Below are 60,948 nucleotides of genomic sequence, written 5' to 3'. Positions count from 1 at the left end.
TTTGGGGAATTCAAATTCCAGCAATACTTTTTTTATGGGGCAAAAAACCCCCCATAAAAAAAGTATTGCTGGAAATTAATTAATTTAATTATAATGTTACTAAATACCACTAAAAGTCAATAATTAACTTTTTTGTGAACAATTTTCAAGATTTCACCAATTTATACGCCTTTTTCCGAGACTTATTTATTTTATTTTATTTATCGGAAAACTCGTTCAAAAAAATCTAGCTTTTGTGTCACTCTTTTAAGATTGACATGGGTAAAAACAGTTCAAAATTTAATCCGAAGTCATATGTTTAAGATGTTTGGTAACTACTAACAACATTTTTGACAATAAATTTTGTTTTTAGTTTTTCATTACTGAGATCTCAAAATGTGTCATAAATTGATTTTTTTAAATTAGTTTAATTATGAGTTTAGTTTAAAAACTAAACGATTCCACTAGATTCCATGGTAGTTTTAATATTTTCCCATTAATAGGTATATATGAAAGCAGAAAAAATAAAAATCATTTGCCCAAACTTGCCCCAATTAAAATAAGACCTTTCAAATACTTCGGTTTTTTTGTGTTTTTTTTCGTTTTTAATTAAAACTTGCCGTATAAAGTAGCGAATATTAGTTCATTGCTTTCATTCATTACACAAATTATACATTTAGTTCCTATTAGTAAAAAAACTCATGCTCATGTAGATGGTGCTAATTATCAAACCTCAAAAACCAATATATGCTTGTGTATAAAAAACTAACAATAGTTCATTGAACTTGTGTATAAAGTAACTAACAATAGTTCATTGCTTACATTCAACATGAAAAGAATACATTTAGTTCCTATAATTCAAGAGTTAGGAATTAATCATGATAACTTACTCGAGGCTCTTCTACGTGAGTTTTGTATACTGGAGGGTCTATACTATGAAAGTATTGAAAAACCAGAAATGATAAATCTAAAGAAAACTCTAATAATATTTAAATGTAAATTCCGATCAAAGTTGCGGAAGTATGCAAGAACCTTCTCTAGACTTTTAGAACACGAGCGAACTTGGTTGAACAAAGATATTACTGTTAACAAAAAAATGTTGCATCAGGTTCAGGTAGAAAGTGCAAGAACTGGGAAGATTTAGGTGATTACGGTATTCACTTTACTAATACAGGTTGGAAACTATCACCCGTGAAATTTTGTAAGTGCTACCAAATATTCGGTGGCCGAATATTTGACTATTTGGCGGAGTCATTTCGAATATTCGGTATTCGGCGAAATTGCTATTTGTGGCATCTCTAATTTTTATCTAACTGTTAACTAACTAATGCAATATGCTAATAGAAACCAGTATTTTTTTATGCAATCAAACGCCAATTATTGTCAGATAAGTTACCTAAGGTTCTCGCTTTAAATTTTTTTAAATGTAGGGTAGATTCAGGTAATATGAGTACCTAGGTTATATGAGCATACCAAAAAATTTCTAAGACGTGAAGTTCAAGTTGCTTAGTATTTTTTGAATTAACTTTATGTGCTGATAATACAAAGTAATCTAACTAAAGTAAATTTATAAGCAGCAATAATTACTTAAAAGCTAAATAGTTAAAAAGAAACTAAATAATTACAAAAAATTGAATAGCGTTTGAATTAGATGAGAGCCGCTAATAAATAGCGTTTTAACTTTTTGTGTTGTTAAAATATTGGTGTCTGGCAAGCGTTTGCCAAAATTAAATGTCTGGGTTTAGTAAGTGTCACCAAGACCTAAAGTACATAGTTGACCATCGTTTCTACTTGGATTGGCAGCATGCGCTGGAAACTTTTTGGCTTTTATAAAATAACGTAGGTCTGGCAGCCACGGGTTCTAGGATTAAAACCAAAAAAGTCAAAACATCACCATTTTCAGCGTTTCAACGCGATTTCAATTTAATAAGAAATAAGAAACAAAACAAGTTTAACATATTCGAGCCTTTCATTTTATTTAATTAAAAATATAAACATTAAATATATTTATAAATATCTTTTTTAGAGTAAACATTTAAAAAAATATAGTTCCTAATTGTTTAAAAATATTAAAAATTAGTATTAAATATTATTAAAGCCATTCTAAAATAAATAACTTTTTACAAATTTAGACACCCAAGCGTCAATTAAAGTCATCAAAACTAGTAAAAGGATTTTTAAGGGCGTGTACGGCCATCATTACATGATAAGTATAAATAGAATATTTAACTTTAAACTCCCTAAGAAGGTACGCGGAACGTCGATTTTTCAGAAGAGCGCGTAATGCTTTCACGAGACCGGCAGTGTGATAAATATGTCTAAAGGAAAGTTAATTTAGCTTCAAAATAAGTTTAATATAAAAAAAATTATAAAAAAAATTAGGCATTTACACAAATTAAAAAAAAAAGAAAAGTTCAATGGTTTTGAATTATATAATTTGAAAAAAAAAAAAAGAGGCATTCCGTGATCAAAAAAAAAAAAAAGAAAAAAAAGAAAAAGGGAAATGGTTTTTATTTTAAATAATACAAAAGAATTTTATAATAAAAAAATTGATAAATTTTTACCTAGTTGACTTTTCTCCTGGAATATCTTCAGAGGTCACAAAAGTTCTTTCAAACATCATCATTTGATCGTTAGCGCAACGAACAGCAAGCGCACTGTAAAAATTCAAAATATCTTTATTTAGTCATTCAAACATGGCGCACTAAAAATCGTTTTATTATTTTGGTATTTATATTAAAACAATAATTACGAATTTAAGTAACATTAATATATATTTATTAGCATACATACAAAACAAATAAAAAATTGTAGACAAAAATTTCCACAACTTAACACTAATAAAAATTAAAAAAAAATTTGAAATTGAAACTTAAAAAAAGTCAGAAATATTTGATAATGAAAAAATCGGAATCTTATTTTTTAAACAAACACATTTTAAAACTTAAAACTGTAATAACAAAAAAAACACTAAAACAACTTAGCATCGTTGTCTCGCTTACTCTGACTTATCAAGATCTTTAAGGTTGTCATGAAAGATTTGCGTGACGTTGCTTAGTTCTTCCACAACACTCTTCAATAAAGCTAAAAAAACAATTTCAATTTCAAATTAACAAAACAGACATCTCCGAGGCCGACGGGCACCCATAGTGTCTCTCAACCATAACTAAGTAGTAACCTAATCATAAGTAAAACAATTTATTCATCTATTGGATCATATTAGCTTAGTAAGACTAATAAATACTTTTTATTTAAGAATTTTCTTTCACACAAACAACTAGAAAATAAATTTTTATTGCATTTTTCAAAACTTAAATTTCGAAAAATTTAAAGATAAAAAACAGACTTTTTCACAAAAATTGACAAATTATTTATCTTTATTGAAAATAAAAAAAAGTAAAAAACAAAACAATGTAATCTATTACGCGGCAGAGGTACAGTGATAGAGATCTCATAACTAAAATGTACAAACCTCTGTTTTTTAATGAATCTCAAAAAAAAACATCACTTTTAAACTTGACACCTCACATCTGACACCAATTCACTTCTTGTAAATGTTACACATCTAAATATATAGTAAATAATAAAAACTTACTAAAATCTACAATATCATCAAGCCCTTCTTCTTTTACAACATCAGCCATTTGATGCACTCTATATTTCAAACTGTTGCTGTAACGAATAAAATTGAATGGAAGCAGGGTTGTATCAGCAAGTGAAAGTATAACTTGCGTCCACACTTTGGCTAAAGTAGTGTGATAACGAAAGTCTGGGTCAACGAATTTTTTCATCCATGCTATATTGTCATGTAATGTGTGATAGACTGGATAATGAAACACACCTGCTTCTTTCTTTGAAAAAAAAATTAAACTTTTAAACTTACAAAACCTTGAAACAATTTATATAAAACTAATCTTTACATCAAAACGTTCGAAATAAAATTGAAAGTAACATGAATAAAATAAAATTGAAAGTAACATTTTTTTTTTAAACTTACTCAAGAAAAAAAAGAAATGAGTAAAAGGAGGCCACTTAGCTAAATGACAACTCAAACAAGAATTTTGGATGAACAAGATTAAATTTTGAATGAACAAGAGCTCATTTGAGCAGCAACTAGCATTTGAAGAAAGAAAAAAAAGATAATTGTTCAACAAAGTGACACAAGCTGACACAATGTTCAACAAAGTGACACTAGCTGTACTTTGAAGCACCTTGACCAAAAGGAAAAATGACAACAGTATGCCCAAATATACAACAGTGCGGATCAGAGATTAGATATCAGAAGATCATAGATCGTAGATATAAGAAGATTAATCAGAGGTTAGATAGATACCAGAAGATTAGTGAAGAAAAAGAAGAAATTGTGATTAAGAAAATAAAAAGTACAAAAGAGCATTATAAAAATCTTAGCAGATGTAAATAATGAAATGATTTTAAGAGTATATAATTTTCATGAGAGTTCACTAGTGAAAGATAGTTTAATAATACATAAAGCAAAAGACTCAGATTTTTTTTTTTCTTTTATTCTGATTCACTCCCAACAAGGCTGCAAGCATCCACTATTGAGTTGGAAGTTACTAGAAAAAAAGAATAGAGTTATAGAGCAAGGAAGAGGTTGACAGAAGGCTTAAAAAGTTCAAGGTTGTATGAATCAGGAAAACATTAAGATGGGAGGGAAGTTCCAAAGGATTGAAGTGCGGGGAAAAAAACTAGGCGAATAAAAGTTTTTAGAGCAAGTAGGGACAGATACAGTAAAAGAATGAGACTTTGCTGAATGAAAAGTCAAGCAAGAATGAGATTTAGTTGATGGAACTAGAGATGATAGCTCCTTTAAGCAGCAACCATGAGAGTATTTGTAGAAAAGAGAAAGAGATGAAATTTTACGACAATGGGAAAGAGACTTAGCTTAGCATACAGAGCCTGTCCAACTACATTTACAAAATTCATTTTTTGGACCTTGTATAGAAGAGAAAGAGCATCATTAGAAAAACCAGCCCAAATATGACAACAGTATTCCAGGGACGAGTTAGAGATTTGTAGAGGTAATGAGGTAAATTGATAAATAATTGCAGTAAATGAGTTAGTGGTATAGTGGTAAAATGCTTGCCTCATAAGCGAGAAGTTCCGTGTTCGATACCTACCACATCCCTGGTAGTACCGCACTCAACTTGTTTCTCCGCGCAGTGGCCTTGTTCATAGAGGCTCTTGTTTCGGAGTTATAGAGTTGAGAGAGGGTTGTAACCACAAAAATAGCCTCCTCGACTGTAGTGGCCTTCTTGGCCTTGAGGAGGTGAAAAAAAAAAAAAAGAAGAGATTTTTTCTTCCATGAAGGGTCAATAATAAACAACCCAAGAAGACGTAAAGAGGAGGACTCAGTGAGTAGTAATATAAGAATTTTTACATTTTTGTGATAATGTTAGAAAATAACAACTCCTTTTGGATTAAAATTCACTAACTGCTGCAAACCTTAACACAAATTTAAGATTTACTGGATTATGGTTTTATCATCAGAAATAGAACCACCTTTTAACAAATATTTTCTGAAATGTTATTAATGTATATGATATCCACAATATCGAAGCAAGGATGGATGTGATACTCTATCCCCCCTTTCCTCCCCCTACCTTACAAGGTATTGAAAATGAGGATGGTTATTTTTCTGGTATGACTTTAATACTATAATTAGAAACAAATTTAATAATTTTGAAAAATATTAGATTTTCTGTATGAAGAGACTTGATGAATAAGACTAATTTGCCTGACTTTTAAAAGTTTTTGATGTCAAGAGCAATGACTCTTGCATCACTGGATCCATCTAACATCTTTTAAAATTAGAAACAACAATCGCCATTTTGCAACAGACAATAAAGCAAGATTCAGTTAAGCACTTGTTAAATAGTATTATTAAATTTTTAATAGAGTATTGAAAAAGGTTTTATAAAATAGTTTTGCAGGACTGTGACAGGAATGTTGTTATGACTACAGGCTGTAAAAGAATTAGTAAGAATTAAAAGTAATAAATAAGTCTAGCAAGAGAAGCCAGAGTGATTAGAAATAATGGATTTACTTATTTGTCTAAATCATCAGAAAGAGGTTAAAGTCATCAGAAAGAGGTTATTAGACTCAAAAGATGAATTGAAATACTTTTTTTTTTTATATCTTGTTTTTTTATACTTTAAACTAAAGATTGTTATGGTCTCAAAACTTTTTATTCCAACAATCAAAAACATTTAGTTGCTAACTTAATAATTTTATATTTCTGTTTTTGAAAGTAATTGAATTTTTCATTATTGAGTTTGCCTAGCAATTCCCGCTGATCAAATTTAATTGACTGGAATTAATATTGGGAGATTTTAACATAATTTTTTCAAAAAGTAGATATTCATTGATTGTTGATTGGCCATTATTTCCAGCACTGTCAGACCCATATATGAGATGTGGATAATTAGCTTATGTTAATGAAACTATTAATGTTTTCTGAATGAATCTTGAGCTTAACTTCTTAGATAAAATACATGAAACTCAAACAAGTGCAAACAACAGTATATATGAAACCTCTTACTTACAGTGTTAAACATGTACCTAAAATCCATAGAAGGTATACCCAGATCACCATAGAATGGCATATAATCACTACCTTCTCGAAACATTTTCACCCTTTTAAAAAAAATATTATCTAGATTATAATACAACTTAAAAATAAATTGTTGTTATTTAAACAATATAAAAGTAATAAAAACCTTGGTTCTCTTCGCTTGTCTTCTTTATCTTCTTTGTGTTTTCTAACCCAAGTAGTGTACAGATTTTCAGCACTATCAGGATCTTTAAACTAATTTAAAAAAAAACCTTCAAATTTTTTTGAGAACAATTCAAAGTGATACAGCCCTCGGAATTAGAAAAAAAAAGAAGCCGGCAAACTCTCTTTTATAGGTTGGCATCATGGCAGCAAAAAAAATCTGATACAAAGATTTTACTATAAACCATATAAACGAGGTCTGCAATTTTTTGCTGACCTCAAACACTTTTTAGACCAGCAGTTAAGCCGGCATTCCCAAATGCTGACTCTAATTCTGAGGGCTGACAATAGTTTTAAAAAATGATTAAAAAGATTATTTACCTTTTTAGCTGCATCAAAGAAAACATCAACTAGCTCAGGAGTGGATTTTAACTCAATTGTGTGATTTCCTTAAATTATAACAAAAAATATATTTTAAATTTTCTTGTTGCTTTTGTTCATGGTTGCTATGAGAGTTTAACATAAAAGCAAAAAAACTGATAGGTTTTAATAAAGCCATTTTTTATTCAACAGTAACATGGAAATGGCAAAGCAACTTTTTATAAATGGTGTTAACCTGTTTTGCTGATCAGGACTTTTTGGAGTCTTTTCTTATTGTCATAACAAAGAAAATTACCACACAAGATTACTAAGCCTCCTATTTTTAAACCTAACCCACATTAAATGGAGGATGGTTATATTAGAGTTTTCCTTCTTTTACAGAAGTTGTACACACAGGTAAAGAGCGCCACCTGCGTTAGTAAAGTATAAGTGTATCAGGTAACATCTTTAAGATTATTGAATCCTTCATTAGCAATCGTAGTATAAAAGTTATCCTTGATGGACACCACTCATCTTCATATCCTATAACTTCAGGGCTTCCTCAAGGTTTTATCCCTGGCCTTATACTTTTTTTAATTTACATTAACGATCTCTCAGAAACTCTCACATCTACAGTGGCATTGTTCGCTGATGATACTACCATTTATTCTTGTCTTAAAAAGAAGCCATTACTCTCTGATTGCTTGGATGGGGCATTTGAGCTTGAAAAGGATCTCACTTCTGCTACAGCATGGGGCTCTCAGTGGCTAATGAACTTTAACTCAGATAAAACTCAATTTTTTTCAGCTAATCATTATTGCAATAATCTAGATCTTCCTATATTTATGAACAGTAATGTACTTGATGAGTCATCTACCCTTCATCTTCTAGGATTAACTCTTACATCCGATCTTTCTTGGAAGCCATATATCAAATCAATTGCAAAATTAGCATCTACTAAGATTGCATCTCTTTATCATGCTCGCCACTTTTTTACTCAGGATTCTTTTCTTTATCTCGATAAATCTCGAATCCATCCTTGTATGGAATACTGTTGCCATATCTGGGGCAGATATTCAAATGATGCCCTTTCTCGTTTAGACAAGGTGCGAAAATGTATTGTAAACATAGTTGGATCTGCTCTTGCGCCCAACCTCCAACTATTATCACACCGTCATAATGTTGCTTCTCTTTCTCTTTTCTATAAACACTATAATGGACGCTGCTCTAAAGAGCTAGTGCCTATTGTGCTAAAATCTATTCTCATGTTACTCGTCACTTAATTAAGTCTCATCCTTTTACTGTGACTATTCCTAAGTCCTAAGATTGCTCCAAAAATTCTTATTTGCCTAGTTTTTTCCCTCAAACATCAGTTCTTTGGAATTTGCATCCTTCATCTTGTTTTCATAATTCATATAATTTGCAATCTTTTAAGTTGTCTGTTAATCATTATCTTGCTCTATAAACTTCATCTTTTCTCTTCCAGTAACTTCCAACTCTAATAGTGGTTGCTTGCAGCCTTGTTGAATGTGGAGATGTTTAAAAAAAATATATTAAAAAAAAAGATTCAGTTTAACGTCATGACTAGAATGTATTTATGCCTCATCAATTTAATTTTAAGTAACTATGTTATGTATCATTTTTAAAACATTACCTTGCACAGCTGTGTCAACATTAATATATGCAACTGCTTGGTGTGTCAAGATTTTTGCATACTCCTGAAAATCAAAATATTAAAAACTTTTTACTTTTTTAACCAATGATGATGGTTACATAATTGCATAATAGATCATTGCACAATTTCATCAACCATTGCATCATTAAAATTTTTTTATACATGTATTTTTTTATACAAGTGTGCTTAAGCAGCATACAATAGTGATAATAGCATACAATAGTGACAGAGGAATAGAACATAAGTGTGTATATCTGAATCTAGACCTTTTCCTATGCTGTATGCTGTTATTTTTAGCACACTTACATTGTATATTAAAGTGTTTTTATATTGTAGTGTACTCATTGTTAAACAAAGTGTATACAACTTTATATGCTTTTTAAAGTTTTCTTTTAAATAATCCTAAGGAATAAAATCTTTATAGATCAAAATATAGATTTATTAATAAACACACTTTCGTAAGTAACAAACTGTCTGTTCGTCCTGCGGGGCTACTAACAGGCATACATATACATTTACATTTGGAAACTATCATTTTATAATGAAGATAAATGTAAAATAACTTTATTTGAGTTAATTTTTTACATCTGTATGAATATTTTAAACAATAAAAACAATAAGCCAAATATGAGCTAAATAAACATATGCTAACATGTCAAAAATTATTTTTATAAAAATGGACAGAACTTTCAGGTAGACCTAATATATATACAAGATTAGCATAAGATTTCTGGGCTAGAACTTGCAAGATTTCTAGAACATTGGCTGGTGGTTTTTTAACAAAGATTTCATCTACTTTACTCTTTTTAATTAATGTTTTAATTAAATGCTTTAAAAAATGAAAAGGTAGGTAGGAAAGGTAATAAATTATTAAGTAAGCGTGATAACTAAGTGAGCAAGTTTGCTTTTTGTACATGTAAGAGTTAGGGTCACTTTATTAGGGTGAAGGGTTTTTTCTTTTAACTTCTTTCATCCCCACCCTAATTTTAAAGCTCTTTTGATTTTATAATTAAATAGTTTAAAATAAAATAATCTAAAACTTTTTATTTACTTATATTTGATTTACTTATTTTGTTCTAAAAGCTCTGATTTCTTGTTAACTCTTACTAAATTGAAAAGATTTAACTAACCTGTGCCCATTCCGTTGAACCTAACAAACCATACTCCTCTGCGTCCCAACTACATATCAAGATTGTTCTGCGAGGTTGCCAGCCTTAAAAAAGTTGTAAGTTTTTTAATTTTTCAATAAAAAAAAAACTTTTTTTCCCATTTTTAATATAATCCCTTAATCAAACTTGTACTTTAAACTTTAGTAATGAACTTTTTTTTATTTATTCATCAATTATACTTTTATATTTTATATTTATATAATTATAAAAAATTTAAGAAAAACTTTCGGAGAAATATGCAGCACAAATGGTTCAATATGTGATTGAGAACTGAGTATCCTTTGTAAAAGTTAAAAATAAATCTAAAAGTATTTTTAATTGAAGATTGATTTTCAAGAAAGTATTTCAAAAATTTAATTTTACTTTTTGATATTTGTGTGGACCTATTAAAAAGGTGTATGTAAATTGAAGCATTATTGTGAAGCTATGCAAAAGCCGCATTAGTGTGATTTGAAATCTGTGACTGTTGACTCTTTCATAGGAATGTAAAATAATTGGTGTAATCAAATACAGTTTTTGTGATTTTGTATAACTTTTTAACTTTTTTATAGTTATATGAATCCTATAAATAATTTTTTCATGTTAACTTGCAAAAATAATCTACCATAATCTCATTATATTACACTTCAGATAAGAAAGAGGGTTTTTATGAAAAATGATAATAATGTAAAGAATAAGAAGAATTTCTAATAATTATAGCTTTTAAGATTTTTAATAGTTAACTAGATCCTTATTTCGCTTAATGGGTTTTTATTTGAAAAACTTTTTAATAGTTGAGATTCATATTTGAGAGTTATATAACAAAAGCAGAGAAAAAAAAATAAAGAAAAAAAACTAAAAAAATTTTCCAGATTGAAGTGATGCCTTTTAAATGATAAACACCTAATTAAAACACTAAATTATGGAAACAATAGAAAAAGCTAAAAATTAAAAAAAAGAGTAAATAAATATTTTATTTACTAATACAAATTTTATTTGTCTTCAATAACTATAATAATTACCATAATATAATAAAATTATATTACCATGTTTTTTTTTAAGCCATCCTAATGCTCTCGATACTTCCATCATTACTGCTGTCCCAGATGATGGATCCGCAGCACCATATGTCCATGCATCGCGATGGTTTCCAACAATAATTATTCTATCTAAAAAATAATATATTAAAAAAATTAAATTGAAATTGGTTTGCTTATAACTTTTAGTAATTTTTGCTTTTACATAGATCTTTATATAAATTTATTTATAAATTATTTAAATTTATTTAAACTTATTTATAAAAGTATAGTAATTATGATAACCATAAAAAGGTCTGCACAACAAAAAAATTGTTAATCAAAAGCACACTATGACACATTTACATGACTTACAAAATTACTTTGAGATAATATATTAGTTGCTCATACTTCATATATAAAACTTACAAAATTACTATACATAAGCTAATATTTATTAGTAAAAAATCTTCAAACCTGGTTCAATTGCACCACGGATTACTCCAATGACATTTTTTATTGAACGAACCTCTCGTGTTACATTTACATGAAGTCGAACTTTTCTGAAGATAAGAATCTCATTGTAATAAGTTTTTAAAACATTGTTTTTTTAAATTCAGCTCTAATAGAATGATTATCATGTTACTAAACTTAGTATTAAGTACAAAAACAATTTGAAATCTGTTTATTTATAACTTTTACATCAGGCGGTCTAATAGTTAATTTAGTTTTGGGAGATTTTAGTAAGAACGCAGCTAAAAACTTTTGATAAGTAATAATTAAAAAAAATTAAATTATCATCTCCTATAACATCTTTATATAAGGTTAATTAAGTTCCTTAATTACAGTTAGTCGCTAGATAAATCAGATAACAAATTTTTAGTAGACAGATAACAAATTTTTAGTAGACAAAATATTGATACTCATATCTAGCATTACTTGTTCTTTACATGATATTTTTTCCTTTTCCACTATATAAGCACTATGCCTTGAAGTGCTGCATAAATAAATATAAAGTATAAATATGCTAGGTAGTCATAATTCCCTTTATTCTGAATGCTGAACAAATACAGTTCAAAGTATATTTTACAAAGTTAAAAAACCAATCAGGAATATTTTTTTAACTTACTACTGTAATTCTCTTGACCCAAAAAATGATGGCAAAAAAAAATTAATACAACTTTTCTTCGAAATCTTTTTTACTGAAGACGTATTAGCCTAATGATATTAACTTTTTTAATTAATCAAAATTAATTATTTTCTGTTTTTTATACTATTAAACTACCATATCTTATGTAAATGTGAAAAAACTCCTGAAAAGCAAACTTAACAAAAAATAAGTTAACCAGTCAACCATTCATTATCAAAATTTAAAGCTCTTTATCCATGGTCAATAGGGACTGTTGCCCATAGAGCACAATGTTTAAGAGGCTATAGCTTTTTAAATAAAAAATAAATCTGAAAGTAAATAGAAAAGTGTATAAAAATGATGAAAAATGAATTATAGAGTGTATGAAAAATGTCTGAACTTGATTCATTTAGTTTGTTTTATTGTTTAATAAATTTTCTCTTATTACTACTAAAAACAAAACAAAAAAACTTGTGGAAACGTTGCCACTATTTATATTGAAAATTAGTTGAATGTGACACTTTACATTTATTGACAGTCACATGATAATAGTAGGGCAAGTAAATAGAGAACAAGACAGCAGGGTTCCACAAAAACCATGTCAATGAACAAACTATAAATAGTTAATCACAAATAGCCAATGAAGCTTATGTCATTAGTCAAGTTGATGTGACCCTTCCAATGATCCATTGATCCAAAATGGAACTGTAACTTGTAATAATGAGATTGAACTTGTAATAATGAGTACTCTGTAATGATAATAATGAGAGTGTACTCTATAAAAAATAGTTTTATTTTCTGTCCTGCTTTTACTTTAGCAAAACAAAAAGCAATTTGGCAGATATAAATAAATGCAGGAGATAGAAAAATGCTTAATCAATATCCAGCAATAATGAGCAACCATCAGAGCACAACATAACAATTTGTGATTTGATTTTTTGTAGTCAAGTTAAGGTATTAACTTAGACTGTGAGTTTGTTAAGCAATATAAAATAGAAGGACAGTATTGGTAAAAGGTGCTTTGCAGAATAGTTTTAGCAAAAAAAATTGTGTACTGAGTATTATAAATCATAACTTTACTATTCATTTAAATTATTAGTGCAAATTATGAGTTTATTAAGATTATGGCACTCTGCAAACAGATATAGACAGTATTAAGGAATGGTCAATGCCAATAAATAAAAAGATATGCATTGGTTGGTTGCTTCGGAACCAAATCTACTCAAGACTGCTAAATGATTAATATTTGGATCTCATCAACTCTTGAAGTCACTAAAATCATAAAAGACTGGAAAGTCATGATATCAGACCTCATGTTAGACGCACTTAAAATAAAATTTCATAGTGAAATTTCTCATTCTTTTGTGAATACTCTATCTTGTTTATATTCAGACTCCTCTAGTATGTGATACCAATCTGGTACCCTCATCATAAGAAAGACAATGCAACTCTAGAGAAAGTTTAGCACCAAGTTACTAGAAGAGTTACATCTACAAAGAGCCTGAATTATGAAGAACAGCTAAGCTATTTTTCATAATTCAAAAGTTTGCATAATGCCATTTTTTATTTTATATGTTACATTATAAAACAAAATTTTAGCAATTTATTATAACCAGATTTTCTTCTAACCCTCAACCTGTTTTGCAGATAGGGACTGAATATTTTAATTACTGAGTATTTATTTTCCGAGTATTTTTAGTGATACCAACACAATAAAGATTAACAACTAAGAGTTTAAGAGTTTCTTGTACCCTTACTCACAACTTAATTGGGGATTTTATATTTGAGTTTTCTTTCTCTTAGGTAAGTTGTTTTTACTATGGCCTCATCTACCCAAATCATTATAATATATTCTAAGTATATAATATTGATTTTTGAATATAAAAATGTTTTTACCTTTTATCTTTAGATGTTAGATGATAAGTTAAATTCAAAGCACCATCCCATCTATCGCTTGGTGGAGATGCCCCATCTAGTATTCTAAAATATGAATAGTTAATGAATTGTTAGGATGTATCCTTTGCTTGGTGTGTGTGGGTATTGGAACATCTAATTTTAATATATGGTCAACCTTTTAATAGTTTAAAATTTTAGTAAACTTTTTAATCAAATTTTTTCATTTTCTATTTACTAGAAAAATTAATAATCTAACAGATGTTTATCTGACGAAATTAGAAACAGAAATATCTTTATGCTTATTGAAATAGAAACAAACTTTTAATTTATATTTTATTATACATTTATCTCAAAACTTAACATTCATATTAAGATAAAAAATTATTGCAAAATTGTGAAAGATAATCAGACTTAACAATACAACTTTTTACGGGCATCTGGAAGTGTCAATTTGAGGTACTTAAAAATAGTCCAATAACTTAGATTTTAGATAAAAATACAGAACTTAAAAGTAAATCTATTAATAAATAAAAATGGAAATAAGGTCAGCAAATTTTTTTTTTAACTTTAAATTTAACAATTTTGAATATAATATATTTAAATAGTGAAAAATTATGAGTTAGGGCATAATTATTAATTATTCAAAGGTCATAATCTCAATACTTTAACAGAATATTTTAAAATGCACAAAGCAAATTGTTTCTTTGCGCAGTGGCCTTGTTTGTTAAGGTTCGTGTTTCTAAGTTAAAGAACTGAGAGAGGGTTGAAACTACGATAAAATAACCTCCTTCACAGTAGTGACCCTCTCTCCCTTAGGGAGGTGAATAACATTAGAAAGACAATATTAATCACTTAAGTTTCAATACATTGTTTGATCAAAATTATATACCTTACAATATTTGGTTAAAAAGTTATAAATCAGTGATTAAAAATATTGAAAAAAAATCTGTTGTGTTGGTTTTGATTATATTTGAAAATTCTTAGTAAATAAATTATCAGATTATTATCAAGTTGATGATATTTTAGTTAATTTTGTTTTACTAGTTGACTTATTATTTTAAAATTATGGTTTTTATTTATGTAATAATTTTAAGTTATCTAAGCTTTTATAAATACTAGGGTGTCCCAAAAATATATCATAAATCAAATTTTAATGTGCGGAATACTACATTTAGCATAATTTTATTCATAAAGAAAAACAAAACAAAAATTAAGTTTTTAGCTCAAGGGGAAGGTTATTTAGGTGAATTTACTTTTATATAAAATTTATAATAAATAAATTTTGATTTAAAATTGATTTTTATCCGAGTCAATTTTTATTTATGTTTTGACAAAAACATGGCTAATAATAAAAATAAATGATGTGTGTTTTATAAACAATAAAAACTAATAATGCGTAAATTTAACTTAAGCCAATATATAACTAAAGTAGTAACCAAGTTTAAAAGTTGTTTTCAACCAAGAAATTCATTTAAAACAGGTTTGAACTTGTATATAAAACTTATTTACCAGTTTCACTATTTTTCTCATTATTAGTTGTATAATATAATCCTGATTAAATCAACTACAACTAAATTTGTCTAATGCAGATTTTTTAAATGTAATAAATTTTAGAAAATGTCTCTATACATAAATTGTCACGCTAATTCACTGAGAACTGATATTGATGATCAAAAGCTGCAAAGAAGAGGAGACAATTTCATTTGCTAGGGTTCCCTTTACAGAGTTTTTCCCTTAATAGACTTTCAACAAATGGAGAAATGCTCAGAAGGTATTACTGGCTTTATCTTGAAAAAAGCAATAGGTAAATCTGAAATTATTAACAAAAGCATTACATTTTTTACAAGTTTGTTTTTAACTTTTTAATGTGTTTTATTTTTATTTTTTAGCACTACACAGATCAACATCAGGCTGGGTTTAACGATGTTTTCATTGCGACAGAGCAAACTATCAAGACCAGAATCACCAAGAAAGTCAAGAAATACCACACTTTAAAAATGCTAAAAACACTAGAACTACCAGAGGGTTGCTACAAAAAGAAGGTTTTTTGAAAGACTTTTTTGAACAAATTTTTGAAAGAGAGCAGTGCTCTTTTTTCTATTAATAAAACAAACACATTTGATTTTACAATTTTTACCTTCAGCTAAAGTCCAGAAAAAACAAAAAAGGTTTCAGAGTGACATCAAAGTTTGCCTTCAGTTAAGTATAGAAGATATTCTTAACAATTGGATTCCAATTATGACCAGATTTGGGATTGGAGTCAGGCAGGGTATGTGTCTTTTGTCTCCTCTTTACAAGGCTGGTGGAGTTAATATTGATAATATGTCGATATCAAGATCAACTCTAAACAGGAAAACTCATAATATTGTGGAGTCTGAGGCACAGATAATTAGAGAGGAAAACATAGATAAAATAAGAGGTTTAAAAATTGTGGTACATTTCGATACCAAGATTTTGAAAAGATATGATTGGGAAAAAGAAATATCTAAATACAAGGATTTTTTTTTAATTTTCATTTTAGGTGCCCCAAGAAGTCCTAGAGCACCGCGGATGTGCATTTAACAAGGAAGTTCACGCCTCCTTCCTTACCGTGACGCGAAAATTTGTCCAGAGCTCGTTTCGAACCTGGATCTCCTGCTTATAAAGCAAGCGCTCTAACCACTGCGCCACGGCCGCATAAATAGAATAAATAGGATAGAATTGGTATTAGCGCATCTTAACCAGAGTCTGGTCCACTAGACTTTCTTTTTGGCATCTTAAAAATTAAAAGCTCCAAGGGAAGTGATCAAGCCATTGCAATTGAAACAATGCTTGAATACTATGAAATGTTGGATCAGATTATTGGATTGTGTTCTGACACAACATCCAGTAACACTGGTAAAAATAAAGGTGCTGCAAGCACTATTATTTCCTATGCCCTTAAAAGACCGGTTCTCTGGTTAATGTGCAGACATCACATTTATGAACGGCACATGGCTCATGTGATGAAAGAAATATTTGATCCAACAAGTAGTCCCAGCAAGAAACTTTATGTAATTCTCCAAAAACTATGGCCACAGATTTACGAAGATGTAAACAACTTTAGAGAATTGTAAAGTATGACTGGTCTCAAGATGCTTTCAGGCCCAGCTCATTACTGCTCAAACTTGCCTTGGATTCTAAAGAGTTTTGTATCACAGCTCTTCATAAGAATACTTTCCAGATTGAGGTGATTACAAGTATCTTTGTGAGCTTATGGCATTTTTTCTAGGAGCTGAGTTATTGAACTTTTCATTTAAACAGCCTGGAGCTCATCATGAAGCAAGATTTATGGCTGACTGTATATACTTACTGGTTATTCAGATAACTCATTCAGTGTACCACCCTGCTGATTCCAAAACAGTTGGAAAAAATACAATAAACCATCTGAAAGCCACACCAGCTACATTGTATTTTTTCATGGACTCTTCTTTCTAAAAAGCCCTAATGCTTCTCAAGCACCTTCAAATGATTTAATGGCATTCGATATTGCTTTTCAGATACAAACAGTAGAGGAGTTTAAAGAATTTGCAGCAATAGGAAAGGTTCTTTATTAAAGTCTTATGCGTCATACTAGGTATCTGTCTCCGAAACAAGTCATTTTTGCTCTTGCTGATAAAGATCTGAAAACCAAAATTAAGACAAACATGTTAAACAAGCTGCTTTCTTATGATACCCCGGAGTTAAAAGATCTGATTAAAAAGAGGCCTGAAACTAAGGTTGAAATTATTCCTACATCAAAATTAAAAGACTTTGTCAACGAGCAGTCCTACTTATTGTTCTTGCTATTGGAGATCTCCAAGAAGGAAATTCTGCTATGGAAAGAAAAAGGCATCGAAGCATGTGAAAATGATGAAGTTTCCCAGTCTTTTACTTACTTTTCAATGTGTGTGAGAACACTTGCAGTTGTAAATGACCGTGCAGAACGCTACATTAAGTTAATTCAAGATTTCAATGAGAGAACACACAATGAAGACAGGCTTCAGGATACTCTCCAGGTATTTTGTTCAATAATACAAAATATAAATGTGATTTTTAGTTGCTATTAATAATAATGATTGTTAATGTATAAGTAGTACTTTTTTAAAATTTATGTATTTGTAATTTAGGTAGTTCAGAGGAACCGGCAAAAGGTTTCGAACACTACAAAGAAAGATCTTAAAATTATTTAGGTAAATATTATTTGTATTAATAATATTGGTTTATGTTATAACTATTATTATAAAAATATAGCAATATTATTTTTTGATGTTTGAAAAAAGTGATTTTTTGATGTTGAAAAGGTCAAACTTTTTAATGTTTTCGAAGATTAAAAGATTTTTGTATCATTTTTAAATTTGATCGATGAATATAGATTTAGTTGAGAATAGTAAAAAAAAAAAAATATCAACTTGTTACTCTTACGTTTAAGGCAGTTGTAGCTAAAAATTTAGGACTTTTTGTTCCCAGGCTCCAATCATTGCAATTTTTTGCAAAGCATCCTTATTTGCCATAAGTATAAACATATACACTGCGACCATTTTCAATAGACGCATGTAGAATTTAGCGGATTTACAGTGTTACAGTGATAATAAAATTGCTCTAACGGTACTTTGAATAAGTATATTTAAGAAAACAATGATCCATTATGCACCTGATTATTAATTGTCTTGATTGTATTAAAATAATTAAATTTTTAATATTCACATGGCAATTTTCTATAGAAGCTTATAAGTTTTTACAAGTTTTTACGAGCAATTTTCTATAGACTCACTAAAGCATTTATGAGTTTTGTCACAAATTTCTTATATTTTGTAGTATTTTTTATTTTGTAAGTCGAATTAAGTTGAACTTAACCAAATGACGAAGAAAAGGTCCTTACCGATATTGAAAAAGGTCAAATATTGGCTTATCATCAAGAAAAAGTTCCAAATCAAGAAATTGCTAGAGGATTGAAGAGATCAGATCACGTTATCTGTAATTTCTTGAAAAATCCACAGATAATGCAACAATCAAAAGGAAACCAAAGAAATTTAAGGCTTCAAGCCGTGAAAAACGCAGAATTGTTCAACTCGCATCATATTCATCAAAAAGTTTGAAAACAATTAAGTCAGATTTGGGTTTAAATGTTTGCAAGGAGACGATTAGGAAAGTCTTAAAGACAGCCCACACATTGCACAATCAAAAATAATTAAAGCACCAAATTTGAAGCCCATTCACAAACAGAAACGGATGGAATTCGCACTGGAAAACATGGTACGCGATTGGAAACAAGTAAGAAATTTTAGATTAAATTCTCATGAATACGTAAGATGTCTAAATAGCTGAATATTTTTGTTTTTAATACCAGGTGATTTTTTCGGACAAGAATAAATTTAATCTTGATGGGCCTGATGGTTTTAGTGGCTACTGGCATGATTTGAGGAGAGAACCCAAATATTTTTCGACAAGGAATTTCGGTGGTGGACCTTGATGGTTTGGCATGGATTTTTGTGCAACAGGAAAGTTAAATTTAGCATTTACATCTTGCAAAATGAAAAGTTCTGAATACATTGATGTGCTAAAATTATGTTTGATTCCATTTAAAAACAAATACCGACGCAAAAAGTTTGTTTTTGAACAAGACAATGCCAGCATTCACACTAGTAATGACACTAAAGCTTGGTTTAAAGCTAAAAAAATTGAGCAAATGTAGTGGCCTGCTTGCAGTCCAGATTTGAATCCTGTTAAAAACATCTAGGGAATCATTGTAAGACGTATCCATGCTGACCAGAAGCAATATAACTCTGTGGCAGAGCTAAAAGTAGCGGTATCGGAATGCTGGGAGGATATAGAGCCAAAAGTGCTGGAAAACTTGGTGGGAAGTATGCCAAAATGAATTTATCAAGTAATTGAGCGCAAAGGAGGTCCAATCGAAATTTGAAAAGTTTTTGTTTTTTATATAAATTTTATATAAATAGTGACTTCTTATTCTTAGCATCAAAAATACAATCAAAAATTTTTATCTTTTTTAAAAATGAAATGATATAAAATAAAAAATAAATAAATAATATAGAGGTTAAACTTTTACTTTTCTTTGCAGCTTAATTCCATATCATTTGTTTATCATGCTTTAAGCATATTTAGAAATAGTTGAAATGTGCACAAGTTAAAATTGGTGTTTTTCAACAGCATTATTATCCAATTGAGGACTTAATGATGCCAGAGTCACCATTTGGTTTCAAAGTCACTCTTTGGTGTCAAAGTTACTCTTTGGAGTCAAAGCCATACTATATTATGGTACTAATATAATTTTATATTTTTAAAGTGTAGAGGTTTAATAGAATGAACAAATGTCGATATCTGCCGAAAAAATCAAGTTTGACATTTACTGGTTTAGATAAATCATGTCTGATGTAAAAACAAGCAAATTTTACTTTTACTAATAGCTAAATAAAGTTGGCTACTATGATAATATATAATATATACTATAGTAGCCAGCTTTATTTAGCAACAAGTAAAAGTAAAATTTGCTTTAAAATTAGTTTTGCTACTAAAAATGTGCAATACATCAGCATTAGGTAAAATTGCTACTAAAACTGTGCATTACATTAAGTACAATTGCTGCTTAAATTGTGAATTACATTAGGTAGAATTGCTGCTTAAATTGTGGATTACATTAGGTAGAACTGCTGCTTAAATTGTGGATTACATTAGGTAGAATTGCTGCTTAAATTGTGGATTAGATTAGGTAGAATTGCTGCTTAAATTGTGGATTAGATTAGGTAGAATTGCTGCTTAAATTGTGGATTACATTAGGTAGAATGAAATTTTGTTATGATTGTAATTTTACTTCTTATATTATATTACCTCATATAATATAAGATAATCATTTTATGTTAAATGTACACATTTAACTAACTGCTTGTTTTTTTGAATTTTTTTTTTAATAAAAAAGTGTTAGTAAACACCTCCATCTACAAACTAGCTTATATTTAAATTTTTAACTTGCTAGAATCAATAAAGATGTAGCTTTTTTAGTGCTAACAAGCAGATGTAGTTTGTTTTTTTTGAGTATATTTTTAGCTTGTTGCTTTTATTGTTTAGTTTTTAGCTTCATGCAGTAAATTCTCCTAATTTTTTAAAATAAACTCCAAGGTCCATTTTTTTTTTTTTTTTTTTACAGAATTTAGATACATGGTTGAACAGAATTTGTTCAGCCATGTATCTAAATTCACTAATGTTAGTTTAACAACACTAGTGTTAAAGTTTTAACATTAACTTTTTAAAGCCAGTCTTTAACTTTTTGATATTAATTTAAAAGTTTTTATCTAGCCCAGCTCCAAAGCAAGACTTAATTATAAAGTTTAGCAACCTCAAACATTTTTTAAAAAACTTTAATTTGATTAGCAGCTTACCATCAAACACTATTTTTTTTAAATTGTTCAAGAATTTTTATTAAATTTTGAGTCTTGATAATTTGCAATTAATATGAAACTAAACTTGCTTATGTTAACGATTACATGAAAAATGTTTGATTTCCAATATATGAAGCTCTGATAAAAAAAATTAAAATGCTTATCTCAATATGCAAAAGTGTTTAAAAAAAATTTTGAACAGAAAGATGTGGTGATTTATTGATGTGGTAAAAATTTTTCATTTTAGACTATTTTTTATGTTTTATATTTGCAGCATTTATAACTTGTTACTTGCCTGTTATTAAATGTTCTAAGCTTTTTAAAGTGAAATATGATTTTAAAATGTTCTGTAACAAAAAGTGTAAATTAATAAAAACTAACTTTAAAATCTTTTCTGCATCACCAAATCCTATTGGCTGCACGGGTACATTAGGAAAGTAAGTTACTTCTTCTATTGGACGCTTGTACAAGCCATCTATGAAAATATAAAATATAAATACATTATTACTTTAATTTGAATATAAATTTTTAAATAATCGTTTTTATTGTGGAACAATATGCATACTAATGCATACAATATTTTATGCATACAACTTGGCTACAGTTTTTGTGTATATTGAAAGAAGAAGTGAACTTGATGAATGATAAAATAAATTAAGTATAAACCAGAGAAAATAAAAGCCTAAAACTAAAATATTTTTTAATTTAGATGCATCTTAATTAATAGTTCTAACTTAAGGGTGCATCAAATGCCCCATACTTTTAAAAATTGATCTGTCCTAATTCTTAAAACTTTCTATCGGTTCTCACAAGCAATTAAGTTAAATTTTTTCAAACGTGAATGAGATTTAAAGGGACCACATCCAGAGAGGTATTTATATTTTTGGCGCCATGAGGGACTAATCCTTTAAGCACCCTCTATTACAAATAACTGTATACTTTGATATGAGGCGATTATTAAAAAAACAAAAATAATTTCAATACAAACATATATATTAAGTTAAACTCGATTAACAAAAAAAAAAATTACAATTTTTTACGCGAGTTTTGTTTTGCAAATAAATTTATGTCATTATAGTTCATATCTACGGTAAGTGCAGATTTAATAGATAGAATAGCTAACCTACTAACAATTCACACCAGTCATTCCCAACCTTAAATAAGACTTAACTCTCTTTAATACTAAAAATGTTCTCTCGGCTGAACAATGGGACAATGGGCAGCACAGATATATCCTTAATGGCATATCTACTTATAGTAGATATAGCATTAATGATAATTATATAGTTTTTGAAGTTTATCAGCTCTGATCATTTTACAAATATCTATTATAGTTTTGGGTCTTGTATTTTCAGTTAAATTCATTAAATAACATCTGAATTGTATACACTCATTAGCAAATGAAGTCGAAAGATTATTTTTTATATATATTTTAAAGTATTTCTGCTTTTTTGTAAACTTCTGATGGTGATAGTTTTATTATTTGAAACAAAAAGTTAAACTTTTTATTAGCTTTATCATAGCACAATTTTTTTCTTTCTAGTTTAGAATGTAGTTTATCAATAATAGTGTAATATGTATTATTCCTTAAAGAGTCTCAAATTTCATAGATATCAAACTCTCTCTTCATAGATATCAAACATACTACTCATATCTAATAAATATTGAATTAACAATTTGTATAAACTTAAAACTGCTTCTAAATCAATCTTAACTGACTGCAATTGTTTTTTAGTTTTGTTGAATCTTTCTAGTATATCACCTCTTAATGTGGCCATTACAACCGCTTCAAGTCCATTAGCTTCTGGTCTTGTGATTGACTTTTGTGATTTATCATCTTAGATAAAAGACAGTGCATTAATTATTTCATTGCAATTTTTGTTTAAACTAATTTTTGCATCAGACCTGGCTGACCACCTGGTATCTTATAGTTTTTAAGTGATATATTTTCTGTTTTTATTAAATTGTTCTGAAGTATTTCACATATATATCTAAAAACACTAAAAAAGTTATAAATATTTCGAAGCAAAATAAAAAATACTGAAGCATTTCTACAACAGTCCATAGCACATCCACCATCAAGATTTAATGAGTGTGCCAAGCATGGTACAAATGTAGTTAAAGGAATAACTTCTTTAATGCGAGTTTGAAATCCTGTATACCTACCAAACATGTTAGACGCATTGTAACTGTAACCACGATTATTGTTTATATCTAATCCACGCAACTCTAAAACTAAAAATATAGCATCTGCTAATTCTTCAAATTTATGAGTTGGATAAAAACCCTAAAAATCTTTCTTCCAGATAGCCATTCTTTTGAACATACCAAAAAATGAACACAGTTAATGTACACAGCTAATATCAGAATTAGAATCAATACTGATAGAAAAATATTTAGCTTTCTTCATTTCTTTCACCACTTGTTGTATAAAATTATCTACCATTATACCTATAATCTGCTCATATATATTAAAAGGTAGGTACAATCTTCTGAAAAAGATATGATCCTCTAAAAAAGGGTCAAACTGAGCAACATGACTTTTTTACCAAATCAACATTTTCACATGAATAATTCACGCATAGTTATATATAATTTACAAGTGGACTTTGATTGCCTTGATACTTTCTTCTGCCAACCATACACATTTATTATTTTTTTAAAGTTGAATTTCCAATAGTAATATTCTCATTTAAAAAAAAATATGCCCGTATACTTTTATACATTGATTGAAAAGCAAATAATTGGAAATTTTGCTGCAAAAAACTTGGATATATATAGTAGGTTTATAAGTTGATCTACGATTTAGACATGATAATAATATAAAAATTTTTGTGATATTAATATAAAATTACTATTTAACAACTTTTTAAGATTCTACTATTCTGACGGCTGGCGCTCTATCAAAATTTAGCCCCAGGTGCTAAATAGATACATCTCTGGCCACCTCAAGTCTAAAACTTGCAACAAGATTCTACACAGAAAAAAAAAGTTTTTCAAATGCATGTCATGTTGGGTCTCAATAGAAGCGAAATTTTATAAAAACTTTAAAAAAATTCAACAGAGTTTCTGGTGAGAGTTAATAGAAAGTTTTAAGAATAAAAAAAGATCAATTTTTGAAAGTATGTTCGATGCACCCTAATATATATATATATATATATATATATATATATATATATATATATATATATATATATATATATATATATATATATATATATATATATACATACATAATAATAATAATAATAATAACAATAATAATAATAACTTATATAATAAAATACATATCTATAAATATATATATATACATATATATATATATATATATATATATATATATATATATATATATATATATATATATATATATATATATATATATATACCCGTACATCATACCCATAAAGGCGGGAACAAATATAAGAAACCGTTTTCCAATAAAAGAAGCTTTTTTTCAAATAATGACAGATGTTTTTTTTTGGATAGGGGGTGAGTGGGGGAGGGGTCAGTCACTGTATATAAAATGCAAACTTTACAAAACTTTAAACTTTTATAACAAATCCCATAGTTTTTTCAAATTTTCGTTGGACATATCCTCTTGTCTCCTTTCCTTGTTCTTAGTGTCTACTGCTGAATGCCTTCCACTAAGTAACCACGAATCAACGTACTTTGAAGGATCGAAGCTTGTTAGCGGTGGTCCCACTAATTTAATGAATAACAACGTCAAAACTGTTTTTGCCATTAATGAAGCCCTTGTTGGTGTGATGATCAGATTCATCTGTGAAAACCCTTGTTCGCATTTACTTGAGGAAATGGGATTAGTATGTAGAGTGTGTACCAAATGAACTAAATTTTCAGGATGTTTTTTCTGCCAGGTATTCACGAATCCACGAATCATTTCTCTTTCATTTAACTGTAGTCTTAACAACAGATTTCTGATTTCAGTTTCTCCAAATGTCACTTGGTTGTTTATGTTATCAGGCCAATGATTTTGATCTAAGATGCGAGCCCACTGAGCTAATTCAACATCTTTGTCAGCAAGCAACCTTTTTTCAATTGACTCATTTAGTTTTATATAAAAGGCGTTAGGATTAATAGCTGAATTGTTTTTGGAATTTTTATTGTGAAGTAAAACTCCATGAAAACGGTGATAGATCAATATTGCGCTCTTGTAGGTCCAAACTCAATTCCGATAATTCTCGGAGAGCATCACATATTAATCCTAGATCCATTAAAAACTCTGTTGATGTAAATTTTTTTTTTAAACCTGCATAAGTGGATTTTTCGTTTTTGTTCCTTGTAGGATCAACCATCGCTTCCTCAAAATGTTTCACAAGCGCTTCGTAATTTTCCCATACTGCAAAAACTGAACGGAAACTAGATGACACCCAACGTGTATTTAAAATTCGACCAATTTTCAGCAGCTGAATATTAAATAATTCAGCGCATGAACGTAACTCTATGCTATTTTTTGGGGAAGCATGATACACGACGTAAAGCTTACCAAGAAATGATTTGAATCTGTTAATACTTGAGATCTCCCTAATAGTATCGCCCACTGATAGTTCCAGTCTATGATTAGCACAATGCCAAACTATAACAAAAGGAAAATTTTCAGTGATTAATTTAAAAACGTCACTTTTGCATCCTAACATCACTGCTGCGCCATCACATGCTACAAAAACTAAATAATTTTTCAAATATTCATCTTTCATCCCATAAGAATGAAGACATTCAAGTAAAGCAACAAATAGTCCTTTAGCCGTAACACTTTTAAGCTCCACTAAATACAAAAATAAATTGATTGGTGAATTCATTCCGCTGCCTTTTACACAGCACCGAATGTACATTATTAGTGTTGATTTTTGGCTTATAGTGGTTGATTCATCAATAATTATCGAAATCTTACTCTTTGACTTTATGACTTCTGCAATAATTTTTTTCCTCATTTTGTTACCTATATGATTGACAATATTAATGCATGCGTTTGTAGAATGAAGAATAGGACCCATTTCAACTCCATTAATTTCTTGAAGATCAATTTCCATTTCAAAATTATTAAAAGACTGATTTCCTTTAGAAACTTTATATGCAGTTCGAAAAATGTTTGCTGTTACAATTTTCTCACGTGTTAAAGATTTTAAAATATTGTTTGACAGAGTCTCTTTTTTAGCTTCTTCTGCCATCTTTAATGCAGCTTGATGCCCTACAGATTCTTTGTGATAAAATATTTTTTACGTAACGAACTTAACTGTTGCTTTGTATTTTCATCATAATAAGAAACTTTATTATTGAACCATTCTTTAGATATTTTCATTCCCATCTTAGCTTCTACGCCAAGTGTTTTCACTTTTTGGCAGGTAGTGCAACCGAGCTTTTTTTGTCGAAAACAAAGCCACTTGTTTTTGGAACAAAACTCTGTTTTTTGCTCTAAAGTCCAGCAACTTGGCCAGCTATAATTGGTGTCATTATCTGCAGAAGGTAAATCTGACATTGTAATTTTGATTTCTTCTGTTTCTTTTGCATTTAATTTGATTTTTTTCTGAACAGGGAATCCACCGAGAAGAAACTGGTAATTTTTTTCATAATTAGTTTTGCGTTATTTTGTTTAATTGATATTTTTATATCAGTATTTAAATATATAAATTAGGTTATAACTTTGAATTTAAAACGCTAATAACAGGAAATTCATTAACGATACAATAAAAGTTACTGTTGCAAATACTGTTGCAAAGTTTTTGTTTTAAAAATAGATCTTTTTTAAGTTGCGTGAGGTGTTGTGAGATTAATATTCGGACAAACACTGCACAGAAACAATAGAATTTCTTAAAAGATTTCTTAAAAACGCGAATGGTTGTAAGATTAATAATTGTAAATCTCACAACCATACCCGTTTTCAAGAAATTGTATGTTTTTCCGATTATAATCGGAAAAACCAAGAACTTGGCGTCATAAAAACGAACGCTATTAAGAAAAGATGAAAATAAATTAAATTCTTTTCGAGCAAATTTTGAAACGCAGCGCTGTAATGTTTTCAAATCTGCAAAGAATGTTTAATATTTAAAAATGAACTATTTTCATTATATAATAATACGAGGAAAAAAATGGTTATATAAAGCAAAAAAATTATATATATCAAAAAAAAGGTGCCGGAACGTAGTTCCGTTGCGTTCCAGGAGAAAAAAAGCACTGTATATATATATATATATATATATATATATATATATATACATATATATATATATACATATATATATATATACATATATATATATATATATACATATATATATATATATATATATATATATATATATATATATATATATATATATATACTATATATATATATATATATATATGTATATATATATATATATAGTATATATATATATATATATATATATACATATATATATCTATAAATATATATATATGTGTATATATATATATATATATAGTATATATATATATATATACATATATATATCTATAAATATATATATATATGTATATATATATATATATTATATCTATAAATATATATATATATATAAATTAGTAAAAAACACTTATCTAACTTTTATCTTCGTTTTTTACTAATTTATTATTGCTCTGTTCTTTAAGAACATTGAGCACTCTATTCGTAAAATACACTAACATAATTTACATATATATATATATATATATATATATATATATATATATATATATATATATATATATATATATATATATATAACTTACATAATAAAATTATATATATATATATATATATATATATATATATAATAACTTATATGTATATATATATATAATAACTTATATATATATATATATATATATATATATATATATATATATATATATATATATATATATATATATATATATATATATATATATATATAATAACTTATATATATATACAGGGCTTGTGATGAAGAAAATTGTCAAGCGTGTAATATCTCGCTCGTAAAATTAGAATATGTTTTCATCGAGCGTGATTTTGTGCGCTCGAGATAACGCGTCGACAAGAGCAATCATAAAAATTGCGTCGACAAGAGCAATCATAAAAATTGCTGAAGGCGACGCTCATAAAAAGCTTTTAATTTTTTTATTTGTTACATAATTCTTTTGTCAAAAAATGTTTGAATTAATATCGCACTCATGAAACTACTTCAACAAAGTAGACTTTTATACTTCCAAACTTCTTGTATATTGTCAGATCGTGATTTTATTTTTAACTATTTATGTTATGAAAAAATAATATCAAACAAAAACGCAACTTCTTATTGATTTAGTATTGAAGTATAATTTAGTGACTTAGTTTTGCTTCGTTGTTTTTATATATGTATTTTAAAATGTTACGCTGTAAACTTAATTAACGGTTAATGGTTTTTACATTTCTTTATATTTTTTATTCAAATTAATTATTTAACTTTTTTAGATAGCTATGTATCAATATTATAGCTATATTCTATCAACTTTCCATTTAATAAATGTTGACATCATTACTTTGTTTCCTTTTCGAATATCCTTGACTGCGACCATTCTAAACAACAGAATCGTTTTAAATTTGAGTTGAAATAAATAATAGTTAATAAAAAACCTATACTATGAACAAAAACTAAATTTAAAAATTACTCTAATATTAAAATCTATTTTTATTATAAACGATGTGTGGAATATTACAAACAATTAATCAAATAAATCTTACTTGATATTTTCACAAGATTAAAAAAACTCTGCAGTTTCAATTTTCTTATAATGGTTTTCTAATTTTCTATTCTTATTTTATTTGCGCATTTTTGTATTCGCATTGTGTTTCCATGTGCACATTCCATTATTGAAACTAGTGACTATTAACGACTTCAAACTGCTCATTCATTACGTTAGTGCAAAAAAGAACAACGTAGTGCTTTTTATATTTTATATCAGTGCTTTGATAACAGAATATCTTTAATAAAAAAATAAAAAAATAATCCCAAACTATTGGACGAGCGTTATTTTATACGCTCGTTATAAGCTGAACGAGCGTTGTTTATCGCGCCTAGAACGTTTGAAAATACTGTTTACAGTAGCGTTTTACGAGCAGAGCGCAATCGCACACGCTTCATCACAAGCCCTGTATATATATATATATATATATATATATATATATATATAATATATATATATATATATATATATATATATATATATATATATATATATATATATATATATATATATATATATATATATAATAACTTATTTATATATATACAATAATTTATATAATAAAATTATATATAAACATATATATAATAACTTATTTATATATATATACAATAACTTATATAATAAAATTATATATAAATATATATATATATATAATAACTTATTTATATATATACAATAACTTATATAATAAAATTATATATATATATATATATATATATATATATATATATATATATATATATATATCTATACTAGCATGAGTTACCCGGCGTTGCCCGGGCCAATATTTAAACTGGCTTACCTGATATCTGTACACAAAAATGGGCCCAAAAAATGGTCCCCTCTGATCCCGGGGTCAGGGGGGCCCATTTTTAGGCCCCCTTGACCCCGGGGGTTGGGGTACGGGGTCAAAACCCAGCTAAGAACCTTCTCCTCCTCGAGGACTACCCCCATGCCAAATTTCATCGAGATCGGTCGGGCGGTTTGGATTTCTATACAGAACAAACAAACAAACACACACACACACATTGCCCTTTATATATATAGAAGAGAAGACAAACAAACAAACACACACAAACACACATTGCCCTTTATATATATAGCTGGAGTTACCTGGCGTTGCCCGGGCCAATATTTAAACTGGCTTACCTGATATCTGTACACAAAAATGGGCCCAAAAATGGGCCTAAAAAATCGGCCCAAAAAATGGTCCCCTCTGATCCCGGGGTCAGGGGGGTCCATTTTTGGGCCCCCTTGACCCCGGGGATCGGGGTACGGGGTCAAACCCAGCTAAGAACCTTCTCCCCCTCGAGGACTACCCCCATGCCAAATTTCATCGAGATCGGTCCGGCGGTTTGGATTTCTATAGAGAACAAACAAACAAACACACACAAACACACATTGCCCTTTATATATATAGCTGGAGTTACCCGGCGTTGCCCGGGCCAATATTTAAACTGGTTTACCTGATATCTGTACACAAAAATGGGCCCAAAAATGGGCCTAAAAAATCGGCCCAAAAAATGGTCCCCCCTGACCCCGGGGTCAGGGGGGCCCATTTTTGGGCCCCCTTGACCCCGGGGATCGGGGTACGGGGTCAAAACCCAGCTAAGAACCTTCTCCCCCTCGAGGACTACCCCCATGCCAAATTTCATCGAGATCGGTCCGGCGGTTTGGATTTCTATAGAGAACAAACAAACAAACAAACACACACACACATTGCCTTTCATATATATAGAAGATATATATATATATAGATATATATATATATATATATATATATATATATATATATATATATATATATATATATATATAGATATATATATATATATATATATATATATATATATATATATATATATATATATATATATATATATATATATATATATATATATATATATATCTATATATATATATATATATAGATATATATATATATATACAGGGTGGTGCAGAGGAAACACATGTTTTTCAATATTGAATTACTGTAACACAATGGGTTGAAAATAATTAAAACAAGTATTAAATGACAGGTTTTTTAATGCAGTGTTTGAAATTACATACCATATTTAGGTTCGGAAAATAATTTCTTTGAGATGACGTCCTTCTTACTGGATACAAATTTGGATTCTCTTCTTAAAATTACAAACGGCTCTTTCCAACATTTCATTCGGCACGGCTTAAATTTCCTGACGAATGGAATTCTTAAGGTCATCGAGTTTGTGAGACTTGTTTATGTACACTTTTGATCTCAAATATCCCCACAAAAAGAAGTCACATATTGCCAGGTCGGGTGAGCAAGGGGGCCAGTGAACATCATTAAATCTCGAAATCACATGTCCTGGGAACATTTGTCGAACCACTTCCATAGATGCTCTTGCCCTGTGAGCTGTGGCATCATCCTGCTGAAACCAAATGTCTCTCATGCTCACTTGACACCTTTCAAGTTCTGAATGAAGGAAGTTGTTTAACATTTCAACGTAGCAAGCTGATGTAACAGTAACTGCAATTCCTTCCTCTTCAAAAAATAGGGTCTAACAATCCCCAACTTTGAAATGCAGCACCACACTGTTACCTTTAAACTGTGCAGAGGTCTTTGGTGTAATTCTTGTGGGTTCTCCGATGCCCAATACCGACAGTTTTGAACATTGACATAACCGCCAAGATAAAAATGTGCTTCATCACTCATGAAGACTGTAGCATCGGGATCTTCTATAAACATTTCATCCATTATGCAACAAAACTCTCTGCCCTGTATGAAATCCTCTTCGTTAAGCTGCTGGACGATCATTATTTTGTATGGATGGAACTTGAGGTCATCATGTTAGATGCAGTGAAGCAAACAACGTGACATACCCAGCACTACAGCATGTTATCTAGTCGATCATCTAGGACTAGTAACAACTGCCATTCTGACTTGGTCTACATTTTGAACTGACATTTTGATACATGAACTGAACGGGGAAAACCAGGTGGTTTCTTTTTCATCACAGAACCAGTACCTCTAAATGCTGCAACCCATCGGAGTGCGGTATTTCGATCAGGCACTGCACCTCGACGTCCAACTCTAAAATATTGACGGAAAAGACATTGCACTGTGACTACAGAATCATTGTTTCTAAAAAACTGCTCAACAACGAACACATGGTGTTGTACGCTCCAATGCTCCATAGCGACTGAAACGACATTGTTTGGGTCATCTGCCAACATTCATTCAAGGTCAATACCCCTTCCCGTTGCCGTGTACAAGTGGTTTGAAAAACATGCATTTACTCTGCACCACTCTGTATATATATATATATATATATATATATATATATATATATATATATATATATATATATATATATATATATATATATATATATATAATAACTTATATAATAAAATCATTAGTATTTAGAGAAACTGTATTTCTTGATTTTATATAAATATATATATATATATATAAATATATATATATATAAATATATATATATATATATATATAAATATATATATATATATATATATATATATATATATATATATATATATATATATATATGTATATGTATATAATAAAATATATAATAAAATCATTAGTATTTAGAGAAACTGTATTTCTTGATTATGTATATATATATATATATATATATATATATATATATATATATATATATATATATATATATATATATATATATATATATATATATATATATATATATATATGTATGTATATGTATATAATAAAATATATAATAAAATCATTAGTATTTAGAGAAACTGTATTTCTTGATCATGTATATATATATATATATATATATATATATATATATATATATATATATATATATATATATATATATATATATGTACTCTATAGAGCAAATATTATTTTTACCAAGTGATGGATACCCTCTTGTTAATGGATCACCTCTCATTCGCAATAATGTACCTCTCTGGACACCATCTGGAGGTAGATACCAAGAATCCGGGTAGAAAACACCAGTAGGTGCATAAGTGTCAGGATCAGAAAATAGAATAATTCCGGAAACATTTTTTTTTTCTGCATACTTAATCTAAAATATTGAAACTGCTTGTTTAAAATTGTTTTTTGTTAGAACTAAAAAATTGTGCTAATGAAAATGTAATACAATTTAAAAACAAATTTAAACTCAAATTATCAGTTAACTTAAAAAATTCAACCAATTATTTTTAATTAATTAATTTAATTTTTTTTTTCAATTATTTTTAATTGAAGTTATATTTATATCTAGTATTTTTTTAATTTTTACCTTTTTATTTCTTGATATAGTACCATATCTAACTAGAACAATTTTATTACTTAAATCAATACCCATTTCCTCTAATTTGTTGAAATCATGTTCAGTGCCAAAGTTTGCATAAACAATTTCACCCTTAAAAAAACACGTAAAAGAATGCAAAACCTACAAATGATGATTTTTTTATCTAATTATTTAGCCATAAAATTAAAAATTACAAAGTTAATTTTAATTAATAAAGTTAGTTTCGGTGTTAATCATATAAATAAAAACTAGTCAACGGAATGACATCTTAATAAAATACACAGACAAATCAAAAATCAAACAACCATATTATCATATACTACAATTATTTAAATATTTAACATTTAGGGCTATATATTATTAAATAAATAATATATTATAAATATATAACATTTAGGGTCAAACACAAATTAATTTTAAAATAAAAAAGATAAAAGAGACAGAAATAATAATGATAGTAAACTAAAATAAAAAAGTAAAAAAAAAGTAATTAAAAATTGGTAATAACAATTAACAGTAGTACTAAAAAAGGCTAATGAAAAAAGTGAATGTATGGAACAACACAATATTAAATAAGATATGTTAAGAAACAATATTGTAAACAAATAAAAATGAGCAAAATAAATGCGAACATAAAGAGATAAAAAAATTTATACACACTTTTACATACAATATTAACTCTATATTATATGCTACATATAATAATGAAAAAATAGTTAACATTTATTATTTTTCGTTTTTTACTTGTTTCTTTGAAGGTGTATAATTTTGTTCTTTTATTATCCTTTATCCTTTTAATCTTTGAATTTGTTTTCACTTTGAATTTTTTTTAACTTATATCTCTTAAATAATTTGCCATTATATATCATTGTATATGATTGTCAAATCATATAAATATATTTAATATATATAATGTGTGTATATATATATATATATATATATATATATATATATATATATATATATATATATATATATAAATATATATATATATATATATATATATATATATATCTTTATATACATAATATATATACATATACATATAACATATATAATTAATATACATATCTTTATTTAAAATTCTCAAAAAATTTATTATTAAAAATTAAAATAGCATAAATATTTCAATTATAATAAATATATGCTTCTTTATACAGTATATTGTATATACTTTATATATCCCTTACTAACCTGTATGTAATTTGGTTACTAAAACAAAATAGTCTAATTTAACTTTAGAGCCTGGAATTTCTAGCAACCATTTTTATATATAGACAAGAGATACTGAATACCAAAAAGAATTACTACAAACCTCAACAACACCTGAGGCACTGTATGCCAAAAAGGGTGGGTAAATCTTGCTTTTTGTATCATTTTTTTCAAAATCATCTAATATCTTTTCAGTAACAGAAAACTTTTCAGAAACTTTTCCATGTTTGTCAAACAATGTTATATTACCTAAACACATAACCTCTATAAAAACTTTAATAGATTAACAGAACCAGCTATTAGAATTACAAGCAAACATTACCATTAATTATAAAACAACCATTTGAAATAATTTTTTTCAAATTAATCAATATTTTATTCAAAATATAAACATTTCAAAATATTATAATTTGAAACTAAATTTAGATTAACTAAAAAATGTTATAGGGTAAAGGAAGGTATGTTCGTGATATATGTAATTTCGTGATATTTCGCTCGGCATTTGTAGCAAACATACCTATTAGTCAAAAACATCGAAATTGCGTCAAATGGTACCCCGGGGTACTACTGTCGATTCACAAATAGTCGTTGGGTGCGTGTGATACGTCAATTGCTTACTATCAGTTTGTACATTCTTTAGCATTATTTAACGTGCGTTCAGCACATTTGTTTGGAGTACTTGTCCAACATTTTTATTTCCAGACTTGTGTTTTAAGGTAAGTAAATTATTTTTATTAAATATTAAACTAGAAAAGATGCTTGATTTAATGGTAAAACTTTTGTTTTTTTATTAACTTCCTATAACTTATGATTCCTTATCGCAGTTACACATTTTCTTAACGTTTTCACCTCAAATGAATTTACACTTTTAATCATGTTTCTTTTATTAAATATAATGACATTAAAAATTGTTTTAAGCACGATATAACTATATAGTTAAATGATAATAATATCTTTTTCTATATGAATCTGCAAATATTTTTGCAACCACTAGATGTAGGAATATACAAGCCACTTAAGTCAAACTGGGCCACTAGCTTAAATGACTTTATGAGGGAAAATCCTGGAGAAAAACCAAATCGGACAACTTTTCATACAATATTGAATCCAGCATTTATTAAAAGCTTTTCTAAAAAAAATATAGAAAATGCATTTAAAAAAAGTGGCATTAAAAAAAATGGGTGCAGTGTTCCTATTGTTTAGTACCTTATCATGAGAGTTGTCAAACATATGAGGACATTGGTGAAGTATTTATGTGTGATACATGTTGTCAACAAGAATGTGATTTAGAAAAATAAGTTAATCAGATATAAGTATGGTTAATATTATAGTTATTATATTAAGAGTTTTTTGTAGGTCTGTTATTTTATTTTCTAAGCTACCTATGTTAAAAGTATATTTTTTTTATATATAAATATAAAGTAATGAAAGTATTATTATAATTTTGTTAACTTATAAGCCTGACTATATTTATATTTTATGAACTTAAAGTCTGATTGAATAGTTATGAATTCAAAACAAGTGTTGATATTTTTTGTTATATTATACCAGATGTTATACTTAATTAATAAAGAAAAATTTAAATATTATTGTGTATTCACGAAATTACCTAACCACTATCACGAAATTAAATATCATATCACAAAATTACCTAACTTTTCTCAATGACTTTTGAGCTTTTATAAAAACTTATCAAAGGACTTAAAATCCCAAAACTGCATAGATTCTAGTAACTTTACTCTATGTACATCAAACAATTAAAGTAATTAAGTAAAATTACTGAAATTGACTTTGTAATTACACATCTAGTTAATTTATCACGAACATACCTTCCTTTACCCTACTCATTCTTTAACAAAACAAAAGAATATAAAACTGATAAGAGAGAGAGAAATATTACCTGGACCAAGTGGATATGAAAGTAGGACATCATATGTTTTAATCATAACTTTATCTAAGTTATAGCTTTTAAAATGAGAAGCAATCCAATCTGCTCGAACATTGTTTTCATGAGTTCCAGCCAAATGACCAGATTTAGTCAAATATCTATTAAAATAATATGAATGCATGGATGTGATACTTAATATAATATGCTGAATGTTATAAGCAAAAATTCTATTCTAAACAAAAATAAAAAGGAGTAAATAATTGCTTCATTAAACAAAAAAATAAATTCTAGAATGAAAAATGCTTTCATACTGAATATTCTTTATTTTGAAAAAATTTGAAACATTTTTCCTAAACATATATATTTTATGCAACATTTTTTATGCTGATAAAAAGCAAAAAAATTAAAACCATAATTTCAGTTCAAAAAAACTGTCACATTGTATATCTTTTAAATTAATTTAAATGTATTTTTTAAGCACTTCTTAAAAATATTATTGATAAGCTTTAATTAACTAACTACTAACTAAAAAAATAAAAATTAAACAAAAAATTATTTTAAAAAGGATAACATAGCGATTCAACAAACTACAATTTTTTATAGTGTTAAATGATTTATACACCAATTCTTTATTTATACAACTGATACTGCTGAGTATGTTAATCATTAGCTTAATTCGAGCATCTTTAAATTTCTAAATTTTCTGAAAATGTTAAGTATCAGTTATGTAACTGTCAGCAATGTCACTTATGATGAAGCAATATTTAATCAGGGATACACCTACTGAATTTTCTTTTTCTTATAAATTTAGATTAAAAACATAGATAAACACACAAATGCCTACCTAAATCTGTTGTAGTAGTCATACAGACAAAAAATAGAAACCCCAAATTATAGATAAATTAAAAAAATAAAAATAAAAACTTACTCTAGATTTTCGAGAATATTTGAGGCATAAATTTTATCAGCAACTAAACGATGAAATTTTAATCGTTTCTGCTCAGAAAAAATATTCTTTATTGATGAATTTTCTTTATCACTTTCTAAATCTGGTGAGATTTTGACATTTTGACCTTTGAATGGATTGAGACCTTCCTCATTTAATTTTTCATCTTCTTTTTGTTCCTGATGTGAAAGAGGCGGTTGGGTTACATGAACTATTGGAGTAACGACATAATAATTAGGATCGTCTTTATTAGGGAGTTCTCTTCGTTGAATATGGATAAAAATGTTGTTTTTGTAAACAAGTACTCCACTGATTGTTGTAATAGTTAAAAATAAACATGCGAAGCATATGTACTTTAATTTATTTGAAGTTGTTGACTTGTTATTAAAATATTTTTTAAGTATTAATTTTAAAGAAGTCTTTTCTTTTGAATCTTTTATAATATCATCACCACTTGCAGCATATTCCATCACATTACAAAAAAAATTATTTAATAATGTGTTAAAGTCATTATCAGAAAAAATATAACAGTTAATAGTGAAAAAAATGTTTAAATCATTAATTTAAATGCACGATATCCATATCAATTGTAATTTATCGAAATAAAGAAAAAAAATGTGTAACAAATTCTTGGAGATTTGTTTCAAAGTATCACACCAAGTATTTATGGATAAGTTGACTAGTAATTAATTAGTAAAAATAAAACTCTAAGTGTCGACACAATAATATGATAAGTTGGAATTAATTTTTTACATGCGTAATGAAATTATGTAAACATATTTTTTTGTCGGCTTAAATCCCGCCACAAAAGAAACATGCCGACTATTTAACCTGCGCGTTATTCAACCGTACACATTTTGATCACACAATGGGTGTTTATAAATGGTTCGATTGGTACTAATTCAGTTGCTAACATAATAAAGCTAATCTTCCACAGTTTTTACAACATCAAAAAATAAAAATATGCCCCAAATTTTTTATTCATTATTTTTTGATTTTTGGGGAACGATTGTTTTCAACTAATAGTATTATTCTAATAGGGTAAAAGGAGGTAGCTATGGACACTGGCAGCTTGAAAAAAATGCTTTTTTGAATAGTACCTGTCTTTAAACTTAGTATAGTTATTTATTTTGTGAAGATAACTTTTATTAATAGCTGTTGCTTATAAATCACGACATAACATTAACTGCGCAACCTGTTCAATTGGTTGGTTTTTGAGGACAAGTCATTAAAATTTTTGTATAAAATATACAACTTCAATTGGACTAAAAATTTTTTTAAGAATGTAGAAAAATCTAAGATCTTTTCTATATTGAAAAAAGAAATCTCACGTGAGAGTCCCTCTAGTCTCATATCAATCAGTTCGATTCGAGCTTGATACTTTGAAAAAGTGTTAACAAATCAATTGGTTAACTATTGTGAGATCTTTAAAGTTATTCCGGATTAACAACCTGATTTTGAAAGCAAAACCGAACTTTGGAAAAAACATCACTGGAAAATGGAATTATTATTAAAACTATGTTTGTTGATTTTTTTAACTTAGTCTCGCATTTTAATTTAGTTTCAACTTTTTTCTAAAGAAATTTCAGAAATCACTGGCTGTAATACGGGCACTCCTCTTAGATTTCAAAGTTATTTATCCAAAGTTCACAAGTCTTTTCATCTTTGTTAATAATTTATCAACTTCTATTTACGGTGAATTATTTCAATTTGCTGATAATAATATTCTATCCTTTAAAAAATAAGTGTTTGATGTCTAATAAGCTGATTAAATTAAGCTGTGATTGGAATCAACACTGAGAAATGCAATTCAATTTGATTTTAATAATTAAAACCAACGCTTATTATTTGTAACGCCCAACATAAAGCCCACTAGGCTCATCTAGAAAGTAGTCTTAACAGGCCTGTAAGAACAAAAACTATATTGGGGGGGGGGGGGAGGGCAGTGCTGGATTAAGGTGCCTTGAAATAGTTTTAAGGACCTTTTTTTTTAGTCATTTTTCAGTTAATTTTTATGGTTAAGTCAAAATTTTTATTGTATAGTCAAAGATTATTAGCCCCTATTGCCCTCCGGCTGCTACGGGCCTGGTCTTAATCTAAACTACGTAAGGTTTAGGTGTACTGATAACTATTAAAAATAACTAGCATCATTGTGACATTTATTTACATTATGACAGTCAACATAATAAAAGAAGATGGTTCAAACTAACTATATCCGAAGATCTGATAAAATTGTTTCAAAAACTTTAAGGCTATATGATTTAAAAAGAAAAGTAACAAAACAATAAACTGCAAAAATATAAAAAAAACAAAAAAATTTTGTAAAAATATTTCAAAAAGTATCAGCACATTTGTCTAAAAGCGCCGCTCAAAAGAATTGATTTCGAAAAGCACCGTTCAAAAACGCCGTCGTCAAAATGCGCCGAAACAACTAATTAAACATTCGCACTAGTGTTTAACAAAGGCGATCAAGCAAACATTGTTTTATTGGGTTTTGGACCTATATAAGCATTTTTGAACGTTTTATTGGAGTTTTGCTCTTCTGCTACTTAATGGAACATTAGTGGCAGCCGCTTAAAAGAGCCAGCCAATAACTTTCCGACATGTTAATAGTGGCTAGTCATCAGCTAGCCGCTTTTGGTGGCTCGTACTAATGTTCCACTAAGTAACCCATGAGTAAAACTGCACTTGACCGCTTAAAATGCCTAATGCGGGAGGGTTATAACAGTCAATAAAAAACCTTATATTCAGCCATGCCATTTTTTTAAAATTTCTCTTTTTTACTTATATCTAAATTTTATTTTATTGCCTACGTTTCACCATAGTCTCGTCAAATTACAGGGCTTATCAAATTACACAATTTGCAAAAAGTCCAGTGAAGCATTTTGTAAGTACTAAAGGAAGATCTAAATATTGTTTAACCGTTTTAATAAAATATGAGTAAAACACTCATTGTGCAAATACAAGTCATAACCAAGAACTCAGTAAAAAACTGGCCTCGTAATTTTTATGAAAATGCGACAAATCAGGTTGAATAATTAAGTAAGCCATAGTTATTCAAGTCCCAATTACGGTTTAGAAATACTAACACGCTCACTGCTTTGTGTACCAAAGATGCACCTCACCAATAGACCGCATTGCCCAGTAGTCGAGAAAGCGCATTCTGATGGCTCTGAAGTTGCAGGTATTCACATGTATTTGTGCGCTAAAATAGCATAACTGTATCTTCCATCTTTGAGGTTTTGAAAGAGTTTTTTCAAAGATACAAGTTATTAAACAAGTTGGAAAAGTTCTGATTTACGTAAAAGAAAACATTGTACATGGAAGTAATTATTATTATTATTCAGAAATAATAAAAGGGTATCAGAATCAGAAACTTAAATAACTTGTCATCCATAAATGATGTCAGTAAATATGGGGGTGCACAGTGGGTCAGAATGCCCATTTTTGTGCCAAAATTATTTTTTTTGTTAAATATTATTAAATTTGATATAAATAACATACTTAGAGCTTCTAAACATATTTGTGACTAAAAAAATGATTTTATTAATTTATTTTTTTTAATAATTATAAATACAGCAAAAAAAAAAACAAAAAAATGCATTTTTTCACATCTTTTCAACTCAATTCAAACACAATCCTCAGAATAAACATTAAAAAATTACATTTTACTGTTTTTAATAGGTACACAATTTTATGAAAAAAATACTTTTATGTTTTATCAACTCATTCAAACACAATTTACAACTTTAAGGCAACCATCAATGTCTGGATATATTTAAATGAAGTTTTTACAAATTTACAATGTTATCTCCTGATAATAATAACTCCAAAACCTCAACAAGAAAGTCTTTCTTTTTTGAAGTGCAGGTTTGCCTCAAAGATGTTATGACAGGATCAGATGAGCATAGAAATCTTTTCAAAATGTACTCATTTGCCATACATCTTGAATCTTTTCGAGCATGACGTTCACGAAACCGTTTGAAAAATTTGTTTGTTGCCTCCTGTGCTTCTTCACTCATCATTCCAATTGGCAGTGAGATTCTATTAATGATGGCTGGGCCGTGGATCAGCAATTTGTGGAGGCTTTTTGGCATGTAGTACCATGGGTACAGTTTCACAAACAACTTTGCAGTTTCTGTACACATCATGGTAAACTTTTCAGTATTTATTTCATAGCCACTTGATATGCTTGACAAAGTAATGTGCAATTTTAAAATTAGTTCCTTATTGACACCTGTTATATTTGCAAAAGAAATGGCATCAGTAATGCTCGTCGAGAAGTTTTGCCATCATTAGATGTACCAGATCCTTCAGACTTTGGTTGATCAACAACAAGGCCCATCTGTTGAAGAAAAGCTTGTTGGATGTGAGACTTTAATTCAGCAACTTGTGTTTTGTCTTCTGCTGTTCTTGCTTGCCACTTTTTGATAGGCAACTTGTAACCAATATGCAGAAAACATTCAAAACATCAAATCCAGCAATGCAGTGTAGATAAACCATACTGCAAGCCTTTTGCCTAGTAATTTCTTACTATGCTGGCATCATGGTTGTTCATCTCTTTTGGTGAGCATCCACAGATAGAGCAACACTGACTTGAGGTAGTGGCCTCAGATAAAGCTGTGTGTACTTTTCCATCAATCATTGTTATTTCAATCACATGCTTTACTTGAAGTAATTTTCCATTGTTTAATATAAATTTTGTACAATTTAAATTCCTTATTTCTTCTTTTAGTTGAGCTTCTTCAGAGATTATAATATCTTTAGACTCGTTTTCAAACTGAAAACGCAAAGGGCGACAATACAGAGTTGATGATGGTTTTAGGTTTTGCCACAAAGCTGTCTTTTTTCCACCAGCAAATGAGCTCAATTCAAGTAGTACTATGCAAGTTAAAAACAATGACTCTTCTATTTGTATATTACGGATACCATCTTTAGACACTGTTTGCTTATAGACACTTTGTCCTGTTGAGCCATCAAATCCTGCCTTGTGTCTTAAAGTAGCAAATATAGTTGCATCACCAGCAACTGTTTCAATAACTTCATTCTGTACTTAACATAGTCTTTGTGCAATGTGGTCGACCCAGCTCTGCATTGAGATTTTAGCAAAAAAATCATCTATCTCTATTTCATTTGGGTAGCAAGATAATTTTGCTGCCTATATTATGTGATATGAAGGATAAAGTTCGTAGTTTTTTCTCAAAGCAGCATTTCGATGTAGTTGATATCCATTTTTGGTCATATTTGTATCTAAAAGTAAAGCTAGAGCCTCATTGCCAGAGAGTTGTTGAGATATTTTGTTACAATTGTCAAAAATTCTCTTTACTGTATGTACATCATCAATTTTATTTTATTTTTTAAGAGAAACTTTTGCATGCAAAAAGTAGTTCGATGAATGCCCATGTTGTAGAGAGTTAGTACGCCTGTACTTTGTTCGAAGTAAACAGTCATCAAAATTCTCAATTGAAGGCCTGCTACGTGTATCTTGTTTCACAGGAATTTCAGTAAAAACATAATTCTCTGTCTGTAGCCACTCTTTATGCTTTTTTTCGAAACAAATACGGTTACCTTTTAATTCCTGCCATCTCTTTCTTATATGAACTAGCAATGTTTCCAGCTTAGGGTTAGGGTTTACCAGATTCATACCATTGATAACATCCTTTAAAACACCATGGCCAGAGATTTTTAATTTATTTTCTAGCATATAGGTATATATATCAATGTATTTCATTTTAACCTATAAATTCTAAAATACATTCATTAGAAATCATTTAAATGACAGCATATTTATGCCTAAAAGTTTAAAGATGATGTGTTTTATTTTTAATTAAAAAGCCAAGTAGTTAATTAAAAATTAACTAATTAAAAAAACTCGTGATTTGCTTGTCGCGGGCTAAATTTTAGTTATAACCTGCTATCTAAAAGTTAATTTGTGGGCAAGGTGGTACTTTGTTGAAGCTAAAACTAACTTTAAATTATAATATATATATTTAGTAAAGATTTTAATGCATTTTCAGACTGGAGGATATTGGAGGTTTTTTTAATTAAATAAAGTAAGCAAAAATTTACACCAAAAAAACCTGTAAAAACACATCATCGTAAAAATTAAATAAAATTTCTTACTTACAAGCAAAAAATTTGCAGGGAAGTTATTTTGTTTCAAAGAGTATCAATCTATCAATATATAAAAAAATGATAGCGCAAATAATTTTAATTAAAAAATAGTTGACAGTTTCTGTGTAGCAACACATATATTTTATTAATTTTTATTTAAAACTTACAAATCTGGGAAAAAAAATTAACTTCAACAGGCAATATAAAATTTAATATAAAAGCTAGTGACTAAAAAATATCTTTTTTTTAAAGCTTAATAAGTATGGAAAACAACTATTATCATTAAACCTACGTTGAACAAAAATTTTTTTTTTAATTTTGGCACACCTTGACCCACTGTAGGGTAGGGGATGGGAAGGGAGTGCTGGAAAGTTTGACACTAATTGACAAGGGGGAGGGGGTGTTGAGACCAAAATGATGTCAATTTAAATTATTTGTTTAATTTAAAGAGCAGATTTTAACGGTATTTACATCTACTAAATGGTATAGAAATGATGTTTTGTTTGTGGGGAAACTAATATTAAATGCGGGGAATTTGATATTATACTTTATTAAATTATTTATAATATAATATTATAAATTAATATAATAAGTTTACCAGAGACATTAAATAAATAACAACTACTAACGTAAAATAAAAATTACTTTCGTTTTATTAATATATTACCATTTGACTGCGAATCAAATTATGTTAGAAATATTAACTCTTTGTATATAAAATTCACAATCGTTATTCGCTCCCTAGCGGATTATAAAATGTGGTACAAAGTAAACTTGTAAAAGTAAACTCATAAATTTGTCATTTTTTGAAATTAAATTGTCGTTATTTCAAATACGAAACTCTAATTGCTTTCAAGTTGATTGTAAAACGTGATGCAATGCAAACGCATAAAGTCTATTGAAAATTCGAAACGCTATTTTCTCCCTAGCGGGTTGAAGAAACTCTTTTAAAAAGCTTGCGCTAACGTTGAGCAAAATCATTATTCTGATTGTGATGTAAACAATACTAATATATCAATATTAAAATATGGATAAAAACCGCATTACTTAACTTATTGATGGTCTCGTATGGAAACGCTCATCACGATAAAAAAAGGCTAATATCCAGAATAAAGTCCATAGTATATGGAATTCATTAAAAGAAGAGAAACTGGTGCATAAAGATCTTGAATCTAGAGTAATGTATTTAATCAATTTATTTAATGAAAAGGCAATGAAGTTCAAGAGCAAACAATTATCATTTTGGGCCAATACTCCAAAACAGTCTGCCCCCACGTATAATCTTTGACAAGATTTTAGAATTTGACAAGAATTCCTCACAGTTTGTTGAGCCCACCAATGAGAGATCTGTTATTGATGATCAACAAAGTGCATTAACTTTGAGTTTGTTGACCACAAAAAATCAAAAAAATGCAAGAACAGTGGCTCAAGATTGACTCAATTCTGAGATTGCAGCTTTAAATTGTGAAGTTGCTGGACTAAAGACTAGAAAGAGAAGTGGATTCATTGCTGAAGCTGAAGAGGATGATTTGAAAAAGAAAAACAAGAAACTAGCTCATCTATGTAAAGAACTGGCCAAATTAAAGTATGATCAAGCTCAACAGAAGAAAACTAGAGAACTGAAAAAAGCTAGAATGGAGGAAATCTGCTTGGAGCATCCAGAAGTCAAAGAAAAACTAAAAATCAGAAGGAAACCTGTTCGACCGTCATTAAATGTAGATCAACCTCTTCTTTTGAAGGCGATTATGGATATTGCTCTCCATGGTTCGTCCCCTGATGAAAGATGTCGGTCAGAGGTTCTTCGGGTAATGATAGCTTAGCTATGTTTGTTAATATTGTATTTGTTAGAATTTTACTCTTAATTAGTACTTGCACTATTGTAAATACCCTTGAAATCTTAACAACTAATTTCAAGATTTGATTTGAATATAATTTACGAAATAAATCCCGTTTTCTGTAAAAAAGTTAATTATATCCAAATATATTTCTTTATTATTTAGAGCATTAAAACTCTCGACGAATTGACATCCGAGATGAACAAAATTGGATTTGCAATCAGCAAGAGCGTCCTCTATACTCATCTACTTCCGAGAAGTTACGGAACATTAGAAGGCAAAAGGCACGTCAAAACAGTCTCTGTTAGATTGATCGGTCCTCGAATCATTTAAAACATGTTGACAAACTCTTTTGCAGTTCAACTATAAAATATGTGGAAGAAGTTTGTTCTATTTTAGGGACAGATGAATTGTGTTTCATTAGCCAAGACGACAAGGCTAGAGTGCCAATTGGAATCACAGCAGCCAAAAAACAGGCGCCGTTGTTGATGCATATGGAGTACCGGGTAACTCTCCCGGACCACGACTGGGTCGTGGCAACTAAACACAAGCTTATACCATCTGTATAAGCTGGAATTACAATCAAAAAAGATGATATTAGAAAAACAGATACTGTTACTTATTCTGGACCTACCTACATTGCTGTTCGATCAGAAAATCACGCATCCTCGACCGTCTTCGCTTATGGATTAGACTTTCAGCGGCTCTTGGATATCAAAGAATTCGACTCTATTACCAGAGATCCTCAAATTAATATGATTAAGCCTATCGTTGTGTTTAGCGTCGATGGAGGACCCGACGAAAATCCCAGATACCAGAAAGTAATTGAAATCGGGATTCACCATTTCTTAAAGAATAACCTTGACGCTCTTTTCATCATAACGAACGCTCCAGGCCGCAGTGCATTCAACAGACCTGAACGACGAATGGCACCTCTAAGTAAAGAATTATCTGGGGTGATTCTTCCGCACGAACATTACGGAACTCATCTTGATTCTCAAGGTAATTACATTGACAAAAGTTAATTTGTAAAAATATTAATATAATTTTTAACCTATAATAACCAACATATCTTTTTAAATCAGGCAGGACAAACGATGAAAATTTAGAAAAAAAGAACTTTAGTTTTGCTGGACAGGCTTTGGCTGATATTTGGTCTGATCTACAAATTGACGGTTATCCATCCATTACAGAGTATATTGATCCAGACAAATCTAAGCTAGAGTCAAGGAGCCTTTTATTACAAGATCAATGTTGGATTGCCGTATGATGCGTTTTGTCCATCAATTCAGTCTAGCCTAGCTGATAGAATCTGTAAAAAGTGCAATATCTACTTTGCCTCTCAAGCTATGTTGAAAAAGCACGCTTCTATCCATTCTTCTGCTATAACACTCCCTCTAATTAAAAGGTTTCAACTTGTTCGTATCGCTGCCAAGCGTCAGACAGAATTTTTGGCAGTCATCGCCTTGCAGAAGAGTTCGGAAATTGCTGAATGGTTAGATGAAAATGAAGTTGACGCAACGAATTTGATTGTACCTCAAGAATACGATATCCTTTTAGAGCGCGGAGAGCATTCACTACCTATTGTTTCAATCGATCATCACTTCAACAACCCATGGGAAGATATATAATACTATTTAAAGATAATATACTATTTAAACTATTTAAAGATAAAGATATATAATACTATTTGCTTAGCTGATTATTTAATGAGATATCGACTATTATATAATATAATTTGATGAGATCTACTATTATATAAATGTATAATTTAATCAGAAAAAAAATCAATGGTTTTTAAGCATTTTTATTGTTTTTTAGGGGGGGGGGGGGGTGGAGTACACAAAAACTGACATCATATATAACGGGGGTTGGCCAAAAATTGACAGAGTTTAACAAAGGGGGAGGGGAGTCGAAAAATTAAGAAAAAACACTGACGTCATTTATGGATGACCTCTTAAGAAATTCTGATGGTTGAAATTGTAACTATTAAAACTTTTAACATCTTACATAAATAATATTGTTAAACTGTTATATTACAATTGATGATTGTAAACTTTAAAAATGAATGAAAGAAATGCCAAACTTTTCATGCTACCCGGGCAGTAACTATCAGGTGGGTACCCGTCAACTGCCTTATTAATTTTGACTAGCCGTAAATGTCACCTGTGCCATAAAATAATGCGTTTTATTGCCGGTAGTGCCGGTAAATAATTCTGATATTTAATAACGGTGCAAACAAAGAAACAATTTGAATGTATCAGGCGGTTGGCAGATAAAAACTCAAAAAAGTTTCATAAATAACTCAAAAGGCGATCGAAGTCCAACTTCTAATTTAATATAATCTATGAGTAAATTATTTGTCTTTTTCGCATTCTTATATTATATTTCTGAAAAGCGAAGGTCAAGGTGTTATGCATTCGGTTATAATTTAACAAAGCTTATTAAGGCTTTCTTCTCTTTGAAAAAATTAATAAAGTATCAAACTGTTGTTGTTGAATTATATTCAACTTTCTTTTCTATGCGAGAAAAAAAAGGATAAATAAAATACATCTACAAATATGGAGTCAGTATCTGTTTGATTTGTTTATATTATTAACAAATCATTTTTTAAATTTTTTACGAAACTAAATAATAAATAAAATAATAAAAACGTTTTACAACATAGAGCTGCATTTTGAATCTGACCATTCTACACATTTGTCTTCCAAAAAACATAATCATGGATACGTTCACAAACACAATGATACCAATTTTCACATATTCTGCATCAGTGATGGGCATAGTTAACTAATTTTTTAGTTAACTTTTAGTTAAACTACTTTTTTTTAGTTAAATGCAATAGTTAAACTAAATTTTTTTATTTAAGTTAAACTTTTAGTTTAACTAACTTTTTTCCTAGTTTAGTTGAAAAAGTTTAACTAAATTTTTATTAACTAAATCTTTTATATATCGCCAAATAAATCGTTCTATTTCTATGCACCACTCACCTGACCAAGGACTCCAAGGATTCTGTTATTACTATTTTTATGTATTTATTTATTTAGTGCATGAACTGGACTTTTCAACATCATTTCCGCTTGGTCTGCTAATATCATAAATTCAAACTGTTAATCTAATAATCTGTAATTGTTATTGATAACATGAACAGCTTACTTGTGAACATGTGCTACAAAGATGTTAAACTAAAAAGTGATAAACCTTACTGTTTCTAAGATCGCGTTTGATCACTAGTGATTGAACTTTTTTAAATTTTTGAAATAAATTGGTTCGTGCGCAAAAAAGTTGAATTTTAGTTAACTATTTCTAATTAGTTTAAGTTAACTACTTTTTATAAAAAGTTTGTAACTAAAAGTTTAACTACTTTTTTTTAGTTTTAGTTAGTAGTTTAGTTAAACTATAATAAAAAAGTTTGTGCCCATCACTGTTCTGCATTGCACCATATGATTAAATATAATTCTCAGTTACACAAAAAGATATTATGTAAAGACACAGCAATTCAATGACTAATACTTATCTATCTTTAATACAACTATCTAAAGTTAACTGCACTTTTCTACAAATGCAGGGCAAGGAAAAATGGAAAATGCGGTTATGCAAAGAAAAATTATTGTTCTTTGCAGAACCGCATAGCTGTTTCGTATCTCAGAAACCCAGTAAATTGGTTGCCTTTCAAACATTCTAGGAAATGATTTCTCTTTTGAAAGCATCAAAAGCAACATAACTTGGGTTTGAACCTGTATCCGTAATACGTTTAACAATAGCTAACGAATGCAAAAGACAATCAACTGAATTTGTTTGATGTTGCACCGGTACAACTTGGACAGTTAAAGTATCTTCAGTGCAATGCATTTTAACATAAATTTGCTGAACAACATGTTTTTTCACTTTTCTACGAAAAAAACTGTCTAAAAGAAAACCTTATTAGCAGAACATCCAAATGTACTAATAGTCAACCAGTGGGCATCGCCATCATGCAACACCTAGACGAAAGATGCTTTTTGTACATGCAACGATAGATTTTATTCAAGAACTGGATCATCCGGAACACATGTCATCATCTTTTGTATGGCGGGGATAACGATGTCAGACAACATTCGGTTCGTTAAAATATCTTTTAAATCATCGGAAGAGAGATTACAGTTAGGTGATAAATGATTTAGTCTTTTCATTGGGAATTCATCATTATCATTAACAGTAACTAACTCCTCATCAATAAATATATTATCTCCATCAATAAGTTCAACTATGTCGACCTCAATTGTCTCGGTTTTGTGTTTTTTTTTCCTTCAGAAATATTTTAGAGATGCATTTCTCATATCTTTGTGATTGCTAACGCAGTTGTTATGAAGCTTCATTGGTTTACAAACAGAAATTGAAATGTTCTTTTTTAAATGACAAGGCAGCTTGATATCTAATGGAGGAATTGGATTTCCAGATTCTTAAGTTCTTGCTTGTTTAAGTTTTTTAATAATACTAGCAAGAGTGCTATATACAAAAACAATTTCTTCTGACTTTTCTTCAAGTTCTCATGATAGATTTTGGATTGTTGTAAGCATTTCTCTAACATTTACCCCAGAGCAAACACTTGTAACTTTTTTAGATTTCTAATTTCAATCTTTAATGACATCTAGTTCTTTTTTATGTAGAATTGAACTTTCCGACCAACTAAATGGTGGCTTTTCGTGTGATGCTTCATAATTATCAGCATCTAAGTTTAAATACGGTGAATTTAGATACAGTGATGATAAAGCACTCCATGACCAAGCAGGGTACTTTCTAAATACTAAAAAAAATGTTTGCATGGATATGCAGTTGATATCTAACTCAAACAAGTACATTTTGGCATTGTAATCTCATCACCAAATGATACAAAATATTTAGTAGCTGCCTTGGTAGAACTTAATACAGCAAAAACTCCATGTATAATCATGATCACTCCGAACAAATCTATGTTCTAAACATTACTTTTTTTATTAGACGATGTCTAGCAAAGCTAGAAGGACGGTAGTAAAGATAACTTGGCACCCAACGTGCATACGTTCTGTAACGTGCATTCATTATAAAGTTGGAATCAGTATAGCTAAAAGAAATAATGTTCAGCGTAACAAAGTTCTTTAATAAAGTATAAGAAAAATCCCAATACTGTGTAATTGCGCGAATAACAACAACAACAAGCTTTTCCGTAAATCATTTTTTCAATAGTTTTTATAATAATAATAATAATAATAATATTAGTAATAATAATAGTAATAATAATAATATATTATAATAATATAAGATAAAAAAAAAATTAATACAAACTATAGTAATTGAATATTAAGTATGTGGACAATAATTACAATGAAAATATAATAATAATGACTAATATTATAATGGTAGATATGAGCATAAAATTATTTATAATAATAAGTTAATGATTTATTTTAGTATGGTGTCACTCATACAGAAATCTGATCAAAGGAGTGACACCAATTTTTAAACATAATATAAGTAATAATAAGCAAAGACATGCAATGAAACATATGGACCGTAAACACATAGATTAAAGCACATAGAACATACATTAAAACAAACATGTAGAAATCATGATTTGCAGGTTTTAATAATAAAAAAAAGAAAATAAATAAATAAAAAGTACTGATGATAATTGTAGTAATGGCGAAAAAAAAATTAAAAGAGTATTTTAATCGTAAGGATATGTCTAAAAGTTAGGATAAAAAGTTTTTCAGAATGTTTTTAAATTGATATTGTTTAAGATGGAGTAAAGGTATTTTAGGATATAGCTTTTTGGACATATTCAAAATGCATACAAGGCTTCTGTTCCATTTACAGACGCACTGAGAAACAATAGAATTTTTACCATACTTCTGGGCTTTAAAAGATGATAAATTTAGTTTTCCATTGTGTTTATTTTTAGCTGAGTAGGAATGTCTACTTTCTGTGAACAAGTTTGTGATACGAGTTGGTAAGTTTTTATTTAAGGAGTCAAAAACAAAAAGAAGACTAGCATACTTTACTAGCGCTGGAAATGTTGGAATGAAAATTTTTTTGAAGGACTTTGATGTATCTAATTTAATTGATACATCAAAGATAAACAATTAAATGAGTTTAGAAAAGAGTACACTCTAGAATACAAAAGTTTCTCAAGAAGCTTACTAATGTTAGATAAAAGAGAAATAGGTCTGTAGTTTATGCATGAAAGTTTAGAGCCATTTTTAAATATTGGAAAAACGCGTGATAATTTCAAAATATCAGGAAATGTACAAATTGGTAGCGCTGATACAAAATATCTTACTGTATTGGATAGGGGATATAAATCTAGACCTAATAGTGATTTTGCATCCAGTATAATAGTTCCTATTGTTAGATCTGTAGCTCCCACTCTTGAAGATACAGCACAAAAATATTTTAATGATTTTCCATAAAAGTATGAAAGTTATTTTGATATACATTGCCAACCTAATGCTTTTGATGAACTCAACTCGCGTATATTTAAAGATTATGATAATTATAAAGTACCAAGTTAGTATTAATTGGCAGAATACTACTACTACTACTACTACTACTACTACTACTACTACTACTACTACTACTACTACTACTACTACTACTACTACTACTACTGGTAAAACTGTTTCTACATTTAACGGTGGATTACGTATGTTTATTCTGAAATATACTACTACGTTTTTAAACATCGTTTCTACTCTTCCTTCAGAAGACGATGAACTGGTGACACGAAAAAAAAAGATTAAAAACAAAATTATAAATTAAATGTATTTCTCTAACTTTAATAAATTTACATTAGTGTTTGAAATATCTGGCTTATTATTACTAAAAATATATAATAATTCATTCCCGCACAATAACAATATTGTCAATTCATCTTCCGTAAATGTAGTCTTTAATAGGGTTCCCATGAATAAAATTACGCATCTGCATTCAAACATCGGTTATTCGTTTGAGTGCCATTTTAATATATCCTTCTTATAGTTAGCATTCATTGTTATTATAACGGGGTGTGGATCAACTTGTAGTGCATCTTTATATTTAACGTCGCTGTGTAATTTTCGGCTTCCTTCTAATAATTGTTTAATCATTTGTATTATTGCTGCCTCCTCAAATACAAATTCATCTGCTCTGTAAGTGAATGCATTTTTATAATGATTGTAACATAAAATTTGATACAGTCTTTGATGTTGGGCAGTTAAAATACCCAATTTCGTGGTCTTCGAATTTACTATATAGCAGATTTGCAAAGAATGATTTGCCAGTATCACTTGGTCCACATAATATTAACCCCTTCTTTTTGTTATTTAAATTTAAATAAAACTTGATAAATCATGTAAAAGTTTATTTACATCCATATTATTTTGGTCAGCAATAAGTTTAATAAAATACATTGTGATCCCCATGCATCTCTACATAATACTATTTCCCAATATACCTGTGTTTCGTAGTCGTAGGTAATTTTATCTAAACACTGTTTTTTTCATTACCTCTATATCTCCGCATTTCTTAACATTTAATTCTAATAATCGAATAGCGCTCTACACAGAGATTTGTGTACTGCATCGAGTCTTTTGGCATTGGTCAGGATGAACAACATTCAGTGGGTGTGGAGTGCTCCGTTAAATTCCGGATCAGGTTTTCCGTCTCCATATTGACACTTGATATGGGTTGCTTGTAATATTGGTATATATTTGATTATATTAGTTTTGAAATTAAACCACATGGAGTTCTTTTCGTCTCCAGTGTATGTGACATGGTATAAATAGTATTCTCTGTGTAGTGGGGATTCTGAAAATACAAAACACTACTCGAATTAACAATTTATTGACATTTACAATTATCATACACTAATTTTTTTGTAATATTTTTTCTCCTTTTATTTCTTTCTTTTTAAGTAAGTGATTTGGTATGTTAAGTTAAGTGATTTGGTATGTAGTATTATAGACATGATATTTTCAATATACATGTCAGTGATTTCATAGAGCCGGAACGGTCTGTAATGCCGTTCTTGTACTTTATATATGTATATATATATATATATATATATATATATATATATATATATATATATATATATATATATATATATATATATATATATATATATATATATATATATATATATATATATATATATATATATATATATATATATATATACAGAGAGAGAGATAGAGAGAGAGAGAGAAATAGAGAGAAAGAGATTGTTGCATTTGGGAGTACGGAAGGAAATAAATGATTCTTATGCCAACAAATACGTCACTTTTAATTACTTTTGACTATCGTCCAACCTTTGCGTGTTGTCAGAAAGTTAAAACCATTAATTTAATTACAAATTAATCGTTTTTTAAAAAAACCACAAAAACGCAAATTTAATTGACCAGAATGTTTTTAAAAACATTCTGAATGTTTTTAAAACATTCTAAATGTTTTTAATAATATAAACAATGTTTTTATTTTTATCTTTTTTAATAAAATGTTTTTTTTTTCTACTGTCTTTTAGCCTGACTCGCAACGGAGTGCTGCTACATCGACTGAGGGTTTGGTCAAGGGTTTTTTTTTTTTATCAAGTGATAAAAAAAAAAAAAAAATCCAGTCTTGCATTTTAATTTTTACTTATTGTCAACAAAATACAGAAAAACTTTCTGACTACCAGTTAGGAGTTACTTACATTTTTTCAATACTGCATTTTATTGCAAAAAATGAAGTATTTATTGTAATACACGTGAGGTTTTTATACATCACAATTCGATTATCAAATCAAATAATGTTATTATCAACATTTTTTTCGAATTATTATCAGCAGTCTATTATTAAAACTAATTTAAAAAGAATTGTTTTAGTTATTATATGTTATTATTTTAAATTTTTTCTTTTTCATAACTCTCTCCCCCCCCCCCTTTTTTTTTTCAATTGAAGAAACCCTAGGCCCCCGCAATATCAAAATTGTGGTTACGGCTCTGATATATATATATATATATATATATATATATATATATATATATATATATATATAATATATATATATATATATATATATATATATATATATATATATATATATATATATACATATACAGCAGTGGCCAAAAATTAAAGACCACTCTTTTTTTTTTCAAAATTTATTTTTAACCTTAGTATAATTTTATTTTGGAAAAAGGTATCAAAAAGAGAAAAACATTTTTAGAAAGAATTTTTATTGTATTTTATATTTATTATAAAAGAATTTATTATTTTTTAACAAAATAATGTTAAAAAATTAAAAAACTGACTAGTAAAAAATATAAATGTGAAAAAAAATTGGACAAAACTCTAAGACAAGTTTCAAAATTATTTGAAAAAGCAATAAAAAAATAATTTAGAAACGTGTTGTTCCTCCATTTGTTTTCAAGCACTCTTGTACTCGTTCTGGCATTGAATTCATTAAAGTTTTGATTACTTCATCAGGCACATTTTTCAAATGATCAGAGATAGAAGATTTTAAATCTTCCAAATTGTAAAGTTGTTCTTTACCAAGCTTGTGATCAAGCCACGACCATAAATTCTCTATTGGATTCAAGTCTGGACTATTGGCAGGCCATGGAAGCACTTGAATTTTATTAGAATTGAACCAATCGCTAACAACATGCACTTTAAGACACGGCGCATTATCTTGCTGGAAAATAAATCCATCTTGCAACTGCCATAAATCAATGCTAGGAATAAGCGAGTTTTCCAAAATTTCGATGTACCTTTCTTTGTTGAGTCTACCATCGAATAAATGAAAAACGCCAACTCCACAGGCACTCATACAGGCCCAAATGCCTATTGAACCACTCCCTTGTTTTGTTTGTTTCAAAATGCAAGATTCATCAAACCGTTCGTTTGGAAGTCTACACAACATTACGCAACCTTTTCTGTTGTCTACCTCAACGTTCATTTCATCACTAAAGACCACACGGCTCCACTCATCTGTTGACCAATTTTTATGAAGTTTGCACCACTCTTTCCTGGCAAATTTTTGTTTTTTATTTAAGCGTGGTTTTTTTGCAGCAGCACGCCATAAATAATTTAAATTGTGGAGGACCCTTCGCACAGTTCTAGGGATTGCTTTCAGACCATTTGACAGTATCCATTTTGTAGACAAGTCTGCAGATGATGCTTGTCTGTTTTCTTTCATTAATCTCACTAACAAGCGAACATCACCGTCATTTGAAATTTTATTGCGTCCAGTCCTATGACGATCATTAATTGACCGGGTCTCTTTGTATCGTCAAATTATGTTAACAATGCAAGAGTGAGACCTTCCGAGCTTTTCTGCTATTTGTCTGATGCTATAGCCTTCTTCTTTTAATACAAGAGCCGCGTATCTGTCTTTTTCTTCGATCTTTGCACGCATTTTTGCAATTTTTTTATATCCTTATTGAAATTCAAAAAATAAATGTTTATTTGATATCGAAACTCAGGTGTCGACATTTTATTTTATAGCCAACGTAATAAGCAATTAAGACAGTTAAAAAAAATAATGGATTATTATTTTTAATAAGTGCAAATTAAAGATTTGAAAGTGGTCGTTAAATTTTGTCCAATTTATTTAAAGAAGATTTATAAGTACTCATCAGTTTTTTAATAAGTTAAACGCTATTAAATTAGAATTAGATTAAAAAAATTATACCACTTTAATCCGTATGTTTTAAATAAAAAGATATTAAAAAAAAAAATTTAATATGTCAATTAGAATCTTCTTAATTTTAATTTAAAGATTAAGAAACCAACTAAAAAATGAATGGTCTTTAATTTTTGGCCACCGCTGTATATGTATATATATACATATGTATATATACATAGATATATATATATATATATATATATATATATATATATATATATATATATATATATAAATATATATATAAATATATACATATATATATAAATATATATATATATATATATATATATATATATATTTATATATATATTATTCGACCGTTCCAGCACTTTTATTTGCTACATGACACCACTGCATAATGTGATGATAAGGGAAAAACAGTCTAATATTAGTCATGTTAATAATCTAAACTATGAATTAATATTAATATTAAGTATATTAAGAAAAAACCTGCTGATCACATGCTTATACCTGAGTTTTCTGAATTTATTTTTTTCAACTGATAAAAAATTTTCTGCTGAAAAACAAACCAGAGCAAGTGTTTTTTGTTTTTATTTATGTGTGTATTACTTTTAGGCTTTTATGTCGCTGTAAATTTGAAATTATGTCGCTGAATATTTGGAAGACTCATTCTGCTTTTCCACACCATTGTTTGTATTGCAATTAATGAGAAGACGGTCATGCCTGTACCACCAAACCCAGCTCTAAGTTAAAAAAGGCTTTTTTTAAATTTTGGTTTGTTCAGTTAAATATAAAAAAATCAATCAACTCTTTGTTAAACCATCCTGCATTATGAAAAAAAAAAATTAAAACGTCTTAGTTACTTACAAAATATTTTATATTTTACATACCTTTTTAATCGGGTTATTCTTTGAGTTTGCTCGTTTAGATAGATTAACTTCATGTAAAATAAATAAATACCAAATTTCTTCTACAAGAATGCACCAATAAAAATAGTTTTGAGAGGACGTATCTGTCGCAAAATATTAGATACGCACGACGAACAAAGTAAACCGAACTAAAAGCAGTTACTTTGCCTTGCGAATTGATATTATTTACGGCATTTTTATAGTGATAATTTACTACTTTTAATAATATTTAACTCACAATGTATATTCTAGTCGTAATTTATATCTTTATAGTATAGTACGACAAGAAGCATATTTTTAAGAACAAGCTTATTTTTAGGTCATTCACCCCTATCAAATATAATAGTCATCGATATCAAATAAAATAGTCATCTCACAAGGAAGTTTAATGTATTCTTAAATAATTTTAATAAATAAATTTTAGCAAAATGTTTCACGTTAAATTATTTATCTTTAACCCTTAAACCTAACAAATGTAAAATTTGCAACTGTTACTTGATTCAACGCAGATAAATAGTCAGGAAAGTATTCTGATGTTATCGCAGAAAAAAGAACAGAATTTATTAATTTGTGTCTAGTCTTTTTTTGTGTGTTAATTTACCTCCTCAAGACCGAAAAAGCCACTACAGTCGAGGAGGCTGCTTTAGTTGTTGTTACAATCCTCTCTCAACTCTATAACTCCGAAACACAAACCATGACAAACAAGACCGCCACGCGAAGAAACAAGTTGAGCGCGGTACTACCAGGGACGTAATCGTGATCGAATTTGGAACTTCTTGATTATGAGGTGAGCGCTATACCACTATACCACTACTGTACTACCGTTGAATAACAACCCAGACGGGAATTATTCGACGATTTTAGCGGTTTTAATGTATGTATAGCATAATAATTTTAAAATGTGACCTAAACTTAGCTTACTATTTCTTACTATGTGAATGATTTAAATAAAAACAACATTAAAGAAACGACACACTTTATGCGACACTAAAACTTTATTTTGAAAATAAGATCAAAATATTCTTACACAATATAAATAGCAAAATAAAATAACATGGTTTTCAAGTCCTTTTGAAAAAATTTAACTTGTTGAAACTTGGGCATTTTCGGAAAAAATTCAATTTTTCCACATGGAATTACAAGCCTATATAGTATAGAAATATAGTATAACATCAATAGTATCATAAAATCGCAATAATTAAATAAATGATAATAAAATACCTGTTTTTGTGTCAGAAGAGTACTTATTCAATGCATTGATCAATATATGTCAATAAATTGATTTACAAAATGAACTTTAAATGTGTGCCAGAAGGATTTGAATTTTTAAATCATATAAATGTTGAAAATGTTAAATCAGCCATGGTATCAACATGCCAAAATAGTCTATACTTTCACAATATTCTCAAGCCTTCCCGGGAAACGCGTGCGATCGCACGCCTTGTTCGTCCACGTTTAAAATAATTTTTTTAAACAGACCACGGCAGTTCGCATCTTTCAACCAAAGCGTTTCAATAATTCGCGGCAAAAAGCTTATTTACTTAAAAAAAACTTATTTACTTAGGAAAAAAAAACAATTTTCAAATAAGGAAACAAAATTGTAACAAAATATCAAGTTTAATTAAATAGACTAGAAAACTTATTAATTAATAAAAAGTTAATTCAAAAATTTTTTTTTTAATAAAATTTTTAAACGACTTTTTCATCCTTTTTTTTCTTTAGAGACGTTGAAAAAAACATCTTTTTATAACGATTTAACAACAATTGAAAGTTTGGATGTGCAATTTATTCACGATTTTTATCAGTCCATATAATTAAGAAACTAATTTGGTAAGTGACTTTGAAAACCTTTAAAAGTTATTAAAACTTAATTATAACGATGTTGAAAGCCACAAAAAGTTGTAAATCAAAATTTTACGGGTATGAAAATCGTAAAAATTTGTTTGCATTATATTTTGCGAATTTGAAAACTTATAACTTTGTGTATGTTATCTAACACAATTTAAACATTCTAAAACATCAAACAAATATGCCAAAGACCCATTGCTCGCTGGTTTGGCAGTACTTCCTGAAGGAATACAGGGGAGATGAGGCCTATGGTGTGTGCAATATCTGCAAGAAGGACCTAAAAATGAATTTTGGGTCAACATCGACTCTGAGTGGTCACCTGCGATCCAACAATAAAGATGAGTACATTGAAATGTGTCAGAATCAAAAGATACAAGATGAAGCAGAAGCTGCCAAGGAGGCAAAGTTGAAGAGGCAGAAGATGAATTGGAAACAGTTGGCACTGGTAACTTAGTTAAATAATGGATGTTACGATACGATGTAGCGAAGTTATACGACTTCATGTCAAACTTATATGATTTTTTATTGATGTAAACAATGGTATCCGAAGTTAATTCAATGTTAACAAATGTATACATTTTTTTTTAGGTGACAGGAAAAGAAAAAGGGTTCTAAGAGCCAGAAAGAATCTGTACTATCCAACACAGAGCACCGCTCAACTTCGTGGTGACATAAAGCTCGTGATTTACCTTGCTACTGACAATCAGCCTTTCTCCATGTGTGACTCTATCCCGTTCCAAGGACTGCTTGCCCACTTTGACTCGAGGTTTAAGGTTAAAATTGGTGTCTGCATGGCTCGCTTCAAGTTACCTCTCCTCTATAGGAATCTTTGTAGAACTCGAGAAACAATTCCCAAGAGGAAGATGTGACATCATGCTTTATGCTGTAGGCTCCCTGCTACACCCCTTCTTGAAAGACCAACAACTGCACGCTTATGGTGTAAGGGATTTTTGACAAGTTGAAAGCCAGTCATCCTAGAACAACAGACTGGAAAACCAGCATAATCAAAGTATAATCAATATCTCATATGAGATCACCCATGAGCTTCTTGAATATGATGGTGAGACTGAATTCTGGAAAGCAGATGCAAAGGTAATAGCAGTAAGTCATAAAAATTTTATTTTGAGGATTCAATATCATATCGGGGAGAGGGGAAGCGGTTCGAAGTTAAACGAACTTTTTAAAAATTATTTGAATTTAAATAATTTTAGATTAAAATAAGCAAAGTTATACGAAGTTTACTAAACGTTTAACTTCCTTCCTTCCCTTTAGACTGTGTCCAGTCAATTCAGGCAAACAAATGCTACAGCTGAGGGTCCTCCGATTACCGTTAAGTGGGCAAAAAAAAAAACACATCGCAGAGAGATGCACACCTTGGCAGGACTAGCTCGGGATTTTTATTGCCTGCCAGCCTCAAGTGCCTTAAGTAAGTGGGTCTTTAGTGAATCTGGAAAAGTGGTCCAAGAAAAGAGATGCAGGTTGTCTCCAAAATCCACTGAGAAGTTGGTCTTCATCAACGAGAACTTCGATCTGCTAAACTCTTTTTTACCAGTTTAGGAATACCGCTCCATGGAAGAGCAAATGGCAGCTAGACCTGCTCCAGACAGAGATCAAAATGATGATGATAACTCAGACTAGGATGATAATGATGATAATGATGATGATGATAATGATGATGATGATAATGATGATGATGATGATGATGATGATGATGATGATGATGATGATGATGATGATAATGATGATAATGATGATAATGATGATGATGATGATGATGATGATGATGATGATGATGATGATGATGATGATGATGATGATGATGATGATGATGATGATGATGATGATGATGATGATGATGATGATGATACCATCATATTATAAATGAAATCTCCGGTATTGTTGAACTGGAAAGGCGAGACAGACATCATTTGGATTGTAGGCGTGGACGTACAAGGGGCGCGACCGCACGCGCTTTCCAAAAAAGCTCGGATTTTATAAAAAATTTACCAAATATCTCATTATAATTAAAAATTACATAGCCATATTTTTAAATACTACTTTTAGAGTAGTTGTAATAGTAGCTATACTTAACTGCAACAAATGTATGTAAATAAAGAACTGACTTTAAAAACTGTACCTATTAACTATATCTTATACCGATAACCCTTGTCGATAAAATGAATAACTGATGACAGTAAGAAAATAACAACT

The 60,948-nt window shown here is 28.9% G+C and overlaps 1 protein-coding gene and 1 long non-coding RNA gene across 3 annotated transcripts; both read right to left on the bottom strand.

Moving 5' to 3' along the window:
- Positions 1 to 1,929: 1,929 nt before the first annotated feature.
- LOC100200379 (N-acetylated-alpha-linked acidic dipeptidase 2) lies at positions 1,930 to 38,206 on the bottom strand. Its single transcript, XM_065804095.1, has 18 exons — positions 37,388 to 38,206; positions 36,472 to 36,617; positions 34,675 to 34,820; positions 33,348 to 33,470; positions 32,954 to 33,131; positions 21,715 to 21,808; positions 13,940 to 14,023; positions 11,392 to 11,477; positions 10,945 to 11,067; positions 9,881 to 9,963; positions 8,730 to 8,793; positions 7,097 to 7,164; positions 6,720 to 6,808; positions 6,546 to 6,636; positions 3,575 to 3,830; positions 2,982 to 3,063; positions 2,544 to 2,636; positions 1,930 to 2,297 (listed from the first exon to the last, which is right to left on the bottom strand). Exons 1-18 carry the CDS (start codon positions 37,873 to 37,875, stop codon positions 2,123 to 2,125), a joined length of 2,469 nt encoding a protein of 822 aa, XP_065660167.1. The 5' UTR covers positions 37,876 to 38,206; the 3' UTR covers positions 1,930 to 2,122.
- A 13,914-nt stretch (positions 38,207 to 52,120) lies between these two features.
- On the bottom strand, positions 52,121 to 57,051 carry LOC136084413 (uncharacterized). 2 transcript variants are annotated; one of them, XR_010640551.1, is made up of 3 exons: positions 56,872 to 57,051; positions 56,492 to 56,724; positions 52,121 to 53,173 (listed from the first exon to the last, which is right to left on the bottom strand). It is a non-coding gene; the product is annotated as an uncharacterized LOC136084413 (long non-coding RNA). The 2 variants fall into 2 exon arrangements; XR_010640550.1 differs by having other exon boundaries at positions 52,121 to 53,157.
- Positions 57,052 to 60,948: the final 3,897 nt, after the last annotated feature.

Source organism: Hydra vulgaris, chromosome 08, assembly GCF_038396675.1.
Source record: "Hydra vulgaris chromosome 08, alternate assembly HydraT2T_AEP".
In the NCBI taxonomy this organism is placed as follows: Eukaryota; Metazoa; Cnidaria; class Hydrozoa; order Anthoathecata; family Hydridae; genus Hydra; species Hydra vulgaris.
Note: the sequence above shows the minus strand (reverse complement) of the source record. Positions and strands in the feature narration are given on the sequence as shown.

Coding starts and splice junctions, on each gene's coding strand:
- LOC100200379 (XM_065804095.1), bottom strand. CDS start 37,875: ATGGAATATGCTGCAAGTGGTGATGATATTATAAAAGATTCAAAAGAA. Junction 7,165..8,729: donor TGTTGACACAGCTGTGCAAG/GTAATGTTTTAA, acceptor TTATAATTTAAG/GAAATCACACAATTGAGTTA. Junction 3,831..6,545: donor TTAGGTACATGTTTAACACT/GTAAGTAAGAGG, acceptor TTTTTTTCAAAG/AAAGAAGCAGGTGTGTTTCA.